A 71083-nucleotide genomic window follows, 5' to 3' on the forward strand; every position below is an offset into this window, starting at 1 on the left:
AAAACGTAGAGAACGGAGCCTAGCAAAGAAATATTGGACCAAAGCAAGACTGAGAACCAGCTTGGCAAACTCCAAACTCTGTATCTCCATTCCTGATGTCAAAGCACTCTCCAGATCTCCAATTCTGTTCAGCTTTGTTGACTGCAACATACTTCCTTCTCTTGGGCTGGTTCCACTCCATATTAGCAACTCTCCTGGGCAAGTATCCCATGATTCTGGCATCTCTAATATCTTGGGTTCTCCTAGGCAATTCAGGCTTCAACTGGCAATTTACAGCTTCATGCCACAGCCTCTCTATTAGACCTCCATTCAGGGACAACCCTGACACATGCCCGGCCTCAGTGGGTTTTTTTTAACTCCTTCCTTCTATCTTTAACTCTAAATCCAGAATCATGTGGCTGAAGATGCCAAATTCTGGGATTGGAACATGGCCCGCTTCCTTAATTAAATCTTCACCAGCTTTCTGTTTTCCTTCACTGCCTAAGCTTGGCTGTCCTTGAACTTGCTCTGTAGACCAGGCTGGCCTCAAACTCAGAGATCCACCTGTGTCTGCCTTCCCGGCTTTGGGATTAAAAGTATGCCCCACCACTCCCAGCTCTGAACTTTCTTTTAGTTCTTTTTCACAGGTTGGAAACTTTGCTGCGTAGGATCTTGCCCTGAGGTCACCACTCCCTTATATTCCATCCATTTTTACCCTGCTAATCTCCTTGAATATAGGATTTAGCTCTATCCCATTTCCTGGTATTCTTTTTCTCTTCAAAATTTACATTTTGTGATTTACCCTGCTCAGCTTGCTCCTTTACATTATAAATCTTCATTAGAGTTACCGCTAACATCCACAAGGCAGAGTATATACTCTGCTGATTGGAGATTTCTTCTGTCAGCAAAATTAATCCAAAACTCTTCTCTTTTTCCTCAAGCAGACTCTATGGACAAGGGCAAAAGGTAGTCACTTGCTTCAACAAAATATCATAAGAACAATCTCTAGGCAACATATAAAATTCTACTCCTCTGAAACCTCCTAAGTGAGCCCCCCCCCCCATAGTTCAAATAAGGAGTAGCTCCACTGGTTTTTGTTTGTTTACTCTTTGGGGGCCTACCATCCAGCTCCCAAATAAATACACACAGACTCTTATTCTTTCTTGTGAATGCCAAGCCTTAGCTTGGCTTATTTCTAACCAGTTTTCCTTAACTTAAATTTTCCCATCTACCTTTTGCCTCTGGACTTTCAACTTTCTCTATTTCTGTATTCCTTTCTTTACTTCCTACTCCATGGCTTGCTGTGTAGCTGGGTGGCTGGCCCCTGGAGTCCTCTTCCTTAACCTGTTCCTCAAACTTCTCCCAGATTTTCCCTTCTACTTATTCTCTCTGCCTGCCAGTCCCACCTATCCTTTCTCCTGCCTTTCTATTGGCCATTCAGCTCTGTATTGGACCAGTCAGGTGTTTTAGACAGGCAATACAACACGGCTTCACAGAGTTACGCAAATGCAACAAAAAACAATGCAATACATCTTTGCATTATTAAACAAATGTTCCACAGCATAAACTAATGTAACACACCTTTAACTAATATTCTACAACACCTATTAGTATAGCCATTAAGCAGTGCTTAAAGCATACTGGTTTCCAAACCAAAATGCCGAAGTCCAAATTCCTCCAAACACATGTTCAGGCCTATCACAGCAATACCCCAGTCCCTGGTAGCAACTTCTGTCTTAGTTAGGGTTTTTGTTGCTATGAAGAGACACCATGACTACAGCAACGCTTATAAGGAAAATATTTAATCGGGGTGGCTTACAGTTTCAGAGGTTCAGTCCAGTAGCATTATGACATGGAACATGGCAATGTGTAGGTAGACATGGTACTGGAGCAGCTGAGCATCCTCCATGCAGGCAAAAGGAAATTGACTGCCTGGTACACTGAGGGAAGCTTGAGCAAAAGAGACCTCAAAGCCACCCCCCCTAATGACACACTTCCTCCTACTAGGTCACATCTCCTAAGAGTGGCATTCCCTGTGAGATTATGGGGGCCGATTACATTCAAACTACCACAGGAGGGTATCAGATATTTCCTTCCACTCTGTAAGTCTCTCCATTATTTCACCACCTAGAGGAATGAGCATGATGGTATTGTCCATGTGTTTGCTGACATCTAGATGAGTCACTCATGTAAAATACTAAGAAAATAATTCACCTTCACCTATGATCAATACATTGTTGAGAGGGAGATACTAAGAATTGAATCCAGGGCCTCACACATTTTAGAGAAGCCTTGAGCCATTGAGCTGCACCTTCAGAGTTAATAAGCATTGTTAGCTAGGATAGTTTCCTCTTAGGGCCAATAAGATGACTCATTGAGTAAAGGGGTTTGTCACTAGGCCTGACAGTCTGGATTTGATCCCTGGTACCCATATGGTAGAAGAGAGAAGAGAACCAATTTTCATGGGTCGTTCTCTGATCTGTGTATATATACATGTGTGCATGCAGGCATGCACACACATAACACACAAATATGTAAAAATAAATCCCTATCCTGTATCCCAGCATTTCCTTAGTGGATGCCTGAAACCACAAACAGAACCAGACCCTAGAACTAAGTGTCTGTTGTGCCCTGTGGCTGTGCAGGTCGAGGTCTAACTGAGAATTAGCATAATTAGCCCATGATTTCATGGATAGAAGATTTGTTCTTACCACAGTTCATAGAAACTTCACTGTACCACTTCCATTTCTTTCTATAGAGATCTTTTATCTTTTTGCTTAAAGGAAGCCCTTTCCAGCTTCCCTTCAGCACATCAGAATTGCCAGTGTCAGTACTCTTCCCCTTGGGAGTCTTTATTGAGTAAAATAGAAGTTACTGGAATACCTGTGCAAGACAGTTCACTGAGTGACTAATGAGGGGGTAAGATATACCATGTGGATAGAATGGGCAGGAATGATTGACTTCTGGGGGGATTTCCAAAGCCTGCAGTCATCCATAGACTCCTGATAATAACAAAATTATTGCAGAAGAGAGAGAGAAAAATATATTACAAAGAAGGGAAGGCCCAGAAACTACTTGGAATCTCATAGGTTTTATTACTTAATATAAAAATAATAGGAAGTAGGCCCAGCGGTGGAACTGGATACATAAATCTATCTATAATGTGAAGTCCTGGTTCCTGGACAAAGGACAAGGCATGAGTGAGATAATACAAAAGGAGACAGAGCTAGGTCGATGAATTAGCTAACAGGGTGCTCAGCACAGGCGTGTGAGGACTTGTATGTAGATCTGACATAAATCTCCGGCTTCCAGATGCACATATACACAACACACAAGCAGGCACACCACACACATACACACACACACACACACAGAGAGAGAGAGAGAGAGAGAGAGAGAGAGAATAAAAAAAGAGGTAGAGAAATTGCAGAAAACAAAAATCTGCATTTGTTTTCATTTGTTCATACAACAAATTCGTTCACTGAGCACTGATTGTATACTAGGCTCTATGCCAACTCTACGTATAGAAACCCAGGTACAGTCCTTACCCTCGTGGAGCCTACACTCTGTGGGAATTAGATTTTTAGCCAACTAATTATGTCAATAAATAAAAGGCAATGGCTCTACTCAGTCCATGAAGAAGACCTGTCCAGGGCCGTGTGGTGGAGATTTGCCCCACTCAGAAATGTGAGGGCAAATAGCACTGAATGAGGTCCAGCAGAACTAGGACTGTGGGGAAGGTGGGGTGTACAAGAGAAAGGACCTCGTGGGTCAGCACAACCTGTGAGAGGAAGAACGGTAAGAGAAAGATCTCAAGGAAACTGGGCACCGGGGGAGAATAGAGCACTGCAGACCAAGGTGTGGAGGAAGCTGGGTAGAGAGGGTCTTGGGGTCAGGATAAGCAATGGTTATCTTGGTTTTGGTTTTAGGTCTTTTGGGGGTGTTTGTTTTTCAGTTTTTCTGAGACAAGGTCTCTCTCTATAGCCCTGGATATCCTGGGACTCACTATGTAGGCCAGGCTGGCCTCAAACTCAGAGATCTGCCTGCCTCTGCCTCCCAGATGCCGCGACTAAAGGCGTGCACCACCACCGCCCAGCTACTATAATATTGCATCTTACAGTAAGAGGCAGACACGCACACGTTAAACAGTTCAGTTAGGATGTAGAGTAGAGAATGTGAAGTTCATATGAAGAAATCACTCTGGTAACACTACAGGTGCAGGTCCAAATGGCTGACAGACCAGTGAGGAAGCATCTACAGTCACCTAAGAGTGGTAATAGCTCAGGTGAAGGCAGTGGAGTAGAAGCAAGGAGAAGGGTGTGCATTCAGTCCGAAGGGTAAGGCAGAAGGAAAGGCATGGTGACTAAGTTCTGGCCTGCCTAGCTCTAGCTGGTGGTAGAACTTGACCAAACAGGAACATGAAAGGGTGTGGGAAGAGCTCCAGGGTGTCGCTGGTCCTGACTAAGTGGCATTTTAGATGCCTGGCAGCCCTCCAGGTAGAGGTGTAGGGGACATCATGGGACTAAAGCTCAGGAAAGACACATGATAGGACAGACCAGACAGAAGAGCATTTTCAACCCAACCTTGATTGTTTTGATTTTATTTAGCTGGAAAGAGTAAGTTAAAGTAAAGTTGGGAAGACAGCATTGATCCCAATGGCAAGAATAAGACCACTACCACAATCCAACGCCAAATTCGAAGCAAGCTTTAATTAAGTACTGGCCAGATGGATGGGCTTTGGCCAGGACCATACCCAGGTTCCTAAGAAATGGCTCAGAATTAAGTATGGCAAGGGCTTAAGAAGGAAAGTTCCATGCATTCCATTTCCATCGGGTTCAATCCAGGGCAAGAATGAAGCCTGAAGGGCCTCCAGCCTGTGAACCTCCTGTCCACAGCGATCAAGCATGGCTGGTGCAGACGGGTCAAACAAACTTGTTTAGAGAAATGAAAAGCATGTGGCTTGTTGTCTCCCATAAACAACGGCCTCCAGCATCGCAGGAGCTGTCTGTCCTTGGGCAAGGGGCTTGCAGAGCAGAGGCATTTTTGTTTCACGGGTCTCATAGGCATAGTCTCTGTGTTGGCATACGGACTTAAAGTTCTGAGCAAGATGTCTATGAAATATTGTTAAGACACTGTGGAAAAAATCCTAAGTCAGGTGGCCCTGAGCTAGGATCCTGGCCCCAAGCTGGAATTGCAGGAGCCCTGTGGGTGTTTGTGGTTCTCTCCTGAGTTGAAACCCAGGCCAGTTTCTGTGCTGTGTTTCTTCAGGCCAAATGATTTTCCCTGCCCTGTGGTGCTTTGTAAATGAAGCTTAAATGGCTGCCCTGACCATGACTCCTCTGGAGCATGGGGGGATGTGGAGACCACAGGGATCCAAGATTCCCTATCTAGGCGTGTAGACTACCTCTGTGGCAGGAATCCATCCTCTGAGGGACAGTGTCCTCGGACACCCACCCACTCCCTCCAAGCTTTTGTGAAGTCACAGCAGGGAAGGAAACGGACTTGGTTCTGAGCATCTGCCAGTGCTGGGCTCTGCGTAGGTGGCTTCTGCAGACATTCTATTAGTCAGTCCTGGTAATGTTCCATAGCTGCAGGACCCGAGCCTCTACCCTGGGGAGAAGAAATGGATCTTGCTGTTTTACTGAGAGCTCCAGACTCTGTCCAGAGTAAAGTTCAGGCAACCAGGCCTGGTCAGCCCAAGATGAGGTGAGTGTTGGGATGGGCAGCAGGTGTCTGCCCACCTCCTCACATCTGTTACCAACCCAGTAGCGGGGGAGATTTTGTATTATAACCTGTTCAATTTTCCTTTTTCCTAAATTGTACTCTCGACAAGGATAGTGGCCATTGCCTAATTACATCAAAAGATGCAAATGACCTCCGCTGATTTAAAAGAAATGGTGAGAGGATTCACTGAGTCTTTCCCAAGGATCTCATGTGTTATTTTCATTCAAGCCAACATCACCAACTCCCAGTCTTCATCCTCAGATGAGAGTGTCCTACATTAGATATTTGACTACTTGGTCCCCAATTTGTGACACTGTTTGGGGAGGTTTAAGAGGTGCAGCATTAATGGGGAAAATGTGTTACTGGAGAGGGGTTTTAAGGGTAAAACCCTTACCTTGCCAGTTTATTAAGAACAAAGACCACAACACTTTGGAAACTCATACTATAGTGTGAAGAGCTGAATGAGGGTTGGAGAGATGGCTCAGTAGTTATGAGCCCTTGGTGTTCTTACAGAAGACCAGACTTAGGTTCCTCACACCCAGATAGGGTGTTATCATTTCAGCCACAATAAGGCTGACACTTCCAGGTACTAGGGCCATGCATGTGCAGACAAGCCCTCAGGCAGAAGTGCCTAATGGCCCCAGGGTTGTTAACCTCCTTCCCTCCCCTCCCCTCCGTGACCCATGACATGTGTGGTTACATCATCCACGTATGACTCAACTAAGCTCTTGCATGCATGTGTGAGTCCCGGCATCTGCATATGACATAGTCACATCATCCCCCTGTGCACATGCGCTAGGCAGCCATCTTCACAACCCCTCTAATAAACTCCTAAGTGGGGTTGTTATGTGTCCTGTGTTTCCTTCTCACTCACGCCAGGTAATTTCACAGGGTAGCTCACAACTACCCTGTAACTCTAGTTCTAAGGGATCCAGTACGTTCTTCCAACCCTTGAGCACCTGCATATACAGGCACACACTCACATAAACACCCATACAATTTTTTTTCAATTTTTAAGCAATGTTGAATGATAATGAAATTTAATAACAGCTTTTCTGCCTTGCGAGAATGCAGACTTTTCTGAGGTGAGTAACCTGAGGTGTGTTTAGTCAACGAGGGGAGTCAACATGCACACATTTGTGTTATTTGTAAAAGCGATGCCGTTCAATCAGCACCGAAGACATTCCTGACATTCAAAGTCTGTTTCTCAAGCAGAGGCCTGGAAAGCACTTTCTCCCTTTAACAGACACACAGCATTGCCTGATTCCCTGGATTCATTCTTAGTTAAGAAGTCGTGGGGACAAAAGAAGTGATATAAACTTATCCAGTGTTTAATCCAGTCCTGTGGTGGGCACGTGCCCATGCCTGCTAGGCCTAAGGCATTACAGCAAGCACTGAGATGCCAGGTGAACAAGACAGAGTGGTTCACAGCTCTCGAGGAAATGACAGGACAAATATGAGTGGTGTCATGGCATATGGGTGGTACCATGGCATGTGGGTGGTACCATGCCATGTGGGTGGTACCATGACATGTGAGTGGTACCATGCCATGTGGGTGGTACCATGACATGTGAGTGGTACCATGCCATGTGAGTGGTACCATGCCATGTGAGTGGTACCACGACATGTGAGTGGTACCATGCCATGTGGGTGGTACCATGCCATGTGGGTGGTGCCATGGCGTGAGTGGTACCATGCCATGTGAGTAGTACCATGCCATGTGGGTGGTACCATGGCATGTGAGTGGTACCATGGCATGTGGGTGGTACCATGCCATGTGAGTGGTACCATGACATGTGAGTGGTACCATGACATGTGAGTGGTACCACGACATGTGAGTGGTATCATGCCATGTGAGTGGTACCACGACATGTGAGTGGTACCATGGCATGTGAGTGGTACCATGACATGTGAGTGGTACCATGACATGTGAGTGGTACCATGACATGTGAGCGGTACCATGCCATGTGAGTGGTACCATGGCATGTGAGTGGTACCACGACATGTGAGTGGTACCAAGGCATGTGAGTGGTACCACGACATGTGAGTGGTACCATGACATGTGAGTGGTACCATGACATGTGAGTGGTACCACGACATGTGAGTTGTATCATGCCATGTGAGTGGTACCATGACATGTGAGTGGTACCACGACATGTGAGTTGTATCATGCCATGTGAGTGGTGCCACGACATGTGAGTGGTGCCATGCCATGTGAGTGGTACCATGACATGTGAGTGGTACCATGACATGTGAGTGGTACCATGGCATGTGAGTGGTACCATGACATGTGAGTGGTACCATGACATGTGAGTGGTACCATGACATGTGAGTGGTACCATGCCATGTGAGTGGTGCCACGACATGTGAGTGGTACCATGCCATGTGAGTGGTACCACGACATGTGAGTGGTGCCATGACATGTGAGTGGTACCATGGCGTGAGTGGTACCACAACATGTGAGTGGTGCCACGACATGTGAGTGGTGCCATGCCATGTGAGTGGTACCATGGCGTGAGTGGTACCATGCCATGTGAGTGGTACCATGACATGTGAGTGGTACCATGGCATGTGAGTGGTACCATGACATGTGAGTGGTACCATGACATGTGAGTGGTACCATGCCATGTGAGTGGTACCACGACATGTGAGTGGTACCATGCCATGTGGGTGGTACCATGACATGTGAGTGGTACCATGGCGTGAGTGGTACCATGACATGTGAGTTGTATCATGCCATGTGAGTGGTGCCATGCCATGTGGGTGGTACCATGGCATGTGAGTGGTACCATGACATGTGAGTGGTACCATGACATGTGAGTGGTACCACGACATGTGAGTTGTATCATGCCATGTGGGTGGTACCATGACATGTGAGAGGTACCATGACATGTGGGTGGTACCATGCCATGTGAGTGGTACCACGACATGTGAGTGGTACCATGGTGTGAGTGGTACCATGCCATGTGGGTGGTACCATGGCATGTGAGTGGTACCATGACATGTGAGTGGTACCATGGCGTGAGTGGTACCATGCCATGTGGGTGGTACCATGGCATGTGAGTGGTACCATGCCATGTGGGTGGTACCATGGCATGTGAGTGGTACCATGACATGTGAGTGGTACCATGGCGTGAGTGGTGCCATGCCATGTGAGTGGTACCATGACATGTGAGTGGTGCCATGCCATGTGGGTGGTACCATGCCATGTGAGTGGTACCATGACATGTGAGTGGTACCATGACATGTGAGTGGTACCATGGCGTGAGTGGTGCCATGGCATGTGGGTGGTACCATGGCGTGAGTGGTACCATGCCATGTGGGTGGTACCATGACAGAACTCTGCCCAGTCATTACAGTAGCGCCTCAGAAGCTGGAGACAGGATCTTGCTGTGGAAGTTCACACTTCACACCGGAGTTAAGAAAGTGTGACCTGACCAAAAAGACATATTTAAGTTTCACAGTCAGGTATCATTTCTGTACAATTCTGTCAGGAAGAGATCAATCTTCCTAGAAAAAGAAAAGAATGTATTATTACCAGAAATAATATTGGACAAGCTTAGGAGCTGTAGAATTGGCTGGATCACTATGCGTGAACTGATTTTTAATTGACTTTGAGATATTTTAATTGGGTTTTGTGGTTTGAATTTTCTTTTTCTTCCTTTTCTTTTTTTTTGTTTTTGTTTCTTTTTTTGGTTTTTGTTTGTTTGTTTGTTTGTTTGTTTTTTCGAGACAGGGTTTCTCTGTAGCTTTGGAGCCTGTTCTGGAACTAGTTCTTGTAGACCAGGCTGGCCTTGAACTCACAGAGATCCGCCTGCCTCTGCCTCCTGAGTGCTGGGATTAAAGAAAGGCGTGTGCCACCTTCACCCTGCGGTTTGAATTTTCTTTGCAGAATAATTGTTAAACATTCTTGACTCTCAACTGGTTAATTGAGGGATAAAATGAAGAAATGGTTTAACTCATTATGGAAAAATAAATAATTCTAGCCTGGAGATGGCCGCGTTTGTACATCCTCTAGCTATGGCGTCTCTTTCTAAGCCATCTGTGGTAGAATTTGGGTAAGGTAGTTTAGTTAGTAGTAGTATAGCAATATTCCTTTTCTTGGTTTTGGAAATTATCCTCTGTTATATGCATACCAAAATTAAATGACTTAAAGACAGCATGTAGGGGATGTAGTATTCATGGCAAGATATTTCTGTACTCAGTTTGCAAGTTTTCAAAAAAAATTAAAATTAGTTCAGAGTAAGAAGTAAATAAATATATGTACATAGATACAAGTTGGCTTGATATTTAAGTTTTTATGAGTTCAGCAATACTCTGAGAAGTATGTTCTACAGACTCTTCATTCCCAATCATAGGCAAGCTAAATACAGAAGCTTCAAAGTACAATTTGACATTGCCACAGTAAATAAGTACATGAGAATTTCATATATGTGTATATATGTATGTAAATATGTATATATGTATATGTATATATGATGCTTTGATTATCTCCTTCCCCGACTTCTATCCCTAGCTGCTCTGTGATCCCAGCTTTGTAAGCTCTTTACTTCTCTCTTTATTTTATAACTCACTGAGTCCAGTTTGTGCCCCCCCAGATGTTCACAGATGTGGAGTTATCCACTGGACCATGGTCAGCCTACCAAGGACCATATCCTTCAAGAACACTGACTCTCCCTCCTCCAGAAGCCATCAGCTATCCATAGCACCTCAGCTGAGCCCTTCCCACCCCAGGCTGGAATGTTGACTGGCTGGATTTTGAGCAGGCAACTGAAGAGGCTATGAACTCACGAGTGTGGCACTCCTGCCGTGATCAGAAGGCACTGTTTCTTTCCTGCTCTCTCCAATTTCTAGCACGTATATTCTTCTCACTCCTTCTTCTGTGGTGGTCTCTGAGCCTTGGGGACAAGGCGGGTGAGGAGAACCTATCCGAGGAAATTTATTTTTACTACATATTTTTAAAAGCCTGCAATAGGGATCTCTAAGCAATCAAATGAATGGGTTTGTTTGCATATAGGCATATGATGATAGATAGATAGATAAATAGATAGATAGATAGATAGATAGATAGATAGATAGATAGATAGATAGATAGATAGATGATAGATAGATAGATAGATAGATGATAGATAGATAGATAATAGACATAGCAGATAGATGAGAGATAAATATACATAGAGATAAATATAGATGAAAGATAATTTTTGTGTGCAGTATATGTACATTTTTATGTGTGTGAACTAGTGTGCAAATGCATGTGAAAGCCAGAGGTTAAAGACTGGTGTCTTCCTCAATCACTCTCTGCATTAAAAAAATTTTTACATTTTTTTTATTGAGTGTGTGCATGTATGTGAGTGCATGCATATTTGTGTGTGTGCAAATATGGGGGTATTTGTGTGTATCACAGTGCATGTATGGAAGTCAAAGGAGAACTTAGAAGAATCAATTCTCTTCTCTTATTGTATGAGTTCCAAGGATCCCACTCAGGCTGCCAAACTTGATGGCAAACGATTTTACCCACTGAGAAAGCTCACCAGCCCTGTCTCATTATCTAAGATAGAACCTCAATAAACGAGTTTAGCCAGCAAACTTCGGGGAGCCACCCATCTCTGCCTCCTCGGGCTGGGATTATAGGCACATGCTGCTGCACCCAACTCCACATGGGTTTTGAGAACATGAACTCAGGTCTCATACCTGCACAGTGAGTACTATTGACCAAGCCATCTCTCCAGTCCTAGACATTTATTTTAAAGAGTTGGCACATGCCATGGAGGAGGCCTAGTGATGGGGTAAGGTCAGTGGGGTGGAAATTCTGAAAGGAGTCCAAGGGAATCTCCTGGCAGAATTCCTTCTTGCTCAGAGTCGGTCTTCAGTCTGTTGAGAACTTTAGGTAAGTAGACAAGGCCTACCACCCCTGTTAGGCAAGCCCACATTCATTACTCAAAGTCTCCTAATGTAAATGTTAATGCCATTAAAAATAACCCCCATAGAAATATCCAAAATAATATTTTATCTAATATCTGGTTAGCAGCAGCCAGACAAGTTGACACATAAAATTAGCCATCATATAGTCCATGACAGTTTAGAAAAAAAATTCAGAAGCCTGCCACTAGAGGTAGATTAAGAATTATTACATAAGACAACTTTTAATAGTCTGTCAAACAGCTGCATTAATAAAGGATATTCAAACCTAGCATGGTGACACACACTTGTAAGCACGGCATTTTGAAGACAGAAGCAAGAGGATCATAAGTTCAAGGTCACCCTCTACTATGTGGTGAGTTCAAAGCCAGCCTGGCCACTTGAGATTCTACTGTCCTCCCCACAACCTCACCTCTGAAAAAAAGGAAAAGAAGGCTAGGGAAATGGTCAAGCAGATGAAGCATTTGCCTTACAGTTCCAAGAACCTGAGTTTAATTTTTAAGCTCTCCCTCCCAACACACACACACACACACGAGCCTCACTGAAAAAAAAAGTGTGGGCCCTGAGGGAATACTCTTAAGGTTGTACACACACAATGGGGAAAAATCATGAAGAGCACTCATTAGAGTGCTGGGGACTTTAGGAGTGGAGCAATATTGCCACTAATAGGGAGACTAGCTCTCTCCACAGTTTTATTCCAACCAATGAGCCTGAGGCATGAAATCCATCTCTGCTCACTGCATCCAATTCCTACTGATCTAATCTAGAATTTCCAAACTTTTTAATATTCCAATCATTTCCATATCTCTATCATTTTTTTCATAGAGCGCCTCGGCCACAAAAAGTAACTAACTGAAGATTAAATCAGTGAGTAGGTTCCAACAACTGAGCTGCTTGGAAAAATAATGTAATAGAAATAATAAGTAAAATATATTCAATTCACTTTTGAAATTAATTACTTATAAAAGGATATCTTTGGCCCTAATGGCAGTATTTGTAGCTTTCTTAGGCAGACCTCCCAGTGCTGGGTCCTGTCCTTACCCAGGGCCTGTTCCTCTACCCTCTTTTTCCCCAAGAGTATATTGTTTTCTATTTCAAAAATTTACAAAAAAATATTTTTAAATTCTGTTGTTGTTGTTGTTGATGATGATGATGGTGGTGGTGGTGGGAAGGTATGTGTGTGTATTTGTGTGTGTGTGTGTATTTGTGTGTTTACATGCATACAAAGGTCAGAGGGCAACTCTGGCGAATCAGTTTTCTCCTTCCACTTTTGTGCAGTCTCTGGGGATCAAACTCCAGTGGTCAAGCTTGGCAGTAAGTTCCTTTACTCACTGAGACGTCTTGCTGGCCCCAAGTTAAATCTTACAAAGTTTTGTTCTGTTTGTTTGTTTGTTTCAAACATGAAATTAAAAAAAAGTTAAAGGGCATGGCTTTCAAAAGGATGTGTGTGCCAATAGGGAGCCAGGTGTCTTCTCCTGTCTTAGACTCGGCCTGGTCTGGTCCTGCACTCTTGCACTGCGCCAACAGCTGTTGAGTACCTTCGCCTCCCAGAGAGACATCTGAGCAGGTAAGGAAGCAGAGCCTAATGTTGACACCGTGATGCACCTTGAGCGGATGGCCACTTGGTGTTACATAGATGGAAACAGTCACTGTCTGCCCAGACATTGAAAACATGCTGTGGTTCCCCTTTGAGTTGACTGGGTGTCCTGGAACAGGGCCCAACTTGCAGACGGGGACTCCATTTTCCCACTGCTGACACTGTTTTCTTGTTTGTAAACCCCCAGCATCTGATGAAAATGTGTAGCAATGACCCTATATATAAGCCTGCAGTCAAGCAAAATATAGCCTTGGCCATTGTAGTATAGCTCTGACTTCTCATTAATTGTATCTTCCTGTGGTGGTTTGAATGAAAACGACCCCCATAGGACCATTGGGAGGTGTGGCCTTGTTGGAGTAGGTGTGGCCTTGTAGATGGAAGTGTGTCATTGGGGGAGGGCTTTGAGGTTTCAGAAGATCACCCACGGCCAATGTCATTTCTGTCTTCCTGTTGCCATCCGATCCAGATATAGAACTCTCAGCTACCTCTCCAGCACCGTGTCTGCTTGCATGCCACTACGCTTCCTGCCATGATGACAATGGACTAAACCTTTGAATTGTAAGCCAGCCCCAATTAAATGTTTTCCTTTTTTAAGAGCTGCTGTGGCCATGGTGTCTCTCCACGACAGTAGAAACCCTGACTAAGAGTTCCCTTCTTGGTCTATGAATACAAAAGATTAGAACCTCAATAGTCACACATCCCAAATAAGGACCAAAAAAACACATGGCAGGCTCCTAGGCTCTGTTGTATATTAAAACAGTCATAACTACACTTAACTATGTCAGTTTTTAACAGATAACTAAGACCGGAAGCAATACAAAGATAGGTTAAATTTGGTGCCTCTCTTGCTAATTATTAACCATCCTCAACTGCACATTAACATAATCTGGATTTTTCTATCCAACTGCTTTTGTTTCACTTGCCCTAAATTCAGAATCATGTTAAGTGACTCTGACAGCACAGTTAGTTTGTTTGTGGGGTTTTTGTCTTGGTTTTTTTTTTGGGGGGGGTCACCTTCTCTTCTTGGCACCTCTGTCATCACCAGAATGCAAACTATGTTATCTTGTTTGGTTGATGTCAAGAGTTGGGAAGATGATTTCTGCCCATTATGTCTCGTCTTGCCCTGAATCATTGTCTATAGGCAAGGGAAACAAAGTCAGTGTTTGCCCCAAGCTACCTCCGGGGCTCTCCAAGCGATATTCCAAACTCTTTACGAATATCCACACACAGTTGCTCTGACCTGTACCGACATTAAGCTCCTATCTTGTAACAGAGCCCATATTCCCTTTCCAAGAATAAATCCAAGCTTACCAGAACATATTTTGAAAACCTCTTTCATAATACACAACACAATTTGAGATACTGGCACAGAGTGGCTTTGCGCCCCAGGACAGGTGCCTCATGCCAGAAGGGCAGTGCCTTCTGGGGTTCCATTCTCCCCAGACTTACATGGTCTGTCTCCCTTCCCCCTCGCAGAAGCTTATCTATAAGTCAGATGTCAACAAAGGCAGTACTGTTTATCCTTCGATCTGAAAATGCTGAGAGTTAAGCATATTTTTCAGGAAACCTACTTTCTGATCGCCTGGGGACAAAAGTCTGAAGGGTCCTTAGCTGGAACCTGCTAGGAGTCGCTAGGCCACGAGCCACCTCACAGTGTATAGACTCCAGCAGGCGCCTCCTAGCTTTCAGTGGGAAGACTGATGAATAAAGTTCTATAAAAATTAAAATCCTGGGCAAAGCACAGGCCCCGGAGTCAGAACAGAGTGACTGAATGACGGTCTCTTCTGGAAGTCAAGAGTGGGTGCTTTTTCTCGCCCTGCTCCTGGGGATAAAAGAGAAGTCGAACCTTCTTTCCAATGGTGACTAATTCCCCATCTGAGGGCCTCCGGCATTTTGCAGAGCTAATTACAGGAATGGTAAATGAAGGGTCTCTGGAAGGGAGAGCTGACAGGAGAGTGAAGAGGGGGAAAGGAAAAACCAAATCCCCAAGCGTTACTGGATTGCCAAACAGGAGGAGTTTTTCAGAGGCTGTGAGATTGGCCAACCCACTCCCAGGCCTCCTTCAGACCCGTTTTCTCTTCCTCCCTGACTCATCGGGTTTCTTCAGGAACGCCTGGTGAGAAGGGGATTATGAAGCAGGCATGGAAGCCAGCCTTTTTTGGCAGTGCAGACACACTTTGATTTCGGATGCAGCAGATCTTGGAGAACAGATTCCATGTGCTGGCGTTCTAGGCTGGAGTCCAGCTGCAGTTCAGCGAATAAAGTACATCAGATGGTTCGCCCTGTCAGCCAGAGACTTGAGGACTTTCCTGGGGCTACACCTCTCCAGAAGTCTGAAGATGTGGGGACAGGTTTGCCTTCGGAAATGTGCGAATGTCACCAGCTGGGAGTGGCAGATGCCAAGAGCCTGTGGGAAAACAGGTCTCCATCTGGCCACGGGCTAGGTTTCCTGGGACGGAGATTAGAATGGTTTTGAAACAAAGCCGCGGAAGCGCGAGTTTAGATCTGCACACATTGTTCCGGTCTTTGGGTCATTTCCTGCCTTTAGAATCCATTTCCTTTCCAGGCCCAACAAAAGCTTGATGAAGGGCAAGAAAGAAGTTGTTTGGGGTTTGCTGTTGCTTGGGTCCATGCGAGGGCAGCTCTCGACCTCTATGCCTGAGGTCTGCACCCGTCTGTTCTCCTGTCTGCTCACAATGAGTCGGGATGGAGGAAGCCCCTGAAAAACATAAAATAGAGAAGGGAGCCATCCCCAGGCTAAGTTAGATGAACCCACCTGCTCGTTCATAAAAAACAGAGGAGGAGGTGGGCAAAAATAAAGAGGTTTCACCAAGGGTTTCACCCACACTCCCTTGAAGGATGTAGCCCCACTCCTACGCACCAGCGAACACTGGACCTTTAAAGCAACTGCCACAGCCTGGTTCCTGACCTTCCTGGGTCCCCGGCAGGCCAGCCAGGTACTCAGGACTGAGGCTTGCTACACAAGGACTTGCTTTGTTCTCTCTCACTGGTTTTTGCTTCACATTTCGTTCCAACAAGATTTCAGGCAGCAATAATAGCTTTTCTGGCTGCAGTTTTTAGACTGGTTTTGGGCACTCTGAAGCTGACACGAATCCTTATGGGAAAATGTTTCTGCAGTTCCCAGGATGCCCTGGACACAACACAATTCTGCTAAACCCTGTTCACCTTCACCACCACCCCACCACCACCACCTACAACACAGTCCAAGGTGGACCTTCCGGCCCCAAAGACTATAGGAACCAGACAAAACTCAATGCAGATCTGAGGCCCCTTTCATTTTTCCGAAAAGTTTTGGCTCTAGGTGGTGAGACATCTGAAATCTGACAGAGGGAAGGGTGGGGAAAGGTTGGTCAGAGGGTAGCGGGAGTCAGCAAGACAAGGGAAATAAGCTCTGAGGCTCCATTGCACCGTAGGGTGCTTATGTGGACTTGATATACTGTGTGTATCCCCAAAAAGCTAGGGGAAATTGATTTTAAAAGTTTGTGGAGAAAGACATGACTACCCTAATCTGAACATTACATAATAAGTACATACAGTGAAACATCACATGCAACCCATAAATATGTACAAGCTTTATGTTCAATTAAAAAAAAAAAACCTTTTTAAAAAGAAGTCTGCCAGACTCCCCACTTCCCCGGCTTTCCCCTAAGAATGCTCTTGCAGATACAGACATCAGGATCCTAGGGTTGGGGCTTTTGTAAACAACTGCTTTTAAACTTTAGGGAGTCTAGAATGGGGCCCCAGCAGCTGGCACTGGAGATCAGCCTGTGCTTGGGGGAGCTGTGCTGTGAGTCACAGGCTCACAGAAGAGCCACACGGATGGAGTGGTAACACAGCTGAACACGACACCACGGTTGCACGCCAGGCTTTGGCACTTTGTGAGAGCTCGAAGAGAGAAATCATTTCCCAATACCGACAGCCTCAGACCAACTAAAGGTTTTCAGAAGCCTAGCGTGGACAGAGTAAATGGATGTTTCCTATCCCAACCTCCCAGTTACACATAACTGACTCAGAGGCTGAATATAATTTATAAATGCTTGGCTGATACCTCAGGCTTGTTACTAACTATTAACCCATTTCTGTTAATCTACGTATTGCACGTGACTTGTGGCTTCGCTTGTCCTCTAGCATGTCTTGCATCCTAGGCGGTTGGCTGGCATCTCCCTGACTCCATCCTCCTTCTTCCCATCATTCTCAGTTTGGCTTTCCTGCCAAACTTTATCCTGCTCAGCTATTGAGCAGTCAGCTTGGTTATTAAACCAATCACAGCGAGTAATCTTCACAGTGTACATAAGGATTTCTCACAACAGACCAGGGCTTCAAATCATGGCCTCAATCTACAAAGTAATAGAGACAAACCAAGGCATCGGAAGAACCAAGACTTTCCTAGTGCGCCCTAAACACTCACTGGAGTTGTCCAGTGCAGAAACCCAACGCCTATGACCTCTAGAAATCCACAACGCCTATGACCTCTAGAAATCCACAGTCAGGGGTTCCCAGAACAGCAGCAGTGACAGCATCTTTCTTTGCTCTCAGCTGCTTCCAAGTAAGAAAAACAGAAAAGAAAGAGGGGACAGGGGAGTCCTAGGTGCTGTAAGAAAGCAGGCTGAGCAAGTCAGAGAGCAAGCCAGTAAGCAGCTCCCCTCCAGGGCCTCTGCTTCAGCTCCTGCCTCCAGGTTCCTGTCCTGACTCCCTTCAGTGATGAACAGTGCTGTGCAGGTCTAAGTCAAATAAACTCTCTCCTCCCCAGGTTTCTTTGGTCATGGTGTTTCCTCCTAGCAGTGACAACCCTATTTAGGACAACGCCCAAGTCTGCACCACTTCTGGGGCCAGGAGAACTTTCCTAGCTCATAGCTACTCCAGTCACTGACTTCAAGATCGGGGGCCTTAGAGAACTCAGGGTATTCCCAGAAGTTTCTTTAGGTTGAGAAATATTTTTGCACTTGTTGATTTAAATACACATGGGCAGGTCGAGCTTCAGACACTCTACTGAGTAGACATTCACGGAGCTTGGGTCAACTAGCACCTTTCTATGAGAAGAGCCCCCCACCCCACCCCCAATTCAACTTCCTAATAATTAGTGCTTATCCTGGGATGCTGAGCACCCCCTAGTGGGAGGAATGAGCATATAAGACAGACCATTTCAATGGTGTTTTCAATAACCTGTCCACCCCCAACTTCCTGCCCCTCAGCTGATTTCCCCTTCCAGCCTTCCCCTGATTCTTAGAATGATTCATTCTTCCCACGACGATTAGACCTTTTGCCTCATAAAGCACTCCCTGTCTTTTCAGACATAATGAACTAAAATTAAGCAGAAGGCAGCCCAGGGCTGTAGGAAAAACTCCCTATGGCGAGAGCTTGCAAGCCTACTATAGCCTTATAAGGCAAGCTGAGGAAGCCCTGGTGCTCAGGGCAGAACAATAGAGGAAAAGTTAGAAAGATAGTTTTGGAAGTGTGGAGGATGAGGAGTGGCCATTTCCTGGATTGATATTAAATTCCCTGCCATATCTTACCTCTGCTAAGGCCAAAGGAATGTCCAACATTTACCCATTTGTTATAAACATGTGAAACCTGTCCCGGTGAAAGAGCCACTCATTCACAGGCACTGTGTGCAAAGGTGGGGCATTTTGAACATTTGAATACTTCTCTCCACTTTTCAAAGCCACTGTCATGGGCCTCTACAGATGAGCCTAAGTATGTGGCAGTCAATAAAGCATTTAAATCACCTGTAGTACATTAAGCTGCAGGATCTTATGCATAATTAACATATGCACACGTCTAACTTAGTTCCTTATTCAAACAAAGGTGGGGGGGAGGGGTCTGGAAGTGTAGCTAAATAGCACAGTGCTTGCCCAGCATATCCAAGGCCTGTTTTAATCTCATCATCAGAAAGGGGGTTGTGGAAATCAAGGAAAGTTATCATGTTTGCAATGTGTGCATTAAGAATCCCTTGGTTGTGGGGACTTGGAGATTTAGCTCAGTGGTAGAGCACTTGCCTAGCAAGCACAAGGACCTGGGTTTGGTCCTCAGCTCTGGAATCCCTTTGGGTATGCACAGACTCCAGTCACTTGTTTTCCTTTGGTAATGTGAGCCATTTTTTTAAATTTTTCACCGTGTACATTTATTCATCATGGTACCGTGTTATATAAAGACATTTCGAGCAAGTAGACATTTATTTAACAGCATGTTCCCCCTAGTGCCGCTTTCTCCGTTCTTTCCCTTCCTGTTAGTTTCACCCTTTGTGCCTAGTCAGTTTTGTTCCACTTTCTATATCACAGACACATATGTGAGTTTATGTATCTATATAAAATGTAAGACTGACAAATGAGAGAAAATACAGTATCTGTCTTTCTGAGACTGGCTGAATTTGCTTGATATAATTCTCTCCAAATGTATCCATTTCCCTGCAAACAATGTAACTTTGTTCTTCTTTGTAGATGAAATAAATTTCACTTAGTAGATACATAGGTATTTTCTTTATCTATTCCTCTGTTGGTGGATGTCTAGGTTGGTTCTGTAAATGAGCTATTGTAAAAAGTGGTACATTAGCATTGATGTGCAAGTGTCTTTCATAGTCCTTCCTTAAATTCTGTCTTGATAACTTGTTCTGGGCAGAACTCAGCCAATCTCATCCCAATGGCCCAATGCTTGTCCCTTGGGTACATTACAGTTACGTAGAACACACCTCCGTGGACGACTCTGGTGGCTGTACTTTCACTCGGTCCTAAATTTGGGTCATCAGAAGCCATCTGATAAATCCCCTGAAACTTGGCCCACAGTGTGGCCAGTTCCAATACAGGGCTCTTCCCACAAGGGCTCCCATCCCATCTTTAGCTTGGAGGCTTGGACACTCTAATCCACAAAGGCTTTCAATGTTGAGCCTTTTCGGCTTCTCTTTCAGAACCATTCAATGCTACTCATATTTCTGACAACCAAGAACTTGGGGAGAATTTCTGCCCTCAGGCACTCTCATTGTTTTTTCCAGATTGGCCTCCTTCCAAACTCACCAGAGACACCAGAGAATGAAGCTGTCTGTGGAAGGCTACTGGACAAACTGGACACAAGCTCCCTGGACATCTGATAGAAAGGTCAAGATGGCCCAAGCTTGGTCAGCCTCTCAAGCTTGACAGCAAAAGAAACTGGAATTTCTTCTTGTATAATGTGGCGTTTTTCAGTCTGCAGGGCCTTTGACCTTTACTCTGAATGGAACAGTCATTCAGCAGGACCAGGCTCTTGCTTGGTAGGGAGGACACACTGATTTTGAACCCTGTTCCTTCTCCCACATAAGAAGATGCAAAAGTTGTGTTGACTTAGATGAGCCACTCTGCCAGGGCATAGGAAGTTCTAGGTAGCATTAACTGGTCCTGCCTTTGTGAGGAGGGGTGGTGATATATGATCATAAGGAGAAATTATATGAGAAGAAAAGGAGAACAGAAAGGAATGAACCTAAATGGTGGCTGCTTTGTGTGTCTGGAAGAGAATGAACCATCATTCTGACAAGGAACTTTCTTATGTCTTGATTTCAGGCGAATAAAAACCAAATCACAAATCTAAAGATGAGGACATATTCACCTGGGGAGATGGGACTAAATGAGCTGTTCTACTTTAAACAGATCCTAGATCACAAGGAATTATTGCTTATAACTCTGGAAGCATTTGTTTCCTATGCTGTGGATGAGAAGAAATGGTGAGGAGATTACACACACACACACACACACACACACACACACACACACACAGAGAGAGAGAGAGAGAGAGAGAGAGAGAGAGAGAGTGGTTCAAGCTAAGATGTGTTCATCTGGGTTATGTGGAATGGGCTGGATTCTAAGTACTGAAGGCTCTCCAAGAAAAAGCAAAAAGTTAACCACCAGTTATAGGAAATTCAGATGAGTAACACAGGATTAGTAGGGCCAGCTCTAAGCTAAAGCAAACAGAATCACTGGTATGTAGTGTAGGAGACGTTCAAAGAAGATAAATCCCCGAGTCATGCCCTAGAGAACCTCCATGAGTTTCCATAAGCCCCCAAGGCAGGTCTATGGACAAGAGCATAGGCCAATCCACCTGCTAGTACCTATGACAAGTTAGATACACATTATTTACTAATAGCGCCCAGGGGAATGGAGTTGAGGAAAGAGGTTTGCAGCTGTTGGGTGACAGCCAAACAAACCAAACAAAGACTTGAACTGGGACCAGAGAAGCAGGGTGTGGATCACCTTGGGAAACTGGGTGGGGATCATTAGCTTTACACTCAAGCAAGGGACAAAAAGGTATTGATATATCTATACAAATGGGTGTGAGCATTCCACAGGCTGGATGTTTGTGAGAGAAGCTTCAATAAGTACGGAATGCAAATCCCTGCTGCTATCTTAAAAACCTTTTTACCAGCTGAGTTTTTGGTTAGTTTAAAGCCACAATATGAAGAAGTTCTCAACAACATTGAAGCTGAGAGTGAAGCTGGAAACTGGATGAGATGGCCAAGGTTGCAACACATACTCAAGAAGACAGAGGTCATCTGAAGGTCACTTCGGGCTTGAAGATGTAGCTATGTCCTTAAAGTCACCCACCGCTATCATTATCTTGATTCTAAGAAGTCTGTAAGTCACTATGCAGCATCCTCTCTAGTCCTTATTTTCATATGTGCCCTTTTCCCCACTTATTCCCAGTGGTGTGCTAGGGCCAATTGGTACCAAATTTCAATGCCCAACAATGTACAACAATCTTCGGTTGGGGCCATCAGATGTCTCAGCGGGGAAGGTCATTGGCTTGAAGATCTGACTCACACAGTGGGAGGAAAGAATCAATTTCTATAAGATGCACACCAGTGTGTGTGTGTGTGTGTGTGTGTGCGCGCACGCGTGTGCGTGTGCGTGCGTGCGTGTGTGTGTGTGTGTGTGTGTGTGTGCGTGTGTGTGTGTGTGATAAAGCAAAAGACCTCAGGCTGGCAGCTTCAATCGGGCATGATGAGAGAACTCACACAAAGGAAATTAAGAAACACTGCAGACCAAGGCTTTTTTTTTCTGGAAAGTTTGTTACTAAACATCTGCCAGCACACCATGCCTGAAAGAGAGAGGTATTGCCTGGCAGAGGGAATGTTGAGCTAAAGAGGAGGGTTGGGGAATAGGATGGAGAACCCCAGAGTGAACAGAGAGAAGTGGGTACCAGGATTACCCACTTGCCTCCTTCATATAAGCCTCCCTCCCCAATTCGAGCTTTGGATCTAGGAATTAAAGGTTGTTGCTTGCACGTGTTTCTGTGATGTGGAGGTCACGAGCTCTCTGCTGCTTCGTGGGGTTATCTTCCTACTGATGTGCTTGAGGTTTATGGTAGTGCATCATAGCTCAAATACACCCTCTGTCTACTCTGCATCCTGGACTACCATACCTATACCCATCGTGTCTCTTACAGATATGAAGCCGTTTCTCAACCTCACTCCCAGTCCCTTCAGTCTCACCATGCAACAGTGTGTCTTTCATCTGAAATGTGTTCCCTGTTGACCTTTGGGTTTAACAGCTTGCCTCTTTTGAAAGTGTTCCCGGGGCAGATCTATTATTCCCCCTGGAGAAGAGGTATTTAGCTTCAAGGTTTGTATGCGATTTTGCCCCTCACAACCATCTGTCTCTTCTACCTTTCAGAATTTAAGAAAACAGTCTCTTACTGGTGAGTGGGTCACAAGTAGAATCTGAGCCAAGCAACCAACTCTATTTGTCAGGTGGAATTTGATGCTCCTCCAAGAACTGGAAGACAGAGGCTGTCATCACCTGAGTCAAAGCCAAGCCGGAGATAGAGGTCTGCAGACAACCATGCATTTGAAGATCCCAGAGTACAGGAATGCAGTATTTGAGTAGAGGAAGAAGGAGAGACATGAAGCTGGTGCAGGATATATTAGAAATTGGGCATGGCTCTTTGGCCACCTAGCCTAACTAAATCTCTGAGGTCTGGGTCTAGTGAGAGATCCTGTATGGTGGAGGGTAAATGAGAAAGACACTGGACATCATTGGACATCTACATGTAGGCACATGAGCACACATATTCATACAAGTACAATGTGCACACACATACATACTATATATGCAGGTATATACACATATATTTAATGTATTCCAACCCATTTTAGTTGGTATTCAAATTAGTGCTCTCTTTGATCTTCGGTCAATGAATGATATTCACATTGGTTCCTGAAAGTTTTGGTGCAACCCCAATAGTTTTTGTAGCATCTTTTCTTTCTGGTATGATAACCTATTCTAAAATTTTTTGGAGGGATGGGAATGCTCCTATCGGTGTCTTCTAATGCTGTAACCACCAATCACATGTGGCTATTCAATTCTGGACCTGAGACTAATGAAGTTGGGTAGCTGAATTTTAGCTGGAATTCAATTTGGATTAATTTTAAGTAGACACTTGTGGCTAGTTGCTATCCATATAGGATAATCTAGTTCTCTTTGTATAACCAATGGAAACATTTAGATACCAAATTTGTCTACTGTCCTTATTAGAACATTGCAAGGACTGACTTCCTCTAACCTCATAGACTCCTGTAAGACACTGATTTACAAGCCTCGCCCCCACTTGCGTGTGCCATGATGCTCAGAAGTCGGCTTTGAAGTTGTTTCAGTGTTGCTGTATAACTCTGACCAGCAGCTACATTTGGGAAATTCCCATGTCTTACTCAGATTACTGGACTGCAAAGGTTGTTTTGAAGCTCTGGTTCATTGAAAAGCACCCCTTTTTTGGCTCTACATGGCCAGTTTTAGGACTTGGAGGAACAAAACCCCCTGTTGGTTATGTCATCAAAAGTTGCAGGTGCTTGTAAAATCCTTCCTCTATCCAGCTTCAGTGCAGGCCTCTGGTTCTCCTTCATTCGTAGTTAAGAAGAGCCCAAAGGCCCTAGGGAGATGGCTCGGTTAATAAAGTGCTTGCCCCTGGTTGATAAGTGTGAGACCCTGAGTCCACCCTTCAGAACACGTGTGAAAAGCAGGGCGTGGTGGCACCTGCTTATGATCCCGGGGGTGGGCTGGAGTAAGGAGTGGAAGGCAGGCAGATTCCTGGGGTTTGCAACCAGCCTTGTTGAATCAACAAGCCCAGATCTCTGTAAGAGAACATATTTCAAAGGCAGACACATACCGATCTGGCAGGGGAGATACTATGACTTGTCGCGGGCTACTTGATCGCACTGTGAAACCTGAGACTGTGAATAAAACCAACCTTGGGACAGGAGGCAGAGCCAGTCACTAGTTGACAGGAATTAGCCATAGCAAGTCAGGCAAAGCCAGGAAGACAGAGAAGTACACAGGAAAAAGTAGGACTTGGAGTTTCATGGTCTTTTTGGTATGGGACACCTGGAGAGACACTCTCTTGCTGGGTTTGGGTCAAAATGGAAGGTCAGCTGGTTGCTTCCCAGCTTCTCTGATCTAGCAGGTTTTCACCCCAACATCTGACTCCTGAGTCTTTTTGGTTAATAGAACCATAGAGACTTGGTTAAAAACTGCATTTGGCAGCCACCGCGGAGTCGGTGCTGGCAGGTCGGGAATCCTGACAGGCTATGGTATGTGCAGCCATAGGGCCACCGTAGGTGGATAAAATATCGGTAGGTTAAGGTACAGCTGCTAAATTGATGGCAAAACAATTCCCACAAAGGTGGCTTTCCCGGGGTGAGGCTCATCCATGGCACTCGAGGGGTGCTGACTTCTCCAGTTTCCCCAATTCAGGAAACTCAGCCATATATAATTAGTAGTAGTGGTGTGTGTGTGTGTGTGTGTGTGTGTGTGTGTGTGTGTGTGTGTGTGCGTGTGTGTAGGGAGGTGTATTAGTGGAGAGTGTGAATACACACATACACAGAATGGCCTGCAGCAAACTTGCCTGAATTTTCCCTAAAGGGTGGGGGGGGGGGTCACTGTCTTTATTGTACTCCATAAAACAAAAAAGATGAACAAACCCTTTTCTCAGACAGAGAATACTAACTAAAACCCACTTCCAGGTTGCTCAATATATAAATATCCCCATAGTATATGACCCCCTTGTCTCAGGGCACTGTTGTGGGCCCATCAGCAGCACAATGAACTCCTAAAACAGGAAGAGACACCACAGTATCCACCATAGAAAGCCTTCCATTCCCTACCAGCTGTGATGACTTTGGCCTTGGCCTTGACCTCGGCAGGGAGGTAGCAGCATGTTATTCACAGAGAGGAGTCTCTCTCATTAGATTCTCTGGGTCCCTATCTTAGGATTATTAAGTACTAGTTGTGCGTCTTTGGGAAAGTTTTATAACCTCTCGCCGGGCTTCAATTTCATCAACTACAAAATGTGAATAATCCTTACCTATAGTGGCACCTCCAAGTTATTATCAGGAGTGTTTGAGCTAAAATATAAGTAGTAAGTCCTCGGTAAACACGAATTGGTAAAGACCGCTTTTTCCCACTCGAGTGGACCACTTGCTCATGTAGAGCCCTAACTACCCCCAGCCTCTAGAGGTTGAGTGTAGATTTCCAACTGGATACTGTTAGCCTTTCACTGCACCCTGGGAGCCAGTTTAAGAATGCTATGCTCTCTCCTATCCAGGGCTGGGTCAGCTAGAGCCCATGTGCCAAATCCATCAGTGGTTTATTGGGGAGTGGGGTGGTTTTATTTTGGTTTTTTGTTTGTTTGTTGTTTGTTTGAGATAGACCACAAGCAGGCTTTGATCTTATGTAACTGAGGGTGATCCTGAACTTCTTATCCTCCTGCCTCCACCTTCCTAGTGCCGGGGTGACAGGCATAGGTCACTACATACAGTCTGTGCAGTACTGGGGAGCGAACCCAGGACTCCATGCTTGCTAGGCTAACACCCTACCTCTGATCTACATCCTCAACATGGCAGTCTGTTTCTTAAAAATAAGACTTTGTTCAGAACATAATCAGACCTTATCATTAATACATTGTCTGTATTATCTGGTTATTTTAATGGTATATGCAAGAGTTGAGAAGTAAGGGGCTGGAGAGATGGCTCAGTGTTTAAGAGCGTTGCCTGCTCTTCCAAAGGTCCTGAGTTCAATTCCCAGCAACCACATGGTGTCTCACAACCATCTGTAATGAGGTCTGGTGCCCTCTTCTGGCCTGCAGTCATACACACAGACAGAATATTGTATACATAATAAATAAATAAATATTTTTTTTAAAAAAAGAGTTGAGAAGCAAAACCTGGACAATATACTATTTTCCATTTTAAAAAAGTTTGTGGGTCTGGTAGTATGGCTGTATTGGTAGAGTGCTTGCCTAGCATGCAGAAACGTGACACCAGTGTTGTGTAAACCAGATGCGGTGGAGTATGCCTGTAATACCAGCCCTGGACAGGCAGAGGCAGGAATCAGAAACAGAAAGTTACCCTTGGCTATACAGTGAGTTCGAAGCCAGCCTAGAGTACATGAGACCATCTTTCAAAAAGAGAAAGAATATTTAAAAAGACTAAGTTTGCCAGCCCCTGCGCTATTGTATTCTGCACTGCAGCCCTTCGGGGTGGGTTATCGATCACTCATGAGGTCACTGCCATCTCTTTCCATTTGTTAAATTATCCCAAAGTATCTGTCGCCAAGACACTAAGTTAACTTTCTACAGACACCAATTTACATTATCCAGATAAGAATCCAAACTGGACGGTTTATACAGCTCGTCAAAACCTCAGTCCATTCGAGGAACACAGTATTAGCATTAGACTAAAAATGGGATGCTTTCTTTTTTTAGAGAAATATTCCCATATTGACATATTTTTTACTGGAAGTACACTAAAAATAAATTTCAAATAGGAGTGAATATAGAATTATCCCTTCCATTTGTCTCCAAAAATATCTTTGACATGTTAATAACCCCCTAGTGGTGACAGTCATGAGGTGACTATTACAATGGCTGGGGTTTGAATTATTTATGATCTATGCTTTTAGTCCTGAATGTCACAACTGAGTCAATGGGAGCTTAGTCATTGTAGCTGAGTATGCGCTGACCGCTGTCAGGCTCTCGGTGATGAGACTGTGGATACCCACAGAGAACTTGTGACTTCATGAAAAGCTCTTTCAGAACAGCGACAGAATGTGACTTGAGAAGACAAGCTCAAACCAAATAAATGACAGAGATGGTTTTTATCTTAGTCAGAGGTCAGGCTTCATTCAACAGCCTTCTGAGAGAGAGTCCCACACCCAAAAGTGCAAAGTGAAGGACAGAAAGTTCCTTTTCTTTTCCTTTTTTCCTTCCTTCCTTCCTTCCTTCCTTCCTTCCTTTCTTTCTTTCTTTCTTTCTTCCTTTCTTTCTTTCCCCCTCCCAGAAAGGGTCTCTCTGTGTAGCCCTGGCTGTCCTGGAATTCACTCTGTAGACCAGGCTGGCCTCGAACTCACAGAGATCCTCTTGCCTCGGCGTCCCTAGTGCTGAGATTAAAGGTGTGTGCCACCATGCACAGTTTCAGAGACAGAATGTTTAATAAGTACTGTTTATTATCAGGAAAATATTATTTTAGAAATTCTGAAGGGAAAATTTTCAATCCCTTTTCTGTGTGTTTCCATATTAGTCCAAATGCAGATAAATCTTCACATGGGGGTTCCTTCTCAGATAGAATTCATCTTGTTGGGTGGGGACAAAACTTCATGCCTAGGGATATTAGGGATGCTGCAACAGGTGATAAATAAGAACTGCGGTCCAGCCCTGGCTACTGCAGATGTGTCTCTTATTTCTTTCCTACTTGTTGATGTTACAAAGAAATATCTGACTGGGTAGTAGTGGCACCCTTTTAATCCCAGCACTTGGGAGGCAGAGACAGATAACTCTGTGAGTTCAAGGCCAGCTTATCTACAAAGGGAGTTCCAGGACAGGTTCTAAAGTGACAGAGAAACCTTGACTTGAAAAACCAAAGACAGAGAGAAAGATCTGAAGCAAACTACTTTATTTTTTTTTTTTATAAAAGGGGGGAGAAGGTTGGAGAAAATGTACAATGGTAGAGAGCTTGCTGTAGTGAAGCACTGCAAAACATATTAATTAATTAATTTATTTATTAATTAATAAGGCTTGGGTTGGGGAGATACCTTAGCAGGTAAGAAAACTCTGTGAACAAGCCTGAGTTCTTGAGTTCAATTCCCCAGCGTCCCTATTAGAAGTTGGGCACGGTGCAACACTGGGGAGAACAGGCCCTGCACCTTTCCTGGGCAGTACAGTAGAGCCCGTCCTGTTGGCATAGGTGGTGGTGAGCTAGCCTGGAAGCTGTGAATGTGTGAGAGCTGTCCCCAGTACTCACTTGTCATGTGGTAGCATGGGCCAGAGAGAGATGTCTGCCCCCGTGTTTGTGTATTTGTGTTGGGGGCAGGGAAGGCCTTCCTGGGTTCAGAGAACAAGGACTTCATCCTCATGAGGGACAGAATAAAACGTCGTGAAAGGTTCAGGATCTCTCACTCCATAAACGCAGGGTGTGGCCTAATCCTTTAATTGCCACTACGCCTTCCACCCAGTTAGTCTGTATTATCCAAATGTGCAGGACAGAGTTCTCCTGGCCATCCTGCCCGCCCTTGGTTTAATATTCAACAGTTGGGCCAACATTGTTGAGCACTCTCCTGAGAGCAGGCTCCAAAGCTGAAGACTTGGCAAACTCCCCCTTTTTCTCACGTGTTATTGAAATTTGAAATGCTTCTGTGTCATCTCTCCCTTTGGGAACTTCCTCTGGGACTGAAGATTAATCATCATGCAAATATTAAATACGTTGGGAGTTCTAGAGCGGCAGGGAATTTGTTTAAGTAATCCTCTTACTGCAGTTTAAAGGAGTGACAACAGACAGCTGTTGTGACTTGACACGCAGTCAAGTTCTACTGTGTGGTTTGTAGGAAACCAAATTATATCTAATTTTTCTTTTAGATTTACATGCGGTCTCGCCAGAAGCCCTGGTTTCCCATAAGTCTCCGGATATAGTGTACCAACCATCACTCCGTCTTGTTTGCACTCCTTCCAAGACCTAAAGGCAGTTCTGGGAAACTGCAGATTCAAACATTTCTTTCTCTCTCTCTCTCTCAGAATGTTTGTTTGACTGAGATGTTATTTGGATTTTTTAAATAGATGGGATGCCTGGGGTGATCCGAAAGGAAACGCTGAAGCATCTGATGTTGCCTAATAAATAGGGCAAGTCATGCTTGCTCAGGCACAACCCTGGGGACAAAGTCCTCCCTCTTGGCTTGAAGGTCAACATGCCTAGGCTTCATTTGTCATATTCTGTGTCCTCTCACGTTTCTAAACAGTAGGCTGCTGGTTAATAATTCCTCCTATTAGCTTTTCTGTTTCAGAGCAGCTCATGATTTTCCTCTCCTGCTCTGTCCTGCCCTGCTACAGGCATCTGAGTTCCCCTGAGAGCAGAAGTGGACCTTGCCATAGGGCCTGAGCCAAGGTGAGGCAGCCAGGCACCTAACTTGGAAGGCTGGATATCAAGTGCAAGATGATATTAAACACCAGCGAATGAGTGAGTCCTGACCTGCTATGGTCTCGGCCCTGCTATTCCTCCATCCCTCTTTCCTTCTCCATCCGTTTGTCCATTCCTTATTTTTTCTTTCCTTCCCTCCTTCCTTCTTCAGAGAGCATTCTAGACTATCCATGAAACTCTAGTAGTTGCTCAATTAAGATTTGGTCAAGCCTGAGTTAGCCTGAGTTAGCCTTTGTTTCTCAGAGTCAGTTCCTTAATGTAGCTTAATAAAACATTTGAGGTTGAATGAGAACGTAGGTCAGTGGTGGAGTATTTGCCTAACATGGATAAGGTCCTGGGTTCTATTCCCCAGATGTCCTCAACATCACAGAAAACAAAGAAAAGGATTTGGGGGAGTATAGCCAGTGGTGTATGCTTAACATGTGCAAGGCCTTGGGTTGGATCCCTAGCACTGAGGAGGGAGAGAGGAAGGAGGGGAGCAAGGAAGCAAGGCAGACATGTTTGCATGTAGATTGACTGTAATGTTGCAGGACCCAGCCACAACAAGCTTAATAGAGGCCTGAGTCTCAGTAGCTTACCCTGAGTCAAGACCTAGTTCCAATAAAGATCACAGACTGAGACTACCAAGGCACCACCCAGGAACAGACCATCCCAAGGAAATTTGCAATGTTCCAACCATTGTAGATGGGATCACCTGTACCCATTGCCTTTCACCAGGACACCCCTAGACAAAGGTCAGCCCATCAGGGGTCCTAAACCTTAGAAACCCATCATCCCACACCCTGCTAATATAACTTTTCTGGGTTTTGCCTTTAAATAATGCCCTGTAGAAGGGCAGGGGGCCTCCTCTTGCCACTATTGCGCCAGTTGCTTTGACGAGGTCCCTGCCGGCTTGTATTGTGCACACAATAAACCTTGCTCTTACATTTCGGTGAGTTGGTCTCCCTGGTAGTCTTTTGGGGTCCCCATGGACTGGACACAACAGTATAATGTTCAGATTCCAGGTTTCAAAGGTTCATTTCAGAGGCAACTTCAATGCCAGTCCTCCTAAGACCCTGTCAAGCTCTTCCCTGTGGCTCAGTACTGTGAGCTGTAAAACAAACATATAATAATAGCTACTTAATGGGGTTGTAGGAAGCATTAAGTAAGATTCTGCATATAAAGGCCTTAGCTCAAATCTTCTAATGTTAGCTTATAATGGTGATGGTGGACAAAAGTTTCTCTCCTTTCCTGTAGGCCTGAATTCTTCCTAGTAAGGCACAGATGGTTAAATGAAAACCAAAACCCATCATGTTAATAATTAGCCTAAAGTCACACAAGTTGAACACTGCCTTTCTCTGTCCCAAGAGCTGACCAGCAGCCAAAGTAAATACTGTTTAGGAAGGAATGTTCCAAACACTAACACTGTCTGTTGGAGAGGGGTCACAATAAGTATTCAATCTGAGGTTTTTAACATTTCAAAAAGTGAAAAAGACACTTGAATTCAATGTAAGGAGGATGTTTGGTGTCCCTCCTATGTCCCAGAAATTGTGCCACATAGTGGAAATGCAGACATAAGATTGCCTTCCTCCATTCTATCACCCTGGAAAGTAGGGAAAGCACCTCTTGGAGGAGGCAAGAAGCAAGAGCAAGATAGTGCCTTGCTGCACACCTGCGTGAGCGTTCGCTGTGAGCTCGTCTTAGTCACTCACACTGTTATAAAAACATGCCATAAACAGTAAGCTTAGAAACAACAGAATCTGGCTAACACGATTATGGCAGTCTTAAATCCATGATCAGCCTGCAAGCATGGTCAGGTTCTGGGCACAGTCGCCCCCACCCCCACCCCAGGCAACACACTGCCACTTCACACCATACTCTCCTAGACAGAAGGGAGGGGCTCTCTGAGTATTTTATAAGGTAATAGATCCTAGCTTCCTGTAAGGTGACCTAAGCAGTACCCCATCTCTTTACTATCAGTTGGAGGTTGCAGTAGCAGCCCAGGTATGGGAGATGCACATCCAACAGATCTACTGATACTGATAATGTTTGTTACCACTCTTGGACTACTCAGTATATAACCGGACAGCACAGGCTTCAATTTATTTCCACCCCTTCCCAAAGTGCTGGGAGAAAGAATTCTTATCATAATTTTTCGGATAAGGAGACTGGAACACTGAGAGATGAAGCGACTTTCCTCCATGGTCGTGAATCAACACTGCCTTCCCTGGCTCTGCCCTTGTTCTGCTAAATGTTGACTTTGTCCATGTCTTGGAATCCATTTCCTGCTTGTACACACAATTACACGGGGCACAAAGGACATTCTTAACCCGAGCAAACTTGACCTGGATTCCTCAGCAAACATTAGCTACCCTATATAACATTTCAGAAGAAATCTAGATATACTACCTAAACCCAGTCAACATCCTAAAGTATCTCTAAACTACTCTAACATCCTTATTGCAACAATGAAAGCGCGCGCACACACACACACAAACACAAGAAACTGTCCTTGGACTTTATAACAAAATGTGAAACTACCAAGCCTCACACAGAGCAAGCAAGTATCAAATGCTGGTTTCTTTCTCCTTTTTTCTGGTGCAACAACTTTACTTACTAAGGAAGTGATTCCCTACACTTTCCACCATCCCCTTCAGTCCTACTTTGGTATTAGAGCTAAGGTTGGTAAGAGTAACCAAGAGGCTGGGGCTGGAGAGCTGGCTCCGGGGTTCAGAGTGTGTAATGCTCTTACAGAGGGCCCAGGACACAGGTTTAAGCCAATAGAAAGTCTTTATTAGTCGGCTGGCGATTACCCTGGGTGTTTGGGATCCCAGTGTAGCCCTGAACCTTTCTCACAGTGAGCTTTTAAGCAGTAAAACCATATCCTGGGTTGACATGCTTCAGTTCACAAGAACAGTGAGCCAGAAGCAGAACTAGAGGAGCCAAAAAGCAAGGTTGGTACAGAGACTTGCCCAGAACTATGGACTTTGATGGATTAGGTCTTTGTTTTTGTTTGGCAGGTGGTCCTGTCTACATGCTGAGTTTTACAACCCGAATGGCACTGAATGGCATCTCCTCTGTGGTGTCAGCTGTGCTGAGTCAGAAGGGGGTACAGGGGGCAGGCTACTAAGGCCTTGGGGCCTGTTACAAGACTGCCTTAAAGATCTAGAGCTGGGGGGGATTGACTGGATTATCTGAGTGGACCCTCGAGGCAATCGAAGTGTTGTTATAAGGAAGGAGCTGGGGGAAGGGGGCAGACATGATGGTGGCTAGAGCACCTGTCACACAGGCCTGACAACTTGGGTCTGATCCCCTGAGCCCACAGAAAGGTGGCAATGGAGAACTGACTCCTCAGGGCTCGCCCCTGGCCTCTGCATGCTTGTCCCCACACAAGAAAGTCAGAAAGGGGCAGTGCCAGATGTAGTGGCACAGGCCTGTAATTTCTGCTTTAACCCCAAGAGGATTCCTACTTTAAGCCTTGCTGCCTGGGCAACTAAGAAAGACCCTGTCTCAAAATAATGATAGATAGATAGATAGATAGATAGATAGATAGATAGATAGATAGATAGATAGATAGATAGATAGATAAAAAGTAAGAGAAGCTGGGTGTACATCTTTAGTCCCAGCACTTGGGGAAGCAGAGGCAGGTTATCTCTGTGAGTTCGAGGCCAGCCTGGACTACAGAACGAGTTCCAGGACAGGCTCCAAAGTTACACCGAGAAACCCTGTCTCGAAAAAAGAAAAGAAAAAGAAAAAGTAAGAGGATCATGGTAGAATCTTGCCTAGTGTGTTTGAGGCATTATATCCCAGCCCTAGGACTGCAGGGAAATGGGGGTAAAGGAAGACAGCATGTCAGCATGTCCCTACCAGCAGTTGCATTTCTGTCCAGTGGCAGATCTCTGGTCTCATAATTTAGACATTTTAATTCTCTGAGTTTGTGCTGACTTGTTGCAGCTGCCAGAGACTACTGCCGGAGTTAGACTAATGGCCTTTTAATCAGAATGATTATTAATTAATTTAGCAGTTCAGAGGTACAGAAAGTGATGAACCAGTTATCTGTGGAGGCCCCCAATTTTTAGCAGCTGACAATTTTTGTACAACAAAAAAAAAAAAGATTCCATCATGACCTGATTTATTTTTGCTTTTTAATTTTTAAAGTCTTTGGAGTAGGTGGGCCTTCTGTCTATATGTTACTTTCATTGGTTAAATAAAGAAGCTGCCTTGGCCTTTTGATAGGCCAGCCCTTAGGTGGGTGGAGTAGACAGAACAGAATTCTGGGAGGAAGAAAGCAGAGTCAGGCAGACACCATGAAGCTCTGGCCTGAGATGGACGTGGGTTAGAATCTTCCCAGTAAGCCACAACCCCGTGGTGATACACAGATTATTAGATATGGGTTAAAGCAAGATGTGAGAGTTAACCAAGAAGAGGCTAGATATAATGGACCATGCAGTATTTAAATGAAGACAATTTGTGTGTTGTTATTTCAGGGCATAAGCTAGCCAGGCAGCCAGGATCTGGGCAGGAATGCAGTCCACCACTCTCAATACAACAAGTCTTTTCATATAATATATTTTATCATGTTTTCTACTCTTCAAACTCCTCTCTGATCCTTCCCACCTCCTTACACACCCAACTTTACATTCTTCTCTTTCCCGCCACCCCTCCTGTTTGTTTGTTTGTTTATAGCCCTGGCTGCCTTGGAAATCATTATGTAGACCAGTCTGACCTCAAATTCACAGAGATCCACCAGTCTCTGCCACCCAAATTCTGGGATTAAAGGCATGTGCCACCATGCCAGGACCCAGCTTCTCTCTCTCAAACAAGAACAAAAAGTAAGAAAGAAAAATCTCAAACAAAAAACAATCTACAGATTCAATGCAACGCCCATCAAAATCTCAGCAAAATTCTTCACAGACCTCAAAAAAAAAAAAATGGTACTCAACTTTATATGGAAAAACTCAGGATAGCCAAAATAATCCTGTACAATAAAAGAACTTCTGAAGACATCACAATCCCTGACTTCAAACTCTGCTACAGAGCTACAGTACTGAAAACAGCCTGGTACTGGCATAAGAACAGACAGGAGGACCAATAGAGCCAAATCAAAGACCCAGATATTAATCCATACACCTTTGAACACCTGATTTTTGACAAAGAAGCAAAAAATATTAAATGAAAAAAAAGAAAGCATATTTAACAAATGGTGCTGGCATAACTGCAAATCAACATGTAGAAGAATGAAAATAGACCCATATCTATCACTATGCACAAAACTCAATTCCAAATGGATCAAAGATATCAACATAAAGCCAGCCACACTGAACCTTATAGAAGAGAAAGTGGGAAGTACACTTGAATTCATTGGCACAGGGAACCACTTCCTAAATATAACCCTAGCAGTACAGACACTGAGAGAAACAATTAATAAATGGGACCTCCTGAAACTGAAAAGCTTCTGTAAAGCAAAGGACACGGTCAACAAGACAAAACGACAGCCTACAGAATGGGAAAAGATCTTCACTAACCCCACATCAGACAGAGGTCTGATCTCCAAAATATACAAAGAACTCAAGAAATTGGACACCAAAAGAACACATAATCCAATTTTTAAAAATGGAGTACAGACCTAGACAGAGAACTCTGAACAGAGGAATCTAAAATGGCTGAAAGACACTTAAGGAAATGTTCAACACCCTTAGTCATCAGAGAAATGCAAATCAAAACAACTCTGAGATTCCATCTTACACCTGTCAGAATGGCCATGATCAAAAACACTGATGACCACTTATGCTGGAGAGGTTGTGGGGTAAAGGGAACACTTCTGCATTGCTGGTGGGAGTGCAAGCTGGTACAGCCCCTTTGGATGTCAGTGTGGCGATTTCTCAGAAAATTAGGGAACAACCTTCCTCAAGACCCAGCAATACCACTTTTGGGTATATATCCAAAGGATGCTCAACTGTGTCACAAGGACATGTGCTCAACTATGTTCATAGCAGCTTTGTTTGTCATAGCCAGAACCTGGGAACAACCTAAATGCCCCTCAACTGAGGAGTAGATAAGGAAAATGTGGTACATTTACACAATGGAGTACTACACAGCAGAAAAAAACAATGACATCTTGGAATTTGCAGGCAAATGGATGGAGCTAGGAAACATCATATTGAGTGAGGTGACCCAGGCCCAGAAAGACAAATTTCATATGTACTCACTCATAAGTGATTTTTAAACATAAAACAAAGAAAAACCAGCCTACAAACCACAATCCCAGAGAACCTAGACAACAGTGAGGACACTAAGAGAGACTTACATAGATCTAATCTACATGGGAAGTAGTAAAAGACAAACTCTCTGGAGTAAATTGGGAGCATGGGGACCATGTGAGAGGGTTTAAGGAGAGGAGGGAGGCAGGGAGGGGAGCGGAGAAAAATGTATAGCTCAATAGAATCAATTTTTAAAAATGTTGCTTTCCTTGGGGGAAAAATCTCCAACAAAAATGAAAATCAAAACAAACAGGCAAAAGATCAATTAGAACAAAAAAAATAAAATTAAATTAAAATAAGGCAAAAAACAAAACAAAAGCTCACAAAATTCCATTGACTTTGTTTTTGATGGCATGGGGCCTGTCCTGGAATGTGGTTGATAAACCCAGGGACACTTCATCAGAGGCCTGATTCTGAAGGTCAGCACCTAGCTCCCTGAATTCCTTTTCATTTAACAGTCGTTAGTAGGAACCAGTCCCTGCCCATCCCTACAGGGGTGCTTTAAATCTCGAGTCACGTGGCTCTAAAGCTGTATTGAACATAATTTAATTTCTCCTTGATAATTCTGAAGGGTACTTCATGGTATTGTAGTTCCTGAGAGTCAACATGGGGACCATTAATTACCACTTCACTGTGGCTATGCAGACGTGCTAATCAACGGTGTGGTGGGAGACAGTCTGCAACCTCGAAGGATGGAGAAGATGAGATACAGAATGTCCCATCCGCTGTCACGTGCTGTTCTTCCTTTGGGAACCCTGGCAGGGATGCAGTCGAGACCATCTCTCCCTTAAGTAAATTTATTATGGTGTAAATGGTAGCACGGTGCCAGAAATCTCAAACATGTTCCTCCAGTGGAATAAAAGCTTACCATGTTCACCTTAAGGAAAATAGAATGGAGGCCTTAGCTCAAGCAGAAACAAATGGAGTGTAGAAAGCCCCATCTCTCATCGGCTCTGTGCTATTGACTTCTGAGTAGCATTCCAGCTGTATTTATCTGGGGTTTGGGAATTTTTCCTAGTTCCTGTGAAGAAAGTTAACGAAACCATATGACTTCTCTGGCAGGAGGCATGATTTCACACAAAAACTTTCTTGCAAAGAACTTCACATATTGCTTCCCCTGGTGGAATCGCTGTCTCCAGGGAAAGCCTGGTTCTCCAACAGCAGTTCTGCTGAATGAAAGTGAGGGCCAAGTGCCAAGCTCAGCAGCCTTTGCTTCTCTAGGAACAGCCTTTAGCGTCGCTGCTTATGGGTGATGTCATGATAGATAAAATTGTTTGAGATTTTTTTTAAATTGTTCTATTTTGAAAGCAATAGAAACATTTTATAATATTTCTTAGAACAGTAAGTAAATATAGAGGCAAGGATGTAACTCAGTTGGTGAGTGCTCACCTAATAGTCATGAAGACATGGGTTCTATCCCTGACACTACAAGTGGTACATGCCTATGATCTCAGCAGTCCGGAGGCAGAGGCAGGAGGATCCAAATACATATCACATTCCAGATCAGCCTGGTATGCATGAAGCTGTCTCAAAGAAAACAAGCAAAATATAACAACAAAGAAGACACATATGGTTGTCTCCCTAAAACTCAGTCACAGCACCCCCTAAAGATAAAATACTAGAATCTTTGCTCTTTACATGACATTGGAGGTGGGAATGGCCACTTACAGAGACTGATAATTATGTGATTTATTCCAGAGATGGATGTTTGTAAAAGTTAGTGTTTTTAAATTTCAAAAAATGCATACACCATATATACGCATAAAATACATGTGATATATATTTCATATATGATTTTATATGTGTGATTTATATATATATATATATATATATACCATATATATGTGCACACATATATGAGAAAGGCCGTTACCAGGCATCCCTGCTAGCAGAGAAAAGCAAAATCACTTCAACACTAAAGAATGAAGTCACCAAGCATGGTTCAATGCAGAGGTGACAGGTGTCCCTTATTCTACCACACATAAAATGATCAGAATTCAAACCACAGGCTGTCTGATGCTGTCCCTCAGGGTGTATACTACCTACAGAAAATATTTTTAGAGCACATATGTTGGTAATCACAGTGGTGAGATGGGACTGAAAGTTTTGGCAGGTAGCTACTGCAGACAGCATGCTCATTTGGTGTGGAAAAGAGAACACAAAGCCGGACATTGAAGGGACTACATTGATGATGGTTCGATTCTTCAGCAGCACTGATGGGAAACAGGAAGCCAATCCAGTCCTTTTTTAAATAAAAATGGACAACCGCCACATCATCAAATAGACTGTTCTTAATAATATTACAACTCCAACTACTGCTTTTACTTGCAAAATTATATACACCTTGTAGAGAACTTAGAGAAACAGCTGTGGTACCTTTCCACGCGCCCGAAGTGACCTCCTCCTCCCCTTTACTGCAAGCCGATGAGAACTCGAATGTCTGCCTGTATGACTTTAACTAGCACTTCCCCACCCGCAAGTCTGTTGAAGAAATGAGGCCGGCAGAAGATAGAATGCAGTGTCTAAAAATCGGTAGAAATGGTGATTTTGTAATAGCTTTATGCTGGGAGAATAGCCCTCAATAGAGAGAGAATATAGGTTGTCCAGTTACAAATTGTGTAATAATGTCAATCAATTCTGCTGGTTCCCCTGAGCCCAGATTTCCTTTCCTTTCTTGCTTTCTTTTTGATGCAGGGTCTTGCTCTGTAGCCCAGGCTGGCTTAGAATGGGAAACCCTCTGCCTGCCTCCAACTTCCTCGTGCTGGAATCCCAAGTGTGCACCACCAGGACACTTGCCCTGCTCAGCATTTCTCAACTGGGAAAATTGCATACACCTAGCTCTCACTTGGCAAAGATGCAGAGCAGGATACCTAGTTGTCACCCAACAGCCAACGGGAACACTGCACAGCTCTCTGAGAAGCCGGATGGGGGCGTGCACACCGACTTTGGAAGTTGGTTTCTGCAAGAGGGTGTGCACATCTGGAAGAGTGGGAGGTGCCTGAGGCTCTCCAACTGTCACTTCGCACACTTGGTTCCTTCTCTTTCATCAGCACTGAAGGATTTCCTGGCAGTACAGAAGCCCGTGCCAAGATGGCTTGCATCATTCACATTCCTAACCCAAAACTGTCATGGAGTTGGCCCTTGGTCAGTTTGGTGCTAGGTTTCCTGTACTTCACCCCTCAAGAGACTGTCTAGGGAGCATACACCAGCTGGGATGAGAGGCCTGGCAGCTACGCCATAGACTCTCTTGCTACTGTTTATCTTGTGCCAAAAGGCAGAACAGACCAGGGTTAAGGACTACAGGTTAAGAAGTCAAAAGACCTGTTTCCCAGGCCAGCCTATGCTGTGTACCTCCTTCAAATCTCATCTCCCTCAACTGTGAAAGTTGATCTTGTTTCTACATATCTCATAGGGTTCTTAGGAGAAAAATGACCACATACATTGAGTGCTGTCTCCATGTTGAGGTTTAGTTCAAGAACAATTTGTTCCTGTCTCCAACTCCTGAGGCATTATTAAGCTCTCACTAAAAATGTAGCAACCGAAACAGTGTTTCCAGGATCCTCCAGGCATGACATGCCCATGGCACTCACGAACTTAGAACAGTTTTGTTAATCCTGGTAAGATGGAGCCTGTCAACATCCCATCCCGGATCGGGGAGCAACTGGTGAGGTTCCACAGCTCCAAGGGCCTGGTTCTCCTGGCTCCATCCCAGCAAGCTGGGTGGGTAAGTTTGTCAAAGATGAGAGTGACCTTATCAACTTTGGGTACTTGTGAGCACACCTTCACCCAGGATAGCAAGCAAAAATGAGACAAAGAACGGCTTAAGACAGAGGTGGCCATCTGTTGTTTAGACCATCCTTAGGTAAGTATGAGAGAGAAACACTAGGAAATCAGGATTTACGGTTTGCCAGAGCCTCCAGGATCCGACTGTGGATGACGGCAGAAGCAGCGAGGTTTGTGAAAGCGGGTACGGATGCTGCCGTGCAGGAACCCTCCGCAACTTTACAAGTTTTCATGGTGACAATGACAACTTCCTCACAATGGCTGAGTGTTACTTCACTAGCAAACACGAACTTGAGAGTCTCAGAGTTGTTTTACATTAGCAGTTTCGCCACTAGTCCATTGCCCATGCTCAGGTGAATAACCCCTCACCCCGGTCATGTAAGCAACCCTAAATAACCATGTGGATCTCTCTGTGTCTCTCCATCCCCCTCTCTCGTTGACATATACACAAAGACATGAAGCTAGGAGGAGGGCTTGGAAAAGAAGACTCCCTGGGAGTAGAAGAGTAAATAGAGAGGGTGACGAGCATGTGAACACCATCAAATACATTAAATGCATTTATGAAAACACCAAAAAATTAATTAAAAGTATTGTGAAAAAGCAGTTTCCATTCCCTGACTGTAGAACAAAAACCATAGCTATTTTGGCTGGGCGTCCATATTGTCACCTGTTAAAAATCCTAAGAGAAGTGAATGAAACGCGCTGATACAGCTCAGGCAGTGTCTTGTTATTAGAAACCAGCCCATCCATGGTAGCTAGTGTAAAATACATGCCTGCAGTGACCTGAGATTTTCCTGTAAATTCCTGCATGTGTTCCCACTTACATATCGGATTGGTCTGCTCCCCACATCCACAGCCTGTTCCATCACTAAGTGTGGTCATGATACAAGTTCTAATTCTCTCAAGTCATTGGAATTTCCAGCGAGTAGCAGCGCAAAGTAGCAAAAAAGACATGGGGCAGTTTCTTATTTTTATCCTTTGAGGAACTTGACTATTGCTTAATCAAATCATTGGAAAATCCGTTTATTGGTGAAGGACTTCAGAATAGTGGATATTGGGGGAGAGTGACCATCATTTAATAGATGTGTAATGGATAATTGTCTAGGCAAGCTCTAACTTAGGTGTATAATCCTGTTAACATGTAAAGGGATGAGGCCAGAAGACAGGTAAGAAGGGAGAGGATAGGTAAAATTCTAAAAATACAGAGTTTGTGTTGTTTATGTGAGACAGAGCCTCATTATAACCCTGCTGCCCTTGAATTCCCTGTATAGTTCAAGACTTTGAACTTAGGATCCACTACTCCCACCAAGTGCTGGAATGACAGGTATGTGCCACCATGCCTGGCTTTAAGACACCTTAAATGAGAAAAGAGAGAAAATCGGGTGACGGAAGAAGGAGCTATGAGGAAGGCACCATCGCATGCTAAAAGTGGATATATTTTTATCACCATTCAACCCATGCAGTGTGGCTTTTCTGAAAAAGCAAGACTGTAAGTAGGATCCTAAAATTATTCCACTCTGTGATTCAGAAAGAACAAGCCTTCATGTGGTGGCTCCATCACCAGATTGACTGATATTGTAATATCAGCCTTGATATTACCAGCTGTGCAAGACTGGGCACACTGCCTAACCAATCTGAACAGAAATTTCATCATATCCAAACTTGGAAGAAGAGCTTCATCCAGGAAATCTGCTGTGATGATCAGAATGTGCTCGTTTTTCTACAGAGCAAAAAATAAGTGACGGCAAGGATGTGAGACTGGAGAACACTGTGCACTGTTGAGGGGGGGGGGGGCAGATGGCTGTGGCAGAGAGCAACAGCAGGTCCTCACCGTGTGATCCAGTATCCCCGCTTCTGTGTTTATACTCGCGGGAAATGAAATCAGGATGTGAAGAGATAGCCCCACTGGAGGGTGTGTTCTACCCTTATTCACAGTAGTCAAGCAAAGGAAACAACCAAATATCCATCAGCAGTTGGAGAAAGACAGTGTAGTTCATACACACGATAGGGTATCATGTAGTCTGCCATTTGCAGTAGCGTGAATGAAACTGGAGGACACTGTGCTAAGGGAAACAAGCCAGTCACAGAAAAACAAATGCCATTTGTTCTCAGTTAAGTCAGAATCAATAGCAGTCATTCTCACAGAAGCCAAAACACAAAATTGGTTGTCAGGATCTAGACCTGGGGGAAATGAGGAGAGACTGGTAACTGGGTACAGGGTTTCAGTTCCACAGATGAAGAAACTCTCAGGTACGGTTGACAACATTATTCTGTATTCTTCAAACTTGGATTGAGAGTAGACCTCAAATGTTCTCTCCGCCCCAAGACAGAGTTTCACTGTGTAACAGCCTTGGCTGTTCTGGAACTTGCTCTGTAGACCAGGCTGGCCTCAAACTCACAGAGATCCACCTGCCTCAGCCTTCCACGTGGTAGGATTAAAGGCGTGTGCCACCACCTGCTCGGCTTAAATGGTCTTACCATAAGAAGAAAAAAATTAAAGCAAGGTGGAGAGAAAAGGGAAGGATAAAGGAGGAGGAAAGGAGGGAGGGAAAAGTATGAAATGATAAATTAATTTCCCCTGTCGTGGTGATCATTTCCCAAAATATATCTATCCACCAAAACAGCAAGTTGCATACATACAATGGGTGTGTTCATATATGTGGATGATCATGTATGTGGATGCACATGTAGAGACCAGAGGACAGACACAGGTGCCATTCTTCAGGCACCAGCCACCCTTGTTTTAAAAAAGAGAAAGAGAGGAGAGAGAAAAAGAGAAAATCCCAAAGGCTTAGAACTCACCAAGAAGGCTAGGCTGGCTGACCAGCAGGTCCCAGGGACATTCTTTGTCTCATCTTCCCTAGGTGTGTGTCACTGAAGTTTGGCATTTCTACGTAGTTCTGGGAATCAAAGTCAGGGCTTCATGCCTTCAAGGCAAGAGTTTTACTGGCTGATTTATCGCCTAAGCCCCATATATCCAATTTTCAGTGGTTGTCAATTTTATCTCAACACAGAAAAACATTTTCCATAATTAAATGGTAGTTTCTTCAGTAAGTGTTTGTGATCTAGATGTAGAAACCCAAGGCAAATATCCAGGTGCTTCTTAGAAGAATAGTTTTAAGAAAATTATAGGAAATAGATAGATAGATAGATAGATAGATAGATAGATAGATAGATAGATAGATAGATAGATAGGTAGGTAGTACGTGGATAGATAGATCTCAGTATTGTCTACTTGAGGAGAAGAAATTATAGAATAAATTTTCTAATGTGTCTCAGTCCATTTTCTGATGGAATGGGGGAAAAAACAGCCTAGGTAATTTAAAAACAATAAAAATTCCTCTAGATGATAATTCTGAAAGCTGTGACATCCTTGAATATGACACTAACATCCAGCAAAGGCCTTCCCACCACATCCTTCCATGGTGGAAGACGCTGGCTCCTCTCTTCTATAAGGCATTAGGCATTAGCTTTCTTGATAAAGAAAGGCCTTGATAGGTCAGTACTCCTGTGACCTAATCGCCCCTGAACTCCCACCTCCTTAGACCACCCTAATGGCAGCTACATTTCAACCTGTTTTGGAGGAAGGGATATTTAAAAGGCAGCTCAATGACCGAACAAAATTAGCTGAGTAAATTACCCAGTCATTTCTAGGGCAGCGGGGGGACATGACACATAGGACACAACTGCTCATGGCTCCAAAGTTTTAATTCCTCTGTCAGTGCAACTTATTTCTGCACGCTTTAATTTGTTCTACTGGGGAGACGCGAGCATTCCGTTTCATTTTGCCCAGGAACTGGAGTAGACTTTGAAACAGGGTCAACGGGATTTAGAAAATCACTTTTGTACAAACAGAGCTCATTTACAGCTAGCTATTCAAATATCCAATGACAGCATAATAATAAAAAAAAAAAAAACCTAGTGCCTTCATTTAATTAACTCCAGTTTACTCTTCCCCGGAAGTGGCTGCCCATATTTGGAAACTGCTTTCCCGTGATTTTTAAGAGTGCCCAACACTCCGACCATCACGTATTCGAAGGAACTTTCTGATCTGAAGGTGCCAGTGTGAGTGTGTCGCGTGTTCTGGATGAACCCAGCTCCACAAGGCTTCTGTGCACAGATCTGGAAGTTTCTCCGGGCGTTTTCATAACCACCACTAATAGGCTGCAAATGAAGACAAATTGCCGCGGTGCCGATGGCAAGCTGCAACCAAAGCGAACCCTGCCGCAGACAACAACTAACTTAAAAATCCAGCGGATGGAAGATTAAACAGTGAAATCTGAGCGATACTGCTTGTTCCCCTATGATTCATGCCTGGCAGACACTATGAGTCAGAAGGTAACTATACACTAGTTTTGGTGGCCCTCGCTAAGTTTATACTTTGGTTAACCACAACTGCCTCAGATTTACTACCGAAAGATGTTTTAGAGAAATGAAACTAGTCACCCTTTGTAGCAGGCTTTCTTTGGGCCACCAACCAGATCCCAAATCATGACATAGAGACTTCTTATTAGTTATGAATGCTCGGCCTTATCTTAGCTCCTGTTTGAATCTGTTTATCTTTATCTACACTTCACTTCAGAGATTTTTTACCTTTCTTTCATTCTGTATATATTACTTTCTTGCTTCCTTCGTGTCTGGCTGGCTGGAAGCTGCCTGGCTTCTGGCCCCAAGTGTTTCCCTCTCTTTTCTCTTGTTCCCTTATCAAGCCTAGATTCCTCCTCCTGTTTATTCTCTCTGACCGCCAGCCCTGCCTAACCCTCTTCTGCCTAGCTATTGGCCGTTCAACCTTTTATTAGACCAGTCAGGTACCTTAGGCAGGCAAAGTGAAACAGCAACACATATTTACATAATTAAATCCAGCACAAACAAATGTAACATATCTCTGCATAGTTAATAGTCCACAACAAGCCTTCATGAATATGACTGGCTATTTATAATAAATGAAGCCCTTACAGTGGGAAAAGGCATTCTTACAGTGGCCTTTGCACACTTTAAAAATATACTTACAACATCCCATGCTTTCATACATTACTTGAAAAATATTAAAGAATTTTCCATTATGTTTTCAACTTTAAGGTATAAATTTTGGGGTGTCTTTTTTTCTGAGCTCAGTTACTAAGGCACTATCTACGTGGTTCCATAACTAGACGGGAGGGGACTCTCACGTACATATTCAAGCATATGTTATAAATGAGAGAGAGCCACAGATGCAATTAACTAATAATAGTGAAGCTTGTGCTTGTTCTTTTTGCCAAGCATTATTCCAAGAGCTTTATCAGAATTGTTTAATTTAATTGACAGTTTCAACAGAACAGAATCCCACTGTTCCAGATTACAAGAATTGAGAGACTTGGCAGATCTCACAGTTGATGAAGAATTCAATACCTATAGGGGAAGGGAAGGCTTTTCACGAGTGTTTTCCTAAAAATTTACAAAATTATTTTTTTCTGGAGCTTAAGAGATGGCTCAGAGGTTAAGAACACTGGTTGTTCTTCCAGAATATCCAGGTTCAATTCCCAGCACCCACATGACAGCTAAAAACTGTCTGTAACTCCAGTTCGAGGGAATCCAACACCATCATGCAGGCAAAACAGCAATGCACATTAAAAAAAATTAAAAAGTCATTAAAAAAAGAGGTTCTTCCTAAACTAACTACACAATGGAACACACAAGGTACACATTTCGAGTCTGCACACTGCAATCAATTTATTTGCTTTATTGTTCACTCATGCAGTTTTGATTTATTGTTTTCGATTTTGTGTGTGAATATGGGCATACATGTGTGTTCATGTATGGGGACACATGTCTGCAAGTGCACATGCACATGTATTCACATGCGCGAAGGGCAGAGGCAAACCTTGGATGTCCTTCCTCAGGAGTGGGTCACCATGTTTCTTGAGAAAGGTTCTGTCATGAGGACCAAAAACTCACCAGTTAGGCTAGGCTGGCTAGCAAGCTCCAGGAATTTGCCTCTCTCCACCTCCCCAGTGTTGGGATTACAAGCATGTTCCACCTTGCCTGGTTTTAGTATAGGTTCTTAGAATGGAACTTACGTTCTCCTGTTTATGCCATGCCAGCTTATGTATGAAACCTTTTTTTTTTTTGGTTCCTAAAATAAGTTGAAGCAAAAAGATAAAACTTCCTTTTCCATACTTTAATCTGCCTTTCCATAATTTACCACGAAGACCCATGGCCAACTTCAAAAGATCTCCTACTTAGACTACTTATCCATCTCCCGATCCTAACTGCCTACTATCCACCACGCCCTGGGGACACAGACATGAAGACCTCCCGCACCCCACCCAGCACTCAGCCTCTGAGGAGATATGTAAACAAACCTTGACAAATATAATCCACACTGGATCAGACAATGGAGGCAGACAGAATGGAGTTCCAAAGGAGGGGACATTCTTCACAGAGTAAAAAGGAAAATTCTGGAAGTCTTCATAGAAGTAGGAACACAAAAGGCAGCATTATGAATGCAGGGGTAAATGTGGTGCTCAGTTTATTTTTAAGTTTGTTCTATCTAGCCCTAAAGTATCTATATAAGTGGGACACTAGAGGAGGGGTGTCACTCAATGGCAGAGCACTGACATAGTACTTGTGAGGCTCTGGGTTCTTTCTTCAGCACCACAGAAGAAATTGGGGGAGAGAAACCTGATAACACAGTACTGTGTGGCTGGACAGTGGGGACTGTTCTGAGAAGTATGTATTTATGTACCCATATGTCACTGTGTGAGCATCATTAAGCACACACACTAACTGAGATGGTGCAGGATAACCTCTTTACTCTTGATGTGTGTGAGACACAGTAAACCAAAGACGTTTAAGGATGCTGCCAGGCATGATAACAAAGCATACTGTTTTCTAGTAAGCTTTTATTTTTTAATAAGTAGAAAGAGTACATGAAAAGGATCATAAACTGATGTGGGATTCCCCTTTGTATGCTGTGATTACCATTAATGAATAAAGAAACTGCTTTGGACCTATAGCAGAGCAGAAATTAGCTAGGCGGGGAAAACTAAACTGAATGCTGGGAGAAAGGAGGTGGAGTAAGAGAGAAGCCATATAGCCCCACTGGAGACAGATGCCAGAACTTTACCTGGTAAGCCACAGCCTCATGGTAATATACAGATTGTGGTGGGTTAAATTAAGATGTAAAAGTTAGTCAATAAGAAGCTAGAGCTAATGGGCCAAGTAGTAGTTTAAATAATATAGTTTCTGTTTGGTTATTTCGGGGATGAACAGTAGGGAACAAACAAGCAGTCTTACTACAACAATAAACTATAAAGTATAATAAATACTTAATGATAAAGTCATTTAATATTACTAGTATTATAACCTGTACAAAACTGCATATACTATACTTTTATCCCCTTGCAGTTCAGATCAGCGTCACCACAAACAATGTAACCTACTGCAATGAGTGATGCATTGTGAGGGCTAAAAGTTCCATTTTAATATTATGGCGCCACCAATATTAGCCATAATGGCATTATTCTTTGGCACCTGAAAGCATACTTGCTTCCCATAGGATGCCACACAATTCTGCATCCAGTTTCTGACATTCTCTTTATTCCAGAAGTCACTTTCCCTGCCTAACTCTCTCTCTCTCTCTCTCTCTCTCTCTCTCTCTCTCTCTCTCTCTCTCTCTCTGTGTGTGTGTGTGTGTGTGTGTGTGTGTGTGTGTGTGTGTGTGCGCTTTGATTTCATCTGCATCCACACACCATGCATGTGCAATCCCAAGAAAACCTGAATAGGGCATCAGATCCCCTAAAACCAGTTGTGAGTCACCATGTGGGTGCTGAGAATTGAATCCAGGTCCTCTGGATGAGCAGTTAGTGCTCTTAATCACTGAGCCATCTCTCCAGCCCCCTATTTGTCTCTCTTAAGTAACTAGACAAGTTGTTCTATTATCAACATAAATCTTTTCAGAAGCCTTGAAACAAAACCCAGAGACACCACACCTAGGAGAACGTACATAAAAGATTTTTCTGCATTGTTTATACGATGGGAAATAGCCTAGTGTAGTAGAGCAGGCTTGCAATCCCAGAATTCAAGAGACTGAGACAGGAAGATTACTTCCAGTTCAAGGCCACATTGTCAGTTCAAAGCCAGCCTAATCTACATAGTGCAACTCTGATTCAAAATAAACAATAACAATAAACTGATCATGTTAATGGGGTTTTAAAAATTCATTGAAAAGAGAGTAAAGAAACTGTGGTGATTTTTAATGTTATTAATTTAATTGAGCTTAACTTTATTGATGCTGGGACTTAAACGCACAGCCATGAGCACCTAAGCACAAGCTCAACTCCTGAGCTGCACTTCCAAACCCTGTTTAATCTTTCTCTACCATGCAATGTTACTTAGCTAGAATTTATTAAAGATGGAAAGTGGAGTCAAATAGCCATGGAGAGCTGCTGCAGCCTGGTATAAGATGTAGCAAAGCCTTATGGCATATGTTTGGTGCCTGGGTAGCCAGTTACCCCTGAATTTACCAAGAGATTGGGACAGGAATGAGATGATGATAAAATCAGGAGTTGGAACCAGGTGTGTTGACACACACCTTTAATACCAGCACTCGCGAGTTAGAAGGAGGCAGATCGCTATGAATTTGATGCCAGTTTGATTTATATAGCAAGTTCCAGACCAGCTAAGGCTATTTAATGAGACCATCTCAAAATAAAGTAAAATAAAATCAGGAGCTGGGGCTGGAGAGAGGGCTCAGAACCTACTGCTTGCTTTTGCAGAGGACCTCAATTCCATTCCGAGCAGCCACATGGGGTGGCTCAGAACCGTTGTAACTCCAGCTCCAGGGGATCTGACACCTCTACCTTCCAAGGGTACCACACATATCTGCACACTGGCATACAAGCAATTTTAAAATTAAAAGAAAAAAATCTTATAAAATAATAAATCGGGAGTACTGGTGAAGCAAGCACAGCTTGGGAAAGCTCTGGTCCAAACTTCCAGAAAGTTCTAGTGCAGAAGCCCTGAGTAGTTCATGCCGCATATCTAAGAGATCCTGAAAATGAAAGGCATGAGAGTCAACACATTCGGTCATGGATGCACATACAGGAACAAAAATACTGAGACATTCAACTTGGAGCAGGTGAAGTTAATAGAGGAAAAGAGCCGGGCAGTGGTGGCGCATGCCTTTGATCCCAGTTCTCAGGAGGCAGAGGCAGGTGAATCTGTGAGTTCGAGGCCAACTTGGTCTACAGAATAAGTTCCAGGACAGCCAAGGTTACACAGAGAAACCCTGTCTCAAAAAGCCAAATAAATAAATAAATAAATAAATAAATGGGGGGGTTCCCAAACTGTGATGTAACTGAGCGGGGTGCTAGGTACACGGTGCCTCTGCTTTGATATTCCACACCCTTTGTGTCTATTTAGACTCTCGTATAACAAAGCGAAGAATGTGCTCATCTTTGTAATATTTGTCCATGTTGTTGTTAACTAACTCTAACAACTCAAATGTTTGAGGTAAATGGCATGTATCATTCTACAGGTCTGCTAGCAAATTTTCTCACATCTGAGGAAAACAATGTTTCCAGGGTGACTTCCCCACTGGCCTTCAGTTCATCTTTAAAAGCAAATGAAATAACAACACCCGAAATAACAACACACAAATTGTATTCTTTTTAAACACTGCCTGGCCCATTAGTTTCAGCCTCTTATTGGCTAATTCTCATATCTGCTTTAACCCATATTTAGTAATCTGTGTAGCACCACGAGGTGTTGTTTCGGGTGTTGTCTTTCTGTTTGTGGAGGTTCAAATAGGAAAGACCCCCCATAGACTTGTGTGTTTGAATGCTTGGCCCACAGGGAGAGAAATTATGAGGAGGTGTGGCCTTATTGGAGTAGGTGTGAGTTTGTTGGAGGAAGTTTGTCACTGTGGAGATAGACTTTGAGGTCTCAGGCTCACGCTATGTGCAGTGTGACAGTCTTCTGCGGCCTGTCAATCAAGATGTAGAAAGAACTCTCACTCCTCCAACACCATGTCTGCCTGCATGCTGTCATGTTTTCCACCATGGTGATAATGGACCAAACCTCTGAAGCGCTAAGCCAGTCCCAGTTAAATGTTTTCCTTTAACGGTGTTGCCATGGCCACGGTGTCTCTTCACAGCTGTAGACCACTGTGACGGAGGAGAGTCATCTGTCTATGTGTTACTTTCATTGGTTAATAAAGAAACTGCCTTGGCCCTTTAATAGGACAGAAAATTAGGTAGGCGGAGTAGACAGAACAGAATTGTGGGAGAGAGAAGGCAGACATTTCAGGCAGTTGCCATGACTCTGCTCTATGAGACAGATGCAGGTTAGGATCTCTCCTGGTAAGCGACCACCTCGTGGTGCTACACAGATTACTAAATATGGGTTAAAGCAGATATGAGAATTAGCCAATAAGAGGCTGAAACTAATGGGCCAGGCAGTGTTTAAAAAGAATACAATTTGTGTGTTGTTATTTCGGGTGTAAAGCTAGCTGTGCAGGAGCCTGGCTGCAGAACACAGCCCGCAGCTCCTTCTACACCACTGACTAAGACACTATTGGAAAAGCAAGTCCTGGTGTAAATTAACTGCTCTTGGCTAAACAAGTTCCCTACCAAGAGTCATAGTGAAGAAGGACAAACAGCATGTTCAGCAATAATGTTTGGGGGACTCTCATCCTTCTCGAGTCCCCTTGGAATTTTAAGGTTCAGACTTCAGAGAACTTACAAAGAGGAGAAAAGTTGTGGGCTGGTAAGATGGGTCAGCAGGTTGGGGTACTTACAAATTAAGCCTGAGAACCCAAGTTCAATCCCTGAGCCCCGTGTGGCAAAAGGAAAGAGATGAATCCCTTAAGCTGTCCTCTGACCACCACACACCATGCGGCATGCACACACCCACACATGCACAAACTAAATACGGAAACAAATTAAATTAGAAAATGTGAATTCATTCGCTGAGAGCTGATTTATGGTTTCAGAAGCAAAACTTAAGCCTCAGCTTGGCAAATAAAACAATCAGAGCCAAATCTCTGTTTAATCCATGGCATCAGAATAGGACCAGGGAGCGACTACGCTGGGCATCTTTGTAGTCAGGGGTCTAGAACAGGAGGAAGCATCTGAGTCCAAGAAGACAAGACTACCCTTAGGGACAGCACAAAGTCAAACACTTTTTTAAAAAAATAAAAGCAAAAAAAAAAAAAAATCCAAACAACTGAAGACGTAGATGTGAAGAGTGGCCGCTGCGGGGAAGAGCCCTGGGCTAGGAGGACGGACACTTCTCAGCAATGACCCCCACTACTGTAGTAGGATGATGTTAAGCTCTGTGGACTCTTTTTGGGGGGCCCGCCACCCAGCTCCCAAATGAATCACACATGGAGGCTTATTCTTACGAATAAGTTACGAATGTCCGGCCTGAGCTTGGCTTGTTTCTTGCCCACTTAACTTATCGCATCTACCTTTTGCTTTGAGGCTTTTCCATTTCTCTTACATCTTTAAATCTTCCTCTTACTCTATGGCTGCTTCTCAGAACCCCTTCTCCCAGTTTTCTCCTTCTATCTATTCTCTCTGCCTGCCAGCCCCACCTGTCCTTGCTCCTGCCTTGCTATTGGCCATTCAGAGCTTTATTAGACCATGAGGTGTTCTAGACAAAGCAGCACAGCTCCACAGAGTTAAACAAATGCAGTATAAACAAAAGTCACATGCCTTAACATAATATTCCCAGCACACCACTAACTATTAATGCAACTTTTAGGGTATTCACTTAACTTATCTCTGAGCCTTCATATCACTGTCTGTAAAATAAAATATTGAATCTGATTCTTCTAAAGTCCTTTCTAGACCTGAAACGCTATAATTTGCTGCCCCAATTCGTAGTAACACATTAGTGCTTAGATTGAACTGTGGGTGATTAAACATTTCTTATAAGGCTTGCCTGGGATTCATTAGACATCCCAAGCCACACACACACACACACACACACACACACATACACACACACACACACACCTCATTAGAGACCATCGTGATTCTCACAAATGAGGGAGAAATATATTTATAAACTTACATTTAAGCAAATCATTTTCTATCCCCTGAAAAAGTGGGGAAAGGCGAAGAATATATGTGATGTAGAAATTAAGAGGGCTCTTTGTAATCTGTGAGAAATCAAAAGAACTCAGGTCAGATGTGGGAAGTACAAACGCAGGGAACTCCATCAACCTGCCCACAGATGCTGTGAACTAAATACTGTTGAACACTGAATGACACGATCCTAGCACTCAGAAAGCTCAAGGTTATAGGGAAGATGTGGGGTGTGACCGTTAGAACAGAAGCATGACATGAACAGTGGGTTCAAGGAGCAACAGGACAAAGTAAGAGTGATTACAACAGGGGACGCTTTCCGCAGTAGGTAAAGGTTAAGTGCATTCTGAAGTAGACACAGGATGTAAGTGAGAAACGAATCGAGCTGGATTCCCCACATCAGAAGTCAGAGAAAAGAGGAGAATGTGGCAATTTCAATAGAGCAAGAGACTTGGTTAGAAGTCAAGGGAGGGGAGGGGAGCAGGGATGAGCAGGGATGAGCATGGTAATGTGGACGAAACTCAGATCGTGAAAGGTACTACACAACAGAAGAAGTCTGGAGTTATTTGTCATGACTTCAGATCCATTTTAAGCACGGGAGAGGAATACAAGGAGAGACAGCAAATGTGAGCTCTAGCTGGTCTTCCCTGGCCACCTTGGGGTAGCAGGAAAGTGTAGATGTTAGGAAGATCAGTTAAAGATGCAGGACAGTCTCGGTGAGAGCTGAACAGGACCTTCATTAGGGCAGGCACCTGAGTCTCAAAGGGCAGAAATTGGTGTTCCTATAGATCACCGAATGATAAACAAGTTTTCTGTAGGAACCACAAATATCGTCTGAAAGGGCTGAACATGTGCCCCAAAATTCACTCTAAATATAAGGGTCAAAGTCAGGAAGCAGAACATTAATAGGAGAGCAGGGCCATTAAAGATGGCAATAGGACTTGTCCAAAGGGGCTCATCTGTCATGGGAGGACACAGAAAGGCCACCAGCCTCTAAAACATGAGAGATTTGTTTCTGGGCTGTATAAGGCTCTTAGGCTGTGGTATTTATTGTGTTACAGCAGCACACACAGACTGTATGGAAGCACAAAGGAGCGTTAGACAATGTGCTGGGCCATCCTGGGCAGAAGCCCCTCCCCAGCATTAGAGCAAAGTCAGGGTTCCCAGGTCTGAATGCGCTGAGAAATTCGTGCCTAAGGCGGCTCTGTTTTATCTTGGGCCTTGCTCTTCATCACAGTAATGTCTACAGAGCTTTCTCTACATGAAGTCATCATAAGCAGAGATGGGCTTCTGTGTAGCAAAGTCAATAAACTTGGGGGAGGGGGGTTCACGTACACACATGTGTGCATACCCTTGGGATTCCAGAGGTCACCGTGGGGTGTCAGTCCTCAGGAGCCATCTACTTTGTGTTCTGAGATAGGGCCATCATTGGCCCGCAAGGGCCAGGGATCCACCTGTCTGTCTCCTGACAATGGGACCGCAGGCATGTACCACTACACCATGAAATCCCTAGGGATTTCACTCAGGTCCTCATGCTTGAGCTCTGAGCACCCTAACAACTGAGCCATCTCCCCAGGCTCAGTGATAGGCTTTTTAATTCAAATAAGGCCAGATGAACAACACTGAGACTTGCCTTAAAATTATTTTCCAGCTTCAGAGGCTGGGCAGCCCCAAGCCTTGGCATCGGTATGTCATGATTCAACATAATACTCCAGATGAGGTCTGACCGACCTGTCAGAGCCTATTTTGTTTCCGATCTGTTACTCTCAGCTCTAATCCTAATAGGAATTTGTACCCGTTTCCAGTGGATGCCTGTGCATACCCAGGATCCTGCCAAGCTCTCTCACTCGTTTCTATCCTTTGGCTTTTGTGCATCTGGTACTCATCTGAAATGTCCTTTCTCCCACTCTTCCCACAGCTAACATCTCTGAATTTAGTTTTCAGCCACTCTATCTAAAAGAGGGCCTGGGTTGGCAAGATAGCTCTATGGGAGAAGAGACTTGCTTCACAAACCTGGGGGTGACGGGTGACCTGAGTTCCATTCCTAGAACCCATGCAAAGGTGGTAGGAGAGAATTGACTCCACAAAGTTGTCAGAGAGATCATGGTGACCTTTGCACATGGACTTGCATGTACACACACACACACACACACACGAAAGCACATGCATATATACAATGCACACTCATACATACTCACACTCATGCACACATGCACACTATCCATTTCTAGACTCTTGTGAGGATGAAATGAATTGATCCAATAAAGCAGTGTCAGGTACCCAGCAAGCACCATGTCACCATGTCAGATGTTTTTATTTAAGCTAGACAGACAGATGATAGAACAGTTAAGAGGCTGTTATTTTACATTCATTCCTCCCTATGACCCTTGTTACTTAGCATGTTCAAGGCCCAGCAGCAGCTGCAATGGCCTCTCCTCTGGATACATGGTCTCACTTCCCTGCTCAGACCTGATGAATCTGAGTGCACACAGCTGGACCAAAGTAGAGAAGAGGACACAGCAAGTGAGAGAACAGAATTTGACTCCTCTGATCTTCTTTGTATCCTTGGTGGTGGGCATCAAAGGGATTCTTTTCTGCCTAAGTCCTGGATGGTAAGATTCCCACCCTGATCCTGGAAGTGTCAAAGGCTTCCCATGCCATCCCAAGGGAAAAACAAACTCTCATTTACCTACTGTATTCTCCTTGAAAATATGAAGGATGTATCTGTGAGGCCTGATAAAGTTTTGAGTACTTAGAAAAAAGAAGTCTAAATCCATGGAAATTTAGAAGCTAATCACCCTTATCTCTCCATGCTCCTAACCAATATTTTAGTCATCTTTTTAATTGTTTGTTTGTTTGTTTGTTTGTTTGTTTTGACTTGTGGTGATCCTCCTGCTGCTGCCTCCTAAATGCTGGCATTCAACTCTACACCAGGCATAATCTACATTTAAGATTATGTGTATGGGTGTTTTGTCTGCATGATATCTGTGTACCACATGTGTGCCTGGTACCCTCAGAGGCCAGAAGAGGATATTGGAGCCTCAGGAACTGGCATTGCAGAGAGTTGTGAGCCACCATGTGGATACTGAGAACTATATCCAAGTCTTCTGGAAGAGCAGCCAGTGACTCTGATCTGCTGAGCCTTCACTCTAGAGTCTACACCCACAATGAATATTGATGGGATTACTCAGCACATGGTGGTCCTTGAAAGAAGACTAAACTGGTTTAGGATGGGAAGGGATGACAAGAAGGACCTCAGATCAATAGAAGTGATTGCTGTACGTCTATAGCACTTGGGCATCACAGGATCAGCTCCTGCTGCTTTTGGAAGTGGCTTAGTTATTGTTCTCACTGTGGAGAGACAAGGCAAGCAAGATAACTCTTAAAAAGCATTTAACTGAGGGCTTACTTACAGCTTCAGAGGGTTGGTCCACAGTTATCACGGCAAGCCCGGGGCAGAGAGCTTACATTCAGATCCTCAGGCTGAGAGAAAGAGAGAGAGACAGATACACACAAGAGAGTCTTGGCATGGACTTTTGAAACCTCAAAGTCCACCCCCAGTGACACACCTCCTCCAGCAAGGTCTCCTAATCGTTCCCAAACAGTTCCACTCACTGGGTACCAAGCATCCGCGCCCATGCAGCACGCATTTAAACTCCACAGGGAGGAACTGGAATGTTCATCATTCAACATCCTTTCGACACACAAGACCCTCCATACTTGTTGCTCACGCGCACCCCAAGCTTCTTCATGACTGGACCAAGAGCCAAAGATATGGAGAGATAGGTTACTTACTGGTAGAGGATTGCCCTGTGCTTAGTTTAAATTCAAAGAAAGGGGGATAGCCTGACTTTCCTGTATTGGAATGACAGCAGGAAATCCTGGTGTCGACTATTACCATCTCTATGCTAACTCTGGAAACTATTAAGATAGCAGTGGAGTGAGCAGCAACGAATTTTACCAGGAGCAGACATAACACATTTGGCCCCAAATGCTTGGTTATGTTATAAGGACGGATTCGTGGAGATGGTAGCTCGGGAAGGCTCCTGTGTGTTTGGGGCTGTGTCAAAGAAGAGCAGAGAGGAAGAGAAAGGAGGACTGAAACTTTCCCAAGAAGGAAGTGAGCAACAGGAAAAGACTCAAATACCATAAAGGAAATCTTGGAAGTCTCTGAGCCCTTTAGTCCTCTAGGGAAGGAGAGCTGTGAGTCTAGACTCTTCCGAGTTCTTCATGCACTGAGATGAAACTTGGTGAAAGTTCATCTAGAACTACTGGATCGTGCTTGCTAATTTATCAATGAAAGCATCAATTTGTCATTGAAAAAACTAATGTCATGAGAACAAGATAAAGCTTGTGTAAACTGAATATACAATTTCCTAATAGGTTTGTTTCTATAGCACCAAATGGAGTTATTATCTACCTCAGGACGTAATTTAAATAATGGCTGTGAAACCCCAGAGCGAACTCAATTTATTGAGGGTTCTTTAGTGGCTAACGAAAAATCAAATCTAACGAATTTTCTACCTTAAGCAAATATAACTTGTACAAATCAATATTATTATATGGGTAACTGATTGTCCTAATTTATTCCTTGATCTGCATTTGTTTGTAAGAGATGGAGTTCCATACGGCTCAGGCTGGCCTCAAACTCACTGTGTAGCTGAGGCTGATCTTGAACTTCTGATCCTCTTGTACCTATCTCCAGAATGTGCACATTTCTTTATTTGCAAATTCCACTAGCCTTTCTGATAGTTTTGTTTTTCTGGTATTAGAGACTAAACCCAGGGCTTGCTAACACACACTAGGCAAGTGTTCTACCACTGAGCTACTAACCCAGTTCTTAATTTCCCTTGACTATTATTATTAAATAAGTAGACTGGAACTTTACTAACTTCATCCAGGTACTTATGCAATCTATCTGTTTAGTATTGGCACCCTTATCTTTAATAGAGTACTGTTTGCTTAAAACTATTTTTCATCTGTGCTTAGATCCATTTATTCTTTCTTCACCTAAACTTAATCACCGAAGGGTTTAGAATTTTTTTTTAGACTTTAAAATCCTACCTGGGGGCTGGAGAGAGATGGCTCAGGGTTTAAGAGCACTTACTGCTCTTGCAGAGGACCCAGGTTTGGTTCTCAGCACCCACATGGCCACTCACAACTGCCTACAATTCCAGTTCCAGGAGATCCAACACCCTCTTCTGGCCTCCACAAACTCCTGCACACAGGTGGTACTTTTAAACTATGCAAGCAAACAGACATAGAAATACATACATACACACATACATACATTCATGCATACATGCATACATACATACATACATACATACAGCTTTTAAAAATAACTTGTCGGGTGATGGTGGTGCATGTCTTTAATCCCAGCACTTGGGAAGCAGAGGCATTTGAGGTCAGCCTGGTTTACAGAGTGAGTTCCAGGACAGACTCCAAAGTTAGAAAGAAACCCTGCCTCGAGAAAAAACAAAAAACTGTTGAAGGAGCGGCGGGAAGGAGCGGCGGGGCTGTGTCCCGCCACCTGGCTAGCTTTACCCAAAATAATTACACGGAAACTGTATTCTTTTAAATACCGCCTGGCCCATTAGTTTTAGCCTCTTATTGGCTAACTCTCACATCTTGCTTTAACCCATATTTAGTAATCTGTGTAGCACCACGAGGTGGTCGCTTACCAGGAGAGATCTTAACCTGCGTCCATCTCAGAGAGGAGAAGCATGACGACTCACTATGGCAACTGCCTGATGCATCTCCCCAACTCTGCTTCCTTTCTCCCACAATTATGTTCTGTCTACTCCGCCTACCTAATTTTCTATCCTCTTAAAGGGCCAAGGCAGTTTTTTTATTAATCAATAAAAGTAACACATAGACACTCCTCCATCAAAAAACAAAACAAACAAATAAAAACCGAAGAAAGAAAAAAGGAGAACTTAAAAATTTAAACTTATCTGTACCAAACAAGCCTAATATTTTAGAAAATGTCTTTCAGCTTATGTGGTGAAAACAATCTGTTTGTACAGAGAGAAAGTGAGCTGGCCTAAAATAAGAAAATGTGGAGGGAGACTTCATATTTGCATTCATTCATTCATTCATTCATTTACATATTGGTTTTTTGAGGCAGAGTTTCTCTGTGTAACAGCCCAGACTGTCCTGGAACTCATTTTGCAGACCAGGCTGGCCTCGAACTCACAGAGATCCACCTACCTCTGCCTCTGCCTCCCGAGTCCTGGGATTAAGGGCATATGCAGCCACCACCTGGCTAGACTTCATGTTTTTTACATGTGAGGGGATGTGAAATTCAGTTACGTTCTGTGTTTCTTTAAGGAAGGTCAACTCTATCAGGATATTAGCAGTGTCGAGATTAAAATACTTGGCATCTGTGACCCCCAAATTCTCTGAAGAACAGGCTTTTGTTGAAATTTTGTGTTTTTCAAAGCGAGAGTGCTGCTTCAGATTCCTTATCCAGTCGCTGGAATTGGCCTCGTGACACTGAAGCTCTGAGCATTCCATTACAGTATCATGAGTCACAGCTGCTGCCCCGGGAGGAAGTAACAGCAGAAATGCAGAGAAACTGTGACTTCTTTTTCCCCTGGTGGGAACCGAAGACTGCATTTTTAAAATTGTAGCATTTTCCTTCTGTGAACTGCCACATATAAAGGCTTATTATATAGATACAATCTATGATACACACAATTATGTACACACAGGCATTTGTCTCTGCACATACGTCAATTTTACCACAGATATATTGTTCGCGTCTCTTTCAGTTACAATTTTAAAATTCCGTATCTTAGTTTAAGTCTTATCACCACAAAGAAGTGGTAAGAATATCAGGTGACTCGTGTGGGAAGGCCTTCTGTCTATGTGTTGCGTTTATTGGTTAATTAAGAAACTGCTTTGGGCCAAAGGCTTAACAGAGTAAAGCCAGGCTGAAAGAGATAAGAGAGAGAGTAGGCGGAGTCAGAGAGAAGCCTCCACTGGAGCCACTGAAACTAAACTTTATAGGCCACAACCTCGTGGTGATGCACAGATTAATGGAGATGGGTTAGTTTAGGATAAAGAGCTAACTAGCAATACGCTTAAGCTATTGACCAAACTGTATTGCAAATGATATAGTTTCTGTACGATTATTTTGAGTCAGGACATCCGGGAAACGAGTCTAGGTGGCGGGAAAACGAACTAGCAGCCTCACCCAACAGGTGATATATATGTTAGTTGGCTTTATTAGGATATTTTACCATGTAGAAACCATGACAAGCTCAATAGAGGCCTGAGTTTCAATAGTTTACCCTAAGACGATACCTTGTTCCAAGAAAGACCACAAACTGAGACAATCCAGGCACCACCCAGGAATAAACCACCCATAAATACATACAATTATTTTTCAGCTAAAAATAAAATAAATGCTTAAAAAAATCCATGTTCTTAAAAATCTTTGTTTTTAGTGCTGGAGAGATGGTTCAGCAGCTCTTACAGAGGATCCACAGTGGGTTCTCAGCACCTGTATCAGGATGCCCATGAGCCTGGAACTCCAGCCCCAGGAACATCTAATGATTCCAGCCTCCTCAGGACCTAAGCTCGTGTGGGCATGTCCACACTTACACACACACACACACACACACAGAGAGAGAGAGAGAGAGAGAGAGAGAGAGAGAGAGAGAGAGAGAGAGAGAGAGAGAGAGAGAGAGAGAGAGAGAATCCATAAATAAATAAATACACGTTTTAGAGGGAGGCCCTTCTTGAAAACAGAGTACCAGATCCTTTTAGAAATGTGTGTGTAGTGCAGTTATTTTGAACCCTTCCTGCGATTTATAATAAATTAGATATTCGTTTTTGCTTTGTTTTCTTCTATTAGGCTTTTCACTGTTCCCTAATTCTGGTCACATCTGCAGACCATCTCTCGTCCCGCCCTCCCCACCACCACCACCCCGGCTGGCTGTCAAGTCTGAAATCAGATCCTGTGTCCAACCTGAGAAGGGACCTGCCACTCTTCTCCTCTCTTACATTACTTCAAAAGCAAGATTCCGGGCAGCCTTGTGGATGTTTGCTATGGCTGCTGTCTTTGTTTCTTTTTTCATTTTCAAAGTGGCCATCAGCTATTTCAAAGTAGCCAGGCAACTGGGTTGACTGCATTCGAGTCACAAAACCGGGAACTAGCCTATGACATTTTTATCTCATGTGACTTCCCAGCGTGGCCCAGCTGGGTGAGCAGAAGGCTGTGGGCAGAACTCTGCTCCATCCCCAGGTGACTGTGTGTGCTGTAAGATCACAGATAATGGTGCTATGTATGGAGAGTGGGGGTCCAGAGCTCACAAACATCATTCAGCTCCAGGGGGCACCACGGCCTACCTGTCTATTCTGAGGGAACAAGAAGCTGTAGATTAGGAACCGAAGCCAAATTTTCAAAGAAGGGGATACAACCAACACAGCACCCTGGAGGTCTGGGAGCTAAAATAGGAATGTGTCTTCTGCTTATCTCAGAAATACTTCATATGCATTTTCTGAACTTGAGAAGCCAAGCTGAATTTGATTAGGCACACGTCTACACATCACACAAGCCCACCCCTACTACAGAAGAGCGTGGAAACTGGGGGAAAAATGCCACACACTTCATGGTGTGAATCAGCGTCTTTCCAAATGACGCTTCCTCTGAAAAGCCACGAATCTGGAATTTGGTTTTTTTTTTTTTGTTTTTTTTTTTTTGGATAATACTTCTTTTTAATTCAATTTTGATTGTGATGTAATGGGTCAAATCTACATTTCAAAGCGCGTGAAACCGAATTTACCGCCAGGACTCCAAGCAATGGGATCTCCTTTTATGGACCCAAATAAAGAACAGTGTGCTGGATTATTAGACAGGCTTTTGTTCTTTTCCTCAAATATTTGCATGAATTATTCAGCTTTTGTGTGGCTGGCGCTTTGAAATATTCAAATTCCTTGAGCTACTTCATTATTTAAGATTTCTATTTATTCCTGCAGCCTGTACTTTTCCTGTGGCAGTATAGATTCAGTCCGGTTATGGCTCTCCCAGTAAATGCCTGAGCAGAGTCTTGGGGTTATAGAGGAGACCCAGAAATGAGCAGAGCCCTCGTCAGAGATTAGCAGGAATATGAAGCCGTGAAACCACAAAGGGCTTGCAAACCACAAGTTACAGCTGCCAAAGGTAAAAAGAAAGAAAGAAACCTTCCAGATGCCCTAAAGGACCTTGAGACCTGATAGTAGACAGCCCAGACTGGTCTCGAACTCACTGTGCAGCAAAGGACAACAGCACTGGGAATCCGAGCTAGGCTGTGTGCGCTGGGCAAACACTGCAAACTCAGCAGTCTCCAGTCCCGGTAACGGAAGCTCTGGAGAGCAACTTGACATCTCAAGATGAACCCTGAAAGACCAACCTGGGGATAGCAAGTAGGAGAACTGTGAAATAAGAGGCTAAAATCTTAACTTCTTTTGTCAGGCGGTGGTGGTGCACGCCTTTAATCTAGCACTCAGGAGGCAGAGGCAGGAGGATCTCTGAGTTTGAGGCCAGTCTGGTCTACAGAGTGAGTTCCAGGATAGCCAGGGCTACACAGAGAGACCCTGTCTCAAACAAAACAAAACCAAAAAAAAAAACAACCCAAAACTCGACTTCTTTATTCATGCTCATTTAATTCTCTAACGCTCCAGTACACATCTTTGAAATCCCTGTAGAAGACGGCACAGCGAGGATGGTAGGGTCCCTGGTCTTCACTGACAGACACATTGGCAATTCCAGGAGCTTCCTTCCTAGAACTGCCCCCCACTGCATGGCAAGTGGGCTTCTCCTATGGTGTCACAAGCAGTCCTGGGGAGCGGCTTCCATCAGAACCCAGAGCCCATATCCAGGTTTCCTCTTACTTAAGTAAAGCTTGACGGAGATGCTCTCTGAAGGCCAAAGCCAGGGATAATGACTCAGCAGGTGTGCATGCTTGCTGCTCTCTCAAAGGACTGGAGTTGGGTTCCCAGGGCCTGAGTCTCAGTTCCTAGGACCCATATCAGGTGACTCCACCAGTGCCTCTGTGTGTGTGTATGTCTGTGTGTATATGTGTGTGTGTGTGTCTGTGTGCATGTGCATGTCTGTGTGTGTGTCTGTGTATGCATGTGTATGTCTGTGTGTATATGTGTGTGCATGTCTATGTGTATGTGTATGTCTGTGTATATATGTGTGTATATATGTGTGTATGTCTGTGTATATATGTGTGTATGTCTGTGTGTATGTGTATGTCTGTGTGTGTATGTGTGTATATATGTGTGTATGTCTGTGTATATATGTGTGTGTATGTCTGTGTATGTGTGTATATGTCTGTGTGTATGTGCATATGTATATGATATGTCAGTGTGTATATGTATGTCTGTGTGTATGTGCATGTCTGTGTGTGTATGTCTGTGTGTATGTGTATGTCTGTGTGTGTATGTGTGTATATATGTATGTGTGTGTCTGTGTACGTGTGTGTGTCTGTGTGTATGTGTATGTCTGTGTGTATGTCTGTGTATATATGTGTGTGTATGTCTGTGTGTATGTGTGTATATGTGTGTATGTGTGTATACATTCTGTGTGTATGTGTGTATGTATATGATATGTCAGTATGTGTATGTATGTCTGTGTGTATGTGCATGTCTGTGTGTATATGTCTGTGTAGTATGTGTGTGTATGTCTGTGTGTATGTGTGTATATATGTGTGTGTATGTCTGTGTGTATGTGCATGTCTGTGTGTGTATGTCTGTGTGTGTATGTGTGTATATGTCTGTGTGTATGTGTATATGTATATGATATGTCAGTGTGTGTATGTATGTCTGTGTGTATGTGCATGTCTGTGTGTGTATGTCTGTGTGTATGTGCATGTCTGTGTGTGTATGTCTGTGTGTGTATGTCTGTGTATGTCTGTGTGTATATGTCTGTGTGTATGTGTATGTCTGTGTGTGTATGTATGTCTGTGTGTATGTGCATGTCTGTGTGTGTATGTCTGTGTGTGTATGTCTGTGTATGTCTGTGTGTATATGTCTGTGTGTATGTGTATGTCTGTGTGTGTATGTGTGTATATGTCTGTGTAAATATGTGTGTGTATATCTGTGTGTATGTATATGATATGTCGGTGTGTGTATTTGTAAGTGGAGGTGAGGGGAACAAAATCACAAATTTCAAATGCCAACATACCAAATATTGTCACATATCAAAGTCCTGTTTCACTGGGAGAACACTGAAATGGTCCAAAAGAAGAACAATAAGAGATCGCAGCAGATGTGTCAAGAGTGCAATGGCGTGAAAGAAAACGAAGAGGCTCGGGGAGCTGGGTGATTAGCTGGCCTTGAGAAAGCAGGGGGTCTTGGGGAAGGTTATGGTTTTGCACCCTAGAGACAGGGAGAGAGACGACCTCTGAGACAGGATTGGAAGGTTCAAAGGGGACGGACTCTGGTAGGACAACACCAGTGGAATGTTCCACAAGCAGATCTGTAGTTTTTTTGACTCAGCTGGGCAAACATCCCGGGGGTGGGATTTGTCTTGGGATTACTAAAGATATGAAAATACTTAATTTAGTGAAGGAAAAGGTCAAGTCTGAAAGCCAAGGACTTGGCCTACAAAATGAAGGGAAGAAGAAGGAGAAGCCAGAAGAGGTCATGAACCAAGGTAGTGGGACAAGGTGTCAGTCAAAGGACAAAGGTAAGCACAGGGGTGGTCTACACTGTTGGGTGCCACTGTGGAGGGAAGGAGGAAATGGGGAGCCAGGGGAGAAACACGGTGGTGACTGCAGAGATGGCAGGGATGAGGGAGAAGCCAGATGATGAAGTACAGAAGCAAATGAGAGCGGCCTTCCAGCCAAGGTGTAGTTCAAGGACCACCCTGATCCCAAACAACAGTGACAGCAGATGAAAATACAAAATGGGAAGCAAGGGCAGGCATGGTCACACTCCAGAATCCCTCTGCAGCCCAGAAACAATATGGAAAGTAGGCTGACGTACAGACTGCTGGATTCTGACAGAAATAAACAGAGGCATTCGGGCCTGGGCTCAACACTGGGAAAGCAGAGGTAGGAGGAGCTCTCTGAGTGTGAGGCAAGCCTGGTCTACAAACAGGACAGTTAGAAATTCCAGGGCAGGAAGGACTATCTAGAGAGACCCCCTCCTCAAAATAAAAATAACAAACAATCAAAAAAGGGCCAAAAATAGAAGCAACAACAAGGAGAAGAATCCACATCAGACTAAGAGATAACACTAGAATATTTGAAAGACACCCTTTTAAACTGAATCTGATTAAGAGTTTCAAAGAAGGGCCAGGCGGTGGTGGCGCACGCCTTTAATCCCAGCACTCGGGAGGCAGAGGCAGGCGGAGTTCGAGACCAGCCTGGTCTACAAGAGCTAGTTCCAGGACAGGCTCTAAAGCTGCAGAGAAACCCTGTCTCGAAAAAAAAAAAAAAAAAAGAGTTTCAAAGAAGGGCTGGAAAGATGGCAGCAGGTAAGAGCACTTTCTGCTCTTTGCAGAGGACCTGGGTTCCGTTCCCGGAGCCCCTATGGCAGCTCCAGTTCTAAGGGATCTGACGCCCTCTTCTGACTTCCACTACTCTCACACACATGTGGTGCACATATACACAGGTGAGGCACACACACATACACATGAAGTATAGACAAACATTTCTTTAAAAATAGTTTAAAAGTTAAGCAAAAGAATAACAGTCACAAAACATGATGCATGACTGTAATCGTAGCACTCACAAGGTACAGGCAGGAGGATTATGAATTCAAGACCTGCTGAGCTATATAGCAAGATCCTGCTTCCAAAAGAAAACATTTAAAACTAACTTTAAAAAAGTTTTTTTTAAATTGATTAACAAAAATTCAGAAACAAAACAACTAGTAATGATTTTTTTTGAAGATTTATTTTATTTTTATTTTGTGAGCATTGGTGTTTTGCCTACATGTATGTCTGTGTAAGGGTGCCAGATCCCCTGGAACTGGAATTACAGACAATTGTGAGCTGCGCTGTGGGTGCTGGGAATTGAATCCAGGTCCTCTGGAAGAGCATCCAGTGATCTTAACTTCTGAGCCATCTCTCCAGCCCACTAGTAATGATTATAAAACACAAAACCAAAACCTACTAAAAACTGAAAAATTAAAAGCACAGTCATGCCAGGCAGTGGTGGTGCATGCCTTTAATCCCAGCACTTGGGAGGCAGAGGCAGGAAGATCTCTGTGAGTTTGAGGCCAGCCTGGTCTACAAGAGCTAGTTCCAGGACAGCTAGCGTTGTTACACAGAAAAACCCTGTCTTGGAAAAACAAAACAAAAAATAAAAAACAGTCATTTGAAATTTGGGGGAAAAAAAAAGACAAAGAAGGAACAATCAGGGGAACTAAAGTTGCATGTATGCTCACACAGATATACACACACAAATAAATAGATAAATTAAAAGATGAGGAAGAAAGAAGGGAATAAAAACAGTTCCTGTCAGCCGGGCGGTGGTGGCGCACGCCTTTAATCCCAGCACTCGGGAGGCAGAGGCAGGCGGATCTCTGTGAGTTCGAGACCAGCCTGGTCTACAAGAGCTAGTTCCAGGACAGGCTCTAAAACCACAGAGAAACCCTGTCTCGAAAAACAAACAAACAAACAAACAAAAAAAACAAAACAAACAAAAAAAAAACAGTTCCTGTCAATAGATATCAGGCTCAAGTGGATTTTATTAAACTTTCAATTAAGAGACAATAGCTATCATGTTGAAACTGTTTTATAAAATTGAGAAGCAAGGACGTGAGGTCCAACTCATTGGATTCTCACACAACTCCCATCCCTAAAGCAAACAACAGTGGAAAGAGAAATTACAGATCACACTCAGGGACCAAACTGAAAAGGTTCTAAATGAAACTACTAATAAATTTAGGATTGCATTTTAAAATACTAACTTATATCATAACTAAACAGAGCTTACCTGAAAAATTAAAGAATGCTCTGATTTGTGCTGGGGAGTGGGGGTACACACTTTTAATCCTGGAACTCAGATGGCAGAGTTCTGTGAGTTCAAGGTCAGCCTGGGCTACATAGTGAGATTCTGTATCAAATTTTAAAGTGCTTCGATATGAAAAACAGATCTGTAAAAATGTCCACAATATTGAACACGTATAGAAAAACAAAATCAGCACTCAACAAAACAAGACATTCTACAAAAGTGATCTGCCCTTCAGTTAGTAAATTGTGCATTCAGCCTTCGCCATCTCTTGTTCATTCACCAAAGGCTACAATAGACATTCTCCTAGAAGCTAACTGCCACTCACAAAAGCATCTCAAGTACAAACTTGGAAGAAGAGTGACCTGGGTCTGGTTTATTCAGAAGTAAGTACACATAGCAAAGATCTGTGCAAACTCCCACTGTTCTCAGTAGTCTATGAAACCGTCTGTGCTTCCACATTGCTGTCAGCATCTTTTAGACTTTTTCCTCACCAAGAAACAAAAATAAACATAGGCCTGAACACTTCCCACATTTACTGAGACCCTGGGATGTGTCTGTTCAGGTGGAAGCTTCATGCCAGCCGCTGACATCCATATAAACTCCACCCTAAGGCACCTCCCCATCTCTCTCCAAATTCGGCTGCATCCCAGAAAGCCTACCAACAGATGACCACTCCCCCAAAGATGTTCAAGACCACTCCCTCCCAGAAAACAGACTGTGGTTTTCTGGTCTTCCTTTCCTGTCTCCTCTCTGGGAGGCTGAAAAATCATCTGGGAGTGTTTTATCCACTAAACCTGGGCTTTTTCTATTTTGGTATGATTTGGTCTGATTTGGATTGCTGCGTTGGTGGAGAGGTTTATCAGGGTACAGAAACTTTTCAGTGTCAAGCACGAGAGAAGTCAGAAGCAAACTGCAGAAGGGTGATGGGGCCACACACATATTTCATAAAATATGAAAGCAAATATGAAAAGCAAAATAAACAAGAAAAGAATATTTTTTACATACTGGACTGGGAATAAATAAGAAAGATAGCTATTGACCGGTGGTGGTGGCTCATGCCTGTAATCCCAACACTTGGAAGGCAGAGGCAAGTGGATCTCAGTGAGTGGGAGGCCAGTCTGGCCTACAGAGTGAGTTCCAGGACAGTCAGTACTGTTACACAGAAAAACTCTGTCTCAAAAAAAGAAGAAGGAGGAGGAAGGAGAATGAGAAGAAGGAGGAAAGAAAGAAAAAAAGAGAGAAAGAAAGAAAGAAAGAAAGAAAGGAAGGAAGGAAGGAAGGAAGGAAGGAAGAAAGAAAGAAAGAAAGAAAGAAAGAAAGAAAGAAAGAAAGAAAGAAAAGAAAAGAAAGCAAGCTATCAAGTGTTGACAAGGGCATGGGACAATAGGTGACAACTTTGGCTTTTACTGGGAAGAAACTTGAAAAACCACAGGAGTTAGGTTTCATTTATTAGTTTGTTGTTTATTTGTTCTTGTTTTGCTTTTTATGGTGCTAGGGATAGAACCCAAAGCTTCATGCATGCTAGAAAAGCATTCTACCACTGAGCTATATTCCTAGCCCCAACAGGAGGATTTCATTCAAAGTGGTATGATTTGATCAATGTTTAAAGATGATCCCATCTAGTAACTGTATGGAGAAAAGACTGTAAAGAAGCAGTGAGACCATTTCCTAGGTTATGGCAGTGATTAGACCAAATATGATGATGGCTTGGGCCACTCTAGAAACATCTCATTGAAATCTTTTGCATTACCTAAAATTACTGGTGAGCCAGACTAGTGACCTTAGGAAAAAACTGAAATAATACTCAAAATGTAAAAATTCATTTTTAAAAAGTTTAATAAGCTAGACAGTGATGGCATACGCCTTTAGTCCCAGCACTTGGGAGGCAGAGGCAGGAGGATCTCTGTGAGTTCAAAGCCAGCCTGGTCTATAGAGCAAGTTCTAGGACAGGCTCCAAAGCTACACAGAAAAATCCTGTCCCAAAAAAATGTGTAATAAACTCTACTGTATTAAGACTTCAAATCTGGTCAACAGAAGAAACTGTAAGATTCGATTTCCAGAGATAGAATGGGTCAAAGCGAATGGGACAAATGTGATCTAAATAGCAAAGGGCTTCTCTTACACATTCCCAAGAAAATGGCAAGCTAAGCAAAGGACTTAGCAAATAACACAAACAGGCAATTCACAAAAGAGAAAATATGAGTGGTAAATAAGCATCAGAACAACTGGTTAACCTTGCCAGTCAGTGTTGAGGGAAATGTGAAATAAGGAGATACCGTATGTCATACAATGGACTGGCAATAAATAAGAAAGATTAATATCAAGTATTGACAAAGGTGTGGGGATAGCAGGTGTCACTAGGAATATAAACTGGCTAAACTTCTCAGAAAATAAATTGAACAGAAGTTCCCTCTCTTCATCTGCCTATTTTTGACTTAGCAACCCTGCACCTTGGTATCCACATTAGAGAGCCACCTAAAAGCAAAAGGGAAGTAGGTACTAGATTACTTACTCTAGAACCAACTGCAGTAGTAAAAATAGCAAAAGCAACCTATATGATCATCAAAAGAAGGACAGATACACAATCAATGGTGTATCTAAGTTATGTAAAAATATGCAGTGGTTAAAAAGAATTAGAAAATAATAACAGAAAAATCTACAAGACACGTGGAGAGATTTTTTCCCCCTTTTTAAAACGGAAGTTGAGAGCTAGAGATGTGGTTCAATTGGCAGAGTGCTTATCTACCCTACAGGAAACACTACACACACACACACACACACACACACACACACACACACACACACACCTACATCTCCCCACACTGAATAAAACTGGGTGTGGTTGTCACGCCAATTAGTAACTCCAGCATTTAGGAGTTGCAAGAAGGAAGATCAGAAGCTCCAGGTTATTAACTACATAGCTAGTTTGAGGCCAGCCTGGGATACAGGAGACCTCCCTCCCAAGCAAGCTGAAGAACAGTCTACACTATGATACCACTTGTGTAAAAAACAAACAAAGCAAAACTCTCTTACACACATATAAATGAGTATGCAAGCAGCTAGATAAATACAGGTAACTAATGTAGGTATATAAGTGTACAAAAAAAAGAAAAAGACACCCAGGAAGATGAAGTTAGCAGTTGCCCTTAAGGTAGATGTGGACTGGGAGTAGGCAAAGGTATAGAGAGAAAGGCAATTTGTTTTTCAGGATCTCTTAGACCTTGATCTTAGGTCCCACTACTTTAGGAGACAAAGGCCTTGCTGAGTTCCTGGTCTGTGTGAAACATCTGGGCCCCTGCTTTGCATTCCAGACGAGCTGCATTCCTGGAGAAGCAGTGACTCAGCTGAGCCTGCTCTAGGCCAGGCCAGGATGCAGCAATTCGGTGCTCTACTTTGGGTTCAACACCCACTTGGACTGACTAGGGGCGGAGCAGTTTCAGTTCCTTTGTCACATGCAGTTCAGTTGTAGGGGCAGTTACATCCCAGTGGGGCAGGAAGGAGAGGGCAAGTGTATTTAGTTCTCCTTCTCCATCTATGTGCTAGGTGACTTTGGTAACCAGCCAAGCCAGTCTTGGCAGTTGGTAGGTAGAGACTTCAAAGGCGATTGTTCACAGCGAAAGAGCAAGCTGAGGATACCATTGCTGGGCAACTTTCAGTACAGTGAAGTGTTCCCTGTCCGTCTGGTAGACTACATACAGTTCTTTCTTGTGTTCTGAGTGAATGAAGAGCAGGCAAGCAGTCCTTTACCATTAGATAAAGCCCTGCAAAGATGAACCACAGACCACAAAGAGCTGGGGAATTGGACCCAGATACCATGAACAAATTTACAGCCCAGTGGAATCCTAATAGGATAAGTCAACATGTGTTCAACAGCTGTATAAATTACAAAGCTTGAAGACAGTTAACCACATCGCAGGACCTCCAAAACATCACATTCCTCCATCCTTTCTCCCCTTTATTCCAACACGACCTAAAACGATTCTGTAACAATTATAAGCTGGAGGGAAATTCTGGCAAAAGGGGGAAAAAGAAAAAACACAGCTGTTCTAGCCATCTTTCTCAGATGGTGACAAGGACTGTTTTAAGTTATATTTCATTTTCTTTTATTCTTGCCTGACTTGGCAGCCCTTCAGAACTTCAGCTGGTTCCAAACACAGCTCAATAAAGATCGCTCCAGAGAAGTTTCATATTCCTGAGATTCCTTAAATTACTCTTTCTCTAACTTAAGAAACGAGGTTGAAAGAGGGTGAAAAAAACAGCCCAGATTGTACCATTCCCTCCAGGAGGTTCTTGCTAAGCAAGCTGTGCCTCTTTTTCCAATGAGAACAGAAAGCCACGGTCCTGATGGGGAGGTGGGCGGCCAGTCCTAACAGGCCGGAATAAGACTGTATTCTGAAGAGGCCCCAGCAGGTCCCCAAACGTTCCTTGAGAACTTTGCAAAGGAGGGGTAGACAGGAGAGAGAGGGAGAAGTGTTTGCACACTACCCATCTAAACAGTGAGCAACTGTGGGCTGCCTTCGTTAACCAAATGTTTATTTCACACCTGTACCGTGCCAGGTTCTGTGATGGATGCTGAAGACAGAGACGCAGAGACAATTGTGTGCGATTCCCAGCAAGCTTCTGGATCAGGACGCTAACTTGGAACAGAGCCGGAGGAAGCCCCAGTCCCAGGTTGTTCGCTCCCAGCTGCATTTGCTTTCTTCCTCCTCCTTTCTCAGGCTCCCAGGCTCTTCCTTCTCTCTCCTGCCTCCCTGGCTTATTACATGGTTCACCTTTCCCCTCTGCAATCACATGGCCCTTTGTAAACATCAAAGGAAAAGCAGCAGGGCCAGGGAAGCTGATGGAAATGAGATCATGACTCATCAGAGGATGTTTTTCTTTTCTCCACTTAGACAGTTCTCTCCTCAGAAGAACCTAGGCGCCTTCTCTGTCCAAGACTAGCTTGCTGTCTCCCCTTTTATGGAGACAGAGTCCTCGCTCTGCTTCTGATGATCCAACCTCTTTTCTTAGCCTCCCTATGGGATGTACCTGCTCACTGAGGCTCTCATTGGCCAGCACTCCTGATTCTGTATAAAGCACTTCATTGTTGGGGTTTTATTATTATTGTATGTACATGTATGCATGTGTGGTATATATGTAAATGTACGCATGTGTGTGGGGGCCAGAGGTCAATGTTAGGGATCTTCCTCTATCATTATTCATATTACTTTTTTGAAACGGAGTCTCTCATTAAATCTGGCTGACTGTCTAAGGCTAAATTAACTAGCTAGGGAGCCTCTGGGACCTGCCTGTCCCCAGCCCTCAGCACTGGGGTTGCAGACATGGTCCACTGTACCGAGTTTTAAATGTGGGTCCTAGGCCCAGCCATGTCCTCA

General features: G+C 43.7%; 1 long non-coding RNA gene across 1 annotated transcript; it reads left to right on the forward strand.

The window, feature by feature from the left end:
• Positions 1 to 29474: 29474 nt before the first annotated feature.
• LOC119806720 lies at positions 29475 to 60428 on the forward strand. Its single transcript, XR_005284259.1, has 4 exons — positions 29475 to 29696; positions 43643 to 44017; positions 54149 to 54362; positions 59615 to 60428. It is a non-coding gene; the product is annotated as an uncharacterized LOC119806720 (long non-coding RNA).
• The last annotated feature ends 10655 nt before the right edge of the window (positions 60429 to 71083 follow it).

Source organism: Arvicola amphibius, chromosome 2 (genome assembly GCF_903992535.2).
Source record: "Arvicola amphibius chromosome 2, mArvAmp1.2, whole genome shotgun sequence".
Classification (NCBI taxonomy): domain Eukaryota; kingdom Metazoa; phylum Chordata; class Mammalia; order Rodentia; family Cricetidae; genus Arvicola; species Arvicola amphibius.